The following is a 72,089-nucleotide window of genomic DNA, read 5'->3' as shown; positions in this document are numbered from 1 at the left end:
TGTGAAGTTTGTAAATCCTCTTCCAGAAAGAACATTGCCTTGGCAGGCCAAAGAATATAATGCTGTATAGAAATACTCCATGAACTCAGCTTTTGCCAAGTTGAAAAATAGGAAGTTGTGTGGGTGAGTGTGGGAGAGATTGCTAGCTGTCCACCAAAATCTGTTCTCCTTTCTCCCTGGGCACATAACTAAATTACATTTCCCAGCCTCCCTTGCAATTAGGTGTGGTCATGTGACTGAGTTCTCTCCCATGGCATAGGAGCAGAAATGTAGGATGCTGTTTTCAGACTCACCCTGCTGAAAATCTCCCTTGCGGACTGTCCATGATCTTTCCTCTGTGGTTTGTGGGGCTGTCAATGCCCAGGGCAAGCCTAGAAGCCGTGGCTGAAAATGCAAAACCACTGTCAGCTCGAGTCTCCGGTGACCACGTGGAGAAGACCTTCCATAGAGACCAGAGTTGAATGGGCAATCCTAGCAAGCAGTTTGTATGAAGCCATTGCAATTTCAAAGTCTTTCTGTAATTGCAGATAAACCAACCCTAACAACGTCAGGGTACCTTCCTGAAGAAGTTGGTACTCAGGAGAGGGGTGAAGCCAGCAATAATGTTTGACCAAAGGAGGAGGGAAGTAAGTGAACTATTAGAACTGGCTCAAGTAGGAATCTCTTCTCTCTCATGAAGGCCCAGAGCCACATGTAAAGGGATTTGGAAAGAAACAAGGTAACGACTGGTTCTTTTAGGATTGTGAAAGCTGAGTTCATGGAGTATTTTTCCATGAGAAGAGGATGGTTTTGAGTTGCCTACAGAGTTATCTTGCTAACTATTGCTGCATATCCCTGGACACTGCCACTCCTGATTAGTCCCCTTATGGGGACTAATGATGGTCTTTTCTGGCCATCACTCCTCTTGAGAACGTTGCGAAGACTTTGAGACCAACAACAGGAAGATAAAATTAAAACCAATAATAGGAACACAAAATACATGACATGAGCACTGAAGACCTGGAAGAGGAAGAAAAAGGCAAATAAATTTTGGTTGACATTCAGATTTAGAAGTTGGATTATCTTCTCAACGGTTGTTATCTGTGAAGAGAGTGGGGATCCTGTTTTATTGAGCTCTTCCAGCACAGTACTTGGTAGATCTTATGTGTTCAGTGAATGTTTGAGAAATGAATAAATACATTGTCTCATTTGAACCTCCTAAAATCTTATGAGGAGATAAGGCTCTATTGCAGACAGTCTTGTTTGTCTATTAGGGTCAAAACCATTCCTGTTCCATTTTTCCTCCTTCCAGTACAAGAAAGAGTAGACTTTCCAGCCTCCATGTAGTTAAGTGGGGTCGCATGACTAGTTCTGGCCAAAAAAGAAAAAAAAGTGAGTAAAGTGACATGGTAGGAAAGTCCACTCCAGCTTTTCTCTGCTACTACAGCCAATCCCCAGGTCTTGTATTGGTGAAGTGGAGCCTCTGTCAGCCTGGCCCTGACTGACTTGCACTGAGCATGTAGTATGAGTGAGATAGAAGATTTTGTTGGGTTCAGCCATCATATATGTTATATTCCAGCATAACTGGGCCTATGTGAACACATTTACCCAGAATTAACTTTTCCCTCTTCATTTTGTGTGCAGAGAAGCTCAGATTCTGCTTCTGCTTTTCTTCTCTGGGTGGCCATCTGCTGTAGGTGAGGTGAAATGGGGATGGTCTAAGCTGATCATGGTTCATCTGGATCCCCTTAGACAGTGAGTGCTTTGGGGTAGGCATGCAAGCCAGGTCTGATCAATGTGATGTCTGGGGAATTCTCCTGGAGATTTTTTTGGGGAGAAATCATTTCTCAGGTATAGATCAAGAGATAAGAATGCTTCCTTTTCATGCCTGGGGGAATTATTTTGGGAGGACGTGAAGCTTGGAGCTGATATAACCATCTTGTGGCCATAAGGGGAGATGCCAACATACTGAAGATGGCCAGCTGGAAGGAAGAGGAATCTTTCTTAGGCTATCTTACTTGAGTATTGTGTTCCTTGTACCTCAGAGTACCCAGAGAGATTAGCTTCATTTTGTTGAAGAGGAAAATGAAGCTCAGAGAGTATAAGTGATTCACCCAAAGTCTCTTTTCTTATAAGTAGAAATCAGGTCTTTTTAACTCCGAGTCTTTTCTTTACACTGTTCAGGGGTCTGCAGATAGATTTTTCTCTCATCTGTCAGACTAACTAATTGGGGATGGCTGTTTGGAGAGTTCTGTTGAGAAGTTTTCAAGATCACATCCAGCAAGAAAAAGGGCTTGGGTTGATTAATAATTTCACGGGCAAAGGATAGGGAAGCAGAGTATTTTTTCTCCCATCCTCATCATGTTGTGTGTCTCCCTCCCATCCACAGGTAGTGTTACTTCTAGATGAACTGTGCTATAGGAAGAGTCATGTATTAGCTACCAACTGTTGAGTAACAAATTACCCCCCAATGTAGTGGCTTAACAAAGCCAAACATTTACTATACACAGTTTCTGTCGGATACGGAAATATGGGTGTGGATTTGCTGAGTGCTTCTCTCAAAATGTCTCATGTGGTTGCAATCAAGCTGTCCGTGGGACTGCAGTCTAATCTGGAGCCTCAGCTGAAGGGAGGGTCTGCTTCTGAGCTGGCTTACCTGGTTCTTGGTAGGATTCTCTTCCTCATGCACCATAGGATTGAGGGCCTCAGTTTTCACTGGCTGTTGCCTCAAGCTCTTGTCACCTGGGCCTCATCACAGGGCAGCTCACCCCATGGTGCCTGGCAAAGTGAGAGAGAGGGTATCCAAGAAAGAAGATTTTGTGTAATTCACCCTTGGAAGTGACACCTCATCATTTATGGGGAATCCTATTCATTAGAAGTGCATCAATAAGTCCAACCTACACTCAAGAGGAAGGGATTACACCGAGAAGTGAATATCAAGAGGCAGTCATTGTAGAGGCTGCCTACTACCACAAGTGGCAAATAATAGTCATGATAATAATAATAATAACACATGAAATTACTTTTTCTGTTATCATAACTGTAATTATTGTGGTTAACTACTTTGCCCCAAGTATTGTGGTTTCTCTTCTCAACATTCTAGTGTCTCTCTGGGAGTGCAAGCAATACCATGAACCACAAAATAATAATGCCTTTATGTCCCCTTTCCATGTCAAGGGTTTAAGCATATAATCATAATAATATTATTAATGCTATTTCAATAATCAGTATTTATAATAAATAAAAATAATAATAATGTTAGGAAAGAGTCTTACAGTGTGGTGAATGCCATTGGCATTGATATTTCTCTTCTTTCTCCTTCCCCCAAATCCTGGGCACATCACATGTGTGTCTGTTTTGAAATCAAATGTGACCAGTGCTCTCTCTGTCTGACTTTCTTATCTCTTCCCAGGAAGGATATGACCCAGGGCTGCCTTTAAATCTGGTCTGCCTCTGAGAATTTGCCTGTCGGTGGAGGGCCCGAGAAAAGAGAAGGGAAGCCATTCACTAGGGCAACGTCCTTTTTTTTTTTTTTTAGAGTTTGGTGCTTCCTTAGACACCAGACACACATTCCTGTGAAAGAGACTGCTCAGAGATTGGGGGAAAAGAAAAGAACAGAAGTAGAATGGGTTAATGTTAATCAGAGAAGTTGAATGGTCGTGGGGTTTTTACTAGTCTATCAGGATGGATAAGACGAGAGAAGGAAAACTGGACTTTTAATAAAGGACGGCAGATTAAATTAATCATGACAAGAAAATGAGCAAGAAATGCTTTGACATTGTTATTTAATAAGAAAAATGTGTAATTAACTGATAAAAATAGTTTTTGCAAGAAGCAGGCAGTTAAATAGTTTATGAAGCCAGCCAGGCCAAATCCTCAGCATCTCTGACTGTTAGCAATCAGAATGCTTTTTATATGGTGTCTTTCTTTGGAAACGCACAAACCATCTTGCCACAGACATTACCTCATTTGCTTCCCAGCCTAACGAGTGCTTTATGGCTGAGAGCTGGTGGAGGAAGCAAGTGAGGTGGGAGAGATGAAGAAACTGAGGCACGGGGGAGAGACCGGTTGCAGCATTTCCAGCAAGTTCCTGTGAGCAGTGCTTAGGTTTTCTCATTCCTAACCTCCTGCCCTTTCATTGGGTTTTGGGCATTAGCTAATGAATTTAAATGAAACAATTGCTGTCTCTTCCAAGAGCCGCACAGAGGAACCTGGGGTATGTATTATGGCTGATATGATACTAGTCTTCTGAATGGGAGGTGGGGGTGGGAAGAGATCCTGGCATTTGCCATCTGGTAAGCCTGTCTTTAATCCTCAGTAAAGTAATGGAATGGAGACGAAGAAAAAAATGCGTAAGAATCAAGAGCATAATGCCACCATGAGCAAGCAGCTGTCTGGATTTTTAAAGAGCAAATTCCATGAGACAAATTTAATTGCATTTTTTAATAGAATTAAAAAAAAAAAAAACCCTCCACAACATTAGTGGGTGAAGGAAATGAAATGGATGCATCCGGAAATCTCACTTGAAAGATGAATTCAACCGAGCTGGTTCTGAGCTGTGTCTCATGGATCGAAACCTGGCTGGGAGGCCACGTGAGCAGCCGGTGGGCGGCTGTGGACTGCCTGGGAGATGGTGGCCAGTGGCAAGCTTCTGGCAGGCTCTGAGATGGGCTGATATCTACAGCATCATTATTAATGACTTGCAGGAGGTGACGAGCAGATCGTTAATTAAATGTGCACATGTGGCCAAGTGGGAAATTGGCGGCAAAAACACCAGAGAGGCAGGCGCATGATACCCAGGTACTTGGTTTTTTTTTTCAGCCTCTGCGATTTGGCCTGTGAAAAGTGGCTTGACTGCTTCCCCTCCTCTCTGCCTGCTGCCTTGGGTTTGAACTTGAGTCTTGCATGATGCCATGGAGGAAGAGGCAGGGGAGGGACCTTTGAGCAGGCTCACAAATCCCCTTCCCAAACACCAGGGTCTGTACAAATTGCACCTCCAGGCCCGACGCTCTGGAAAAGGAAGCCTACAGAAATGAATTATTGATATTAGTAGAGTAATGAAGCAGCTGCAAAGCTGGTTCACAGTCGTCTCGCTCCATTTTGTGGCATGTTTACATCTGCAAAGGGGACAAGAAACAGGAGACACAGAGGTGGGGAGGCATCTCCTCTGAGGCACCTCCAGGAGAGCCCTTTGGCCCATCTCATACTTCCTAAGAGAAGCCCGAGGGGCGGGGATTGACTCCTGAATACATTCAGGCATTTGAAATTAGGTGACTCACCCCCAATCCTAGAGAAAACCGTGCTTATGAGTGAAGTTCAGGCAGTACATAGTTTTCACATTGAGTTCTCTCCTTAAGAGATCATTCTTAATAACTCCACTGGCTTGGCTGGTGGCTCGGTCACGACTGGGTCTTGGCACTGCCCCTATTGGAATTTATATTTATTTGAAAATGCCTCTGTTGCCAAGGTAGAAAGAATGGTTCCGGGAGAATGCAGGCTCCCTGGTCTGCAATATCAAGTACTGTGTGTTCTGAGATGGGAGATTATCTTTTGTGTTTTATTTAATTTGAGAACTATTAGCCAAACTCTTTGTAGACAGAGAAAGTTTTGTAGTGGTGACAGTGACGCTGATCTAACCCAAGCCATTCTGAAGCTGTACTGGGGCTGGGGAGGCAGCCAGGCAAGTATTTAGGAAAAGGGATGAAAATGCCACCCCACCACTATGCCAATGGCAATAACGTGATCTCCGTGATCTCCAGTATTCACTGACTGCCGATGTGCATTAACTCATCTAATTCACATGCTAATACCATGAAGATTAGTGTTATTATTGTCCATATTTTTTAAAAAATGGATCCATGTTGGGGTGAAAGCTTCCAGGGAGTGTAGGGTAAACTCCAGAGAACAAAGTCTATAGAAGGCAGATCTGCTCTGAGTCTCAGACCCATTGCTCCAGCATAGAGATCGTTACCCAACCTTGATCCACGGCTACTTTGGCAGGGGATTTGATGCCCAGCATAATGGATCTGGAGTCCAAGGCCAAGACAGTGACATATCACCTTTTAATTATCTGTTTACTATTTTTCTAGAAGAGAGGCTGAAGTTTGCATGAGGGATGGGCAGAAATGAAGGACTTTTAATGACAATATCTGCCTTTTTTCTACTTACAAGCCATTCATCTTTGGTTCAAGACTTGCGTAATCCCCCCTAGGAAAGCAAAACCCCTCCTAGGAAAGCAAACTTTCTGAGTTGGTTGGGCCTGTCCTCTTGAGAAGGCACTTTAGTGGAAGCTTCCCCAAGGCCTTCTTCTGAAACCTCTGGGGGTTAACATTGCCTAAGGAGGGCTCTGAGTCTTTCTTATTCTTTGGACTCCATATCTATGCCATTCTGTTTTTCTTTTTTTTTTTAAGATCTTATTTATTTATTCATGAGAGGCACAGAGAGAGAGGCAGAGACACAGAGGGAGAAGCAGGCTCCCTGTAGGGAACCTGATGTAGGGACTCGATCCCAGAACCCCATATCATGCCCTGAGCCAAAAGCAGATGCTCAACCGCTGAGCCACCCAGGTGCCCCTGCCATTCTTCTTCCTTCCCCTGCCCCTTTGTTTTTGCTCCCATCCCCACCTGCTCCTGATCTCCTTGAATTCTCTTCCTCCTGTCCACTCCCCTCCCATCTGGGAAGATAAAATGAAAGGGAGTTCACGTGTGCAGGGTGATTACCCTGTGGGGTACTGTGCTACCTATGTCTTACATTTTATCTCCTGGGCAGCCCGGGTGGCTCAGCGGTTTAGCACCTGCCTTCAGCCCAGGGCCTGATCCTGGAGACCCAGGATTGAGTCCCACATCAGTTTCCCTGCATGGAGCCTGCTTCTCCCTCTGCCTGTGTCTCTGCCTCTCTCTCCTCTTTGTGTATTCTCATGAATAAATAAATAAAATCTTAAAAAAAAAATATCTCCTGACAAGCCTCTGAGCTAAGTGGGATTGTCCCCCCACCCCTTTTTTTTTCAGATGAGGAAACGGAGGCTCAGAGGAGTACAGTAACTTTCTGAAGGTCACCCGGCAGGTAAATGCTGGAGCTGGGTATGCTCCTAGAACTGTCTAATTCAAAGAACCATTCTTTTGCCATTGGTGGCATGACTTAGCGGGAAAAGCACTTTACGGCCATAATCCTGTTTCAGTTAACTGCTTAGCAAGCCACAGGGTGTGCGTCTTCCACAGTAAGGGTCTGATCATTCCCACAAATCCTCTGTTGTCTTTACAAAGTCCAGAACTAAACAAAGAAACAGCAAAGAGCAAAATCCCCAAGTTTTGTTATCAATGTAAATCCAAAGCTCATGGGATCTTACAGTCAAGTCTCTGGTGAGCACAATGGGTAAGTCTACATCTTTGAGGGCTGAGTGTTATACTAACAAAGCAGGAGCTTAAGGACAAGAGTTTCCATCACAAACTTAAACATAGATAATGTTAAAATGGCAGTACCCTGGGTGGCTCAGTGGTTCAACAGTCTGTCCTCTGGCTCAGGTCTTGATCCCAGGGTGCTGGGATCGAGTCCCGCATCAGGCTGTCCAGAAGGGAGCCTGCCTCTCCCTTCTGCCTGTGTTTCTGCCTCTCTCTCTGTGTCCTTCATGAATAAATAAATGAAGAATCTTAAAAAAAAAAAAAAAAGAATGGCAGTACCCAGCATATAGTAGGTGTCCAATAAATTTTTCTTAAATAATTATTAAGATTCCTACTTTTGTATTTATTTTTTTTGTTTTTCCTTTTCTCAATATTTTCTTTTATTTAATTTATTTTTTATTGGTGTTCAATTTGCCAACATGTAGAATAACACCCAGTGCTCATCCCATCAAGGTGCCCCCCTCCCTACTTTTGTATTTGTGGGGGGAGCATATCCAATGTTATAGTTGCTGCTGAATTTTGTGACTGTACATCTCAACGTGTGTGTGTATGCGCGTGTGTGTATATCTGGGGGTGGTGGTGAGAGTGGGGGGGGCGGTGGTCTAGCAGGTGTTTCCCCACACACCATGTGGGCGAATCACAGTGCCATTCTGTACCTCAATGTGCTCCTTTACAAAGCAAAAGTTGGGGTGAGAGGAACCTCTCCGGCTCGCTCCTGCTCTAGGTATGACCATCGTGATTCTCACATTGAGACCTAGATATATGCTCATTAAATGTTCAATGTGGGATACTGGGAGCCTGAATGAGTATAATCATACAGTAGGGATTTTTATTTCAAACATTATTTATCCATGACTAATCAAAAATACAATGAAAGGATTTAAAAAATAAAAAGCAAACTGAGAAACTGCCAGACTATAAAATAAGCATTCTTTTCTTAACATCTGGGGGATTTACAGGTGTTAAAAATGCCCCTGAAAGGAGTCTTTTTATTTACTGGGGTGATGGAAATATATTGATAATTACATGGAGAAATCAGTTTATTTTTTAATTTATTTTATTTTATTTTATTTTATTTTATTTTTTATTTTATTATTTTATTTTTTATTTTTTTAATAAAACAATTAAAACGACTTAGTGTTTAAGTAAAGGAGAGTGTAATTTTTTAAATTTTATCTATCCTCATATTGATGTTACAAGCTATTAAAAGAGTTTAGTCAAGGCTGATTTTCAAATACAATCCATATTTATGTGGATAGTCAGAGAAGAGGGTGGGAAAGCCCAGTGCCTATGCACCCATGTGCACATACATCCTATGGGGGTTTCTTTCTTTAAAAATCATGAAAACAAAAAAATAAAAATAAAAATCATGAAAACACATGCTGACAAAGGGGCACAATGTGGGATTGAGAGAATATGGAGATCTACAGGGGCAATCCCTGCTTCCTATTAAGAGGCAGTTCTTGATTTAGTGGGAATATTCTACACTATTTCCTCTTGTTCTAAGTGCATAACTGTAATGTACGAGCATCAATATGTGACGTTTGAACACATCTGTGGAGAGTTGAGCATGATAGTCAAGGGTGCGTGGGATAGCCCTCCTGTCTTCCCAGTGCCATGCCAGTGACATCACACTGGTAGCTGGCAGTCGGCGATGGTGGGAGTAGTGACACGATGGAAGTCAGCAAGTGCTCAAATCAGGCTTCCCGTGCCCCAATCTGGTTGTAATTTAACTATAATCAGTGGAATGTATTTATCAACACACCACTGATCATAGTTCAGGGAAACTTACAACAAAATTAATGGGATATTACATTCATTTATTGTTTGCAATGATAATTAAACATAAATGATTTATACACATTCACCGAGGTAACCAGCTGCCCTTTACTGAGCACCCCCATAAAAAGCACCTGTGCCTTTTATAGATGGTCTCTAGTCCTCATCAGAACCCCGTAAGGCAGGTGTCACTGTCCTTATCTGCCAGGTGAAGAAATTAAACCCAAACTGAGACTCCAAAGAAATTGCCTGTGGCAACATTGCTAGTTAATTGTTCAATCAGGATTTGAACCCAACACATTCCTCGCCTACAATCAGGGAGCTCAAGTGTTGCTGAAGTCAGCTCGTGAGGCTGCAGGGAGGGCGTGATGCTGAGGGAACCCAAAGTACCCTGAGCCTCTTGTAAGACTCCAGGGGTCCCAAAATTCAGAGGCTGAGCTCTCAAGTGTCCCGTTTCTACAAGAGGGTCTACCCGTGGCTCAGGAGTGCTGGTAAGTCTCTGGTGTTCCGGGAGGCCCAGCTTCCCACTGACACTGGGAGTGAACCCTCAGGAGTCTCTACAGAGCTGAGAAGTAGTTCCAGGGGCAGCCTACCTCCAGAGATTTTCCTGCTGCCCTTGCCTTGTCGTCTTCGTCACCAAAGCTTTCCCACAGACCTCCAACCACTGATTTTTCGTCTCCTTGAAAAACCTCTTCTCTCACTTTTCCCTCCTTATTTGGTATCTGTGCAGCCCAAATCTCATCCTACATGTTCAATCCCTGCCCACCTTTCCTCACTATTGACTAAATTCATCTCCGCTCTCAAAAGCATCTCAGTAGAACATGATCTCCTCCCATTTTCTGAACAACATCAGGGTTTCCCAGAGTAATGGGGTGGAGAAAATTTTATTCTAATGATTGGCAACAGAGCGTTTTTGAGGGGAGAAGTGTCTTTGGTTAAAGAGATGTCTTGTTGGGTGACTGGGGAGAGGTGTCTGGACTGGCTCCAGGGGAAGGGAAGCCACTCTGTGTGATAACTGGAGAACAATTTAGAGCCGGGTGAGTGGAAATTAGGAATTGGGTTAGTAAAAGCAGATGTGGGAGGAAGGAGAGACAGTGTAAACCTGCCTGGGACGTTTGGTTAAGTTTATAAACCTATGAAAGAGTTGGGTGGGAGAGTTTCACCTTTTGATTATGGAAAATGAAGAAGGCACTGGATCCATACCAGGGCTGATGTGTGGGAAGGAGGCGATCAGTTAGAAAGTTGCAGCCAAAGACCTTGATGAGGAGCCTCTGGAATGAGCAGAGCCTTGGAGCAAAGCTTTGGGTTTCCAAAGGCCAAAGAATGGGTGAGGTGGGTTCTGGGCAATCTTCTTCGTACCTGCAAAGATCGAAGGCATCTGGCTGGCATCTGGGTTACCTCAGATTCCGGTAGCTCACGGCTTCACCAGACTAACCCAGCCTGCTCTGATCTTGACCAACATCAACATTCTATTCTCCCATGTTGCCATTTTTCTCCTTTGGCCAGCTGGTAGTGTGGGGGGGACTGAGTCACTGGAGGCAAGGATATTGGGAAACATAGAGCACCAGGAAGCGGGAGAGAGGCAGAGACCAAGAAAGGAGGGCGACTGGTAAAGAAAAAAGAGGTTCCACTTCATAAACCTCCTTCCTGCCAAATGAAAGCACAGCAAATACATATCCCAAGCTAAAACTGGCACAGAAATAGAAACTTCATCCTCCCCACCCCCAACAAAATCTATCACAGTAAGAAAGCATCTCTTTCCAGATGGTGGTAAGGTGAGGTGGGAACAGACAAGGACAGCAAAGTCTTGGTGACCTGGTTGCGTGGGGTACAAATGGTAATTTAGGATGGAGCATCGGGCCCAGGCAACAGAAGGTGGCCATGGAGATATTTTATGCCTTCCTCAGTTTTTCTCATGTACATGCCAGTGAGAACTGATGTCTTAAATTCTGTCCCCAAGTGGGAAGCTGAAACCGGAAGGCCCATTAAAATGGGCCTTTCTGAATGCTATGCAGAGATGATAAAGGTGTGGGAATCTTGTCTATGCCACCATCACACACAAGAAAGAACTTGAGGATATTCCTTTTCAAGCCCTGGCTGATGGATTTTGAAGTGGATAGCGGGTTTTAAAAATCAATGTTATGAGTGCTTGGGATGGAGGCAAAGCACCTCAAATTCTTCAACCAGCCAGTTGCAAATAGAGGAACACAGCTCCATTTTTTATGATTTGGCTTAGTCGCTGAAAGTGATCTCCTAAACTCCAGAAAGTTGTTACCAACTGTCAGACTGCGGGTGCCATAGCCCCTAGTCAGAAAAATAACCCCAGATCGTAGGAAATTCCGACCTCTACCTAAAAGAAAAAGAAAGGCATTCAACTAAATGACTCAGACTTTGAAAACGCAACATCATTTCTCACTTTGCTTTCGTCTAGTAATAGACGTTTTAACAAAGGTCATTCTCAAGTGCACAACTGTATAAACGTGCCTTCTGAATGGGAAGATTGGAATTTAGGCAGCTGACCCCTGGGATGGTGTTTATGAGCAAATCCAAGAGAATGCTGTTCATCTGTTATGTTCTAGTTGCCACCACCCTGCCTGGCATCTCTCTTTGCCAGGTGGATACAACATGATCGAAGTCAGTGAAAATAGAGCCCATGCCTTTTTCCGTGTCTGGGAACCAGAAAGAAGAATATTCACAGTGACCAAGAATGAATTCCAGAGAAATTCAAAGAGATTTATTGGGGTGCCACTTGCTAGCTGTAAAATGGGAGTTGTGATAGTCTCTCTCTCATAGGGTTGTTGGGAGAATCAAAATGTGATCAGGCTTGTAAAACCTTAGCCCAGAGCCTGGCACAGGGTATACACACAGGAAATGGAACTAGAGTTTTTATTAATAAGTGATGGGAAGTTTCCATGATGTGGGAACTTTAAAAATGAATAGAACACAGTCCTTTAAGAATCGCAGAGGAGGGAGTAGAGGAAGACAGGTTAACGGATAATTATGACATATAGCACATGGTAAATACAATGTACAATAAATAATAGGAGTATATATCGGGTACTACTTCAGGAGAAGCTTCAGTGCTCCGAAATGGGGAATCATTAAGGGTGAAAGGACCATCTACTTGCATTAAGCCCGTGAATGGGAAAAACTAGGTCCTAGCAAGGCCAGGGCTGTCATTCTGCTGTCCTAATGATGGATGGGGATTTGTGAGCAATTGAATTGAACCTCTGCCATTACTATCGATTGTTGGGATAGACTTCTCGATCAGAGCCAGGGGGCCACAGTCTGGGTCGGTGGTCGCACTGACATAAGGTTTATGACCTTTCGTAGGCTTCTCATGTGCCTTGCCACACACCCATCTGCCGGGGACCTGGGATCAAGCGGGCAGTAAAGGACCTGGGGAAATGAGGATTGAATTAAATGACCTCAGATTTAAGCCAGCTGTGGCAGAGCTTCTTCCTTCTTTCGAGGAGGAATTTTTCTCCTTTCCAAAGCTTCGCAGCCGCAGCCGTTTGGTGAAGGCATAGAAGTGGAAATGAGCAGCATGGGGGTTTAAATAGAAGTCCCTCCTGCCTTGCTCTTTGACCCTGAGCAAGTTACTCACCCACTCTGAATCTCACTTCCCTTGTCCACCAAATAGGGAAAATGAAACTGACCTCATTAGAATTTGGGGGGTTTGGTTTTAATAACAGATTTATTGGGATATAATTTACGTGCCATAAAATTTGCCCTATTAAAGTTATTTCAGCAGTTTTTCATATACTTACAGTGTGCAACCGTCAGTACTACCTGATTTTAGAACATTTAGAATATTTCCATCACCTGCAAAAGAAACTCATACACCTTAGTAATCACTCTCCGTTTCTCCTTTCCCCCAACTCCTGGCAACTGCTAATCTAGTTTTTGTCTCTGGATTTGTCTATTCTAGACATTTCATATACATACAATGTCTCATCTTTTATGACTGGCTTCTTTTACTTATATGATGTTTTCATGATTGATCCATGATGTAGCATGCATCAGTACTTCATTCCTTTCTCTTCCTGAATAATCTCCCATGGTGTGAATATACCATATTTTATCTATTCATCTGATATATATTGATGGGCATTTTGGTTATTTCCACTTTTTCAACTATTATGAATAATGCTACGAACATTGGTGCACAAAGGTGTGTATGGATATATGTCTTCATTTCTCTTGGGTCTATGCCTATGATGGAGTTGCTGAATCATCTACAAACTCTGTGCTTAACTTTTTGAGGATTTGCCTGTTTTCCAAAGTAGTTGCCCCATTTTATAATCCTGCCAGCGAAAAATGAGGCTTCCAATTTTTTTAGATCCTAATAACGTTTGTTACTGTGTCTTTCTGACCTTGGTCATCTTAGTAGGTGTGAAATGGTATCACATTGTGATCTTGATTTGCGTGTCCCTCATGACTAGTGTTGTTGAACATTTTTTCATGTACTTATTGGTCACCTGTATATTTTCTTTGGACAAATACTTATTAAACCGCTTTGCTGATTTTTTAAAAAGATTTTATTTATTTGAGAGAGAAAGAGAGAGTATGAGAGCAGGGTGAAGGGCAAAGGGAAAAGCAGACTCCCCGCTGAGCAAGGAGCCCAATGCAGGGCTTGATTCTGGGACCCCAAGATCGTGACCTGAGCTGATGGCATATGCTTAACCAATTGAGCCATCCAGGCACCCCTGCTTTGCTGATTTTTCATTGGTTTGATTGCTTTTTTATTGTTGAATTTTAAGACTTCTTTATATATTCTGGATACAAGTCCTTTTGCATGATACATGATTTATAATGTTTTTTTTTTTTTTTTCCTATTCTGTGTGTTGTCTTTTCACTTTCTCAATGTGTCATTTGAAGCACAAAAGCTTTTAGTTTTGGTGAAGTCCAATTTATTTTTTTCTTTTGTAACTTGCACTTTTGGTGTCATATCTAAGAAACCACTACTTAACTCTAGGTCTTGAAGTTTTACTCCTATGTTTTCTTTCAAGAGTTTGGTAATTCAGCTCTTATGTTTAGAACACTGTGTTTAATCCATTTTGAATTTTTGTACATGGTGTGAGGTAGGGTTCCACTTTTATTCTTTTGTACATAGATAGATATCCAGTTGTCCTGACATCATTTGTCAAGAAGACAATTCTTCCTCTCTTTAACCGTCTTGACAGCCTTTATTAGGTTTTAAAGAATAAATAATTTATGTAATGTTCCTGGTGTATGACGTTTTAATACATGGTAGCTACTACTATTATAATTATTGTTGTCAGGCTCATGGGTAAATTTCTAGGCAAAATATGATAGGTTATAGTTCTTTAGTAATTTTATTACTAGAAATTCCAGCACATAGGAGAAAAGAGCAAGTAGGAGCAATAAGCTTGCCATCTTCTATGTAAGGTTTGCGAATCATTATCATAATTGTAATAATAACATTTATTTAGCAGCTACATTTGTTAGTACTTTCAATGCACCTGACATTTTATTTCAAGTAACTCAATAAGTTCTTACAAAAGACTATGAAATAGGAACTCTTTTAATCTCTTTTACTCAGATGAGGAAACTGGCAGGGGTCAAGGTACTTGTTTAAGGCTGCATAAAGCCTCACAAGTAGCAAGCCACAGAGTGGGTATTTCAGTTCCGACAGTCCCTGATTGTGATGAGACTGGGTCTCAAGAGACATGGGTGGGCTTGAGAATGAGAAAAACATGGAATGGCATGTGCATTGACTAACAGGGTGAGAAGGTGTTTAGGATCTCACTCTGTGAGTTCAAATCTCAGCATGGCTGCTTTCAAGCCTTATGACCTCAGCAGCTCAGATTCTTTAACATAAAATGGGGATAATTAGATTTCTTTTCTTATGGGCCTATTTTGAGGAATAAAGGGGTTAATATACGTAAAGTACTTAGAACAGTTCCTGGCACATGGGAAATGCTCAAAATTATCAGCTGTGATACTGATGGAGAGCTTTAAACCTGATCCCAAGTTTCTTTTCCAGAATTATTCCTACTGTCAGGGCTAGCTTCATGGATGAGCAACCTGTGCAGGTTTTCAGGACTCTGCTCGAAAGGGCCTTGGATTTGGCTTAATGCTCTGTTTGTCCCCATCTTGAAATTTTAAATTATTTTTGAACATGGGGCATTTCCATTTTGCCCCTGCAGCCCACAAATTACATAGCCAATCCTGGGCAGGACATAGGCCTGGCTTTGGCTGGAAGCGTTCTTTTCCCCACCCAGAGATGTCCAACATGACCCATGCTCTTCCTGCATACACACACACACACACACACACACACACAGACACACACTTCAGAACCACCTTGGTTGCTACGAGCTCAAGTGGATCTCAGTGTGGAAGATAGTACCGTTCAGTTTAATTACCATGTCAGGAAGGCCAATGCACACCCACTTGACATTCCTGATTTATTACCTAAAAATGAATGCAATGCATAGTGGGCCCCAAATCCTGCCTCTATTATTGGACTGAAAACCTCCATTGACTTCAGCTGGCAGCCTGCACCACTAATTGAGGACAGAGTTAGGCCCCATGGGTTTTATATAGAACATTTTTCTTTATTTCTTGTTTTCATGGGTGTGTGTTGTGGGCTGGGGATTATTTTTATGCTTTTCCACTTCCTGATTAGTTTTAGGACTTGTTTATTTGGAGACTGCTTTAATAAATTTGCACAGCAGGGTGAGTTAGTAACAGGGTTGGTGTATTTAACCAGGAACCACCTTCTTTTCAGTTTAGTTTTTGGTGTTTAACTTCAGGGCAGAGTCATTGAGTCTTAGAACCAAATCTCTGCCAAAGATCACCTATCCCTGCTCTGGAGATGCCACGGTGGTTTAATCTGAAGGCGGGTTTAACCGGAAGGCAGGGCTCTGCTTCCATGCAAGACTCCACCACTGCACTGTCAAAGTGCTCTTGATTTAAATGGTATTTTTCTATCTGTCTCCTCCTCTAGGTTGTGGATACCAGATGGCAGGTCCTTGGTCATCAGTATAGTTTCAGCGTCTAGCATAGCTCCTATCACAACTTCATTTGAGAAACTTTCCCTGAGCATCTTCTCTGTGCCAGATAGAGTAGATATGACAAGATAAATGGGGTCCCCGCTTGAGAGGGCCTTCCATTCTGTGAGTGAAACACAAGTACCAGGGAGCAAAGGGTTGTAGTAATAATTACAGAGTAAGGCTGTTATTAAAAAATAAAATGGGGGTATGTGATGGGATGACAGGTTCTGTGCGCGGGGTGGGTGGTCAGGGAAGCACTCCCGGGAGAGCTGACTTCAGAATTGAGATTTGAAGGCAGGAAGGAACTGGCCCAGTGCAGATGATCACCGCAGGCTGAGGATGCTGCTGATGCAGAGGCCGGCGAAGCAGAAAGGAGTTTGGCGTGAGGGGCAGAGGGGCCGTGGGAGCAAAGTCAACCTGAGGACAATTGCAAGAGATGAACCTGGTCAGGTAGGCACGTCCCAGGCAATGCGGCCCCGGGAAGGGATCCGATTTACCCTAAGGGCAGCGGGAACCTCAGGGAGGGGCATTCCTTACCCTGTCAGAGAGCTTTCTGGCCGCTTTGTGGAAACGGAGGCGGGGGTAGTGTGGGCAAATTTGGAAACAGAAAAACCACTCAGGGGGCTTTTGTGTAAATTTGTTGAACTGACTGGATTATTTGCAGAAAGCCTTGGTGCCGTTCTTGCCAAGGCTGGCAGGGGAAAGCGGACGCGGGGGGACAGATGACACTTCTGTGACCTCTGACTGGGAGAGCCAACGGCGAGGTGACCTTCTCCCCGACTGAGGCCTCGCAGCCGCATTGCGGGGACCCGACGGCGGCCCCGGGTCACGTCCCGCGAGGCTGGAAGGACCCCAGCTCTGGGGAGTGCAGCGCCCGGGGGTGGGGGGCAGCGGCGGGCTGCGGTCAAGGTGGGGGGGAGCGGCCTAGCGGAGGAGGGGACCCGCGGGCGGAGGGCCTGGCGGGCCGCGGGGGGCGGCCAGGAGCTGGGGGCGCCGCGGTGCCACGGGCAGCGTGGGGTCGACCCTGCCAGGCCCCGCGCCCCGGCGGGTTTAAAGAGGCTATTGTAAAAGTCTCCGAGCCAGTTAATTACCAGTTTTTGTTATGTCAGGAACTCCTTGAGTGGAAGCAGAAAGAAACCATTCATGAGTATGTTCCAGTTCTGTAGTTTAATGGGACAAGTGCAAAAAAAAATTTTTTTTTTTAAAAAACTGATAAAATGATTTAGTTCATGGCAGGGTTGAAAGTCCTCAAAAAAAAAAAAAAAAAAAAAAAAAGCTGCAATTACATGCTGTGCTCGGCCTCCTCCTATAGAGGCCGCTGGAAGGGCTGCGGCCCTAACCCGACTAAGGACGCGCGGCTGTTAAATGCATGAGACTCGGGAGTCCGCGGCGTCCCCGCCCCGATGCCCCCGATGCCCCCGATGCTCCCGGGGGAGCCAAGCGGGGTCCTCCGGGCCGAGGCCAAAGGTGAACGGGCAAAGGGACGGGGCGGCAGCGCGTGCCAGCCCGGCGTGGGTTCCAGGCCGCCGGTGGTGCCCCGGCCCTGCTTGCTGGAGGCAAGTGGAAGGACGTCCACGCGCTCCCTGAAGGATGGGGGGCGGGGGGTGCAGGTCACAGGGCTCCACCGGAAGGGGACTCTTCGGAGAGCAAGGCCCTGAGCTCGCCCTGCCCCTCCGCCCCTGCACCCAGCCTGACCCTCTTTAGAGAGCGGTTCCTCCGGAAGAACCGAGGGCGGGCCCCAGCTCCTGCACAGCATCGGGCAGAGGGACCCCACGGAGAACAGCAAGAGCCAGAGATGTGGCACAGAGGGGACCCCGCACCCCGACCCTGGGGCCGGCGATCCGGGCCAGGTGGGGACAGGACTGCGGGGCCCCAGCAGGTGCGTCTGGCCCCTGCCCAGCGGCGCCGGGAGGTCCTGGGGCGCAGGGAAAAAGCCAGGGTTTAAAAGAGCAATTATAAAGAGAGTGACCAGCCCTAGGACCCCGCCCGCAGGGAAGGAGCAGGTGGGACCGTGTGGGGGTCAGAGGGGCTGGCCAGTGCCGTGCTTTACTCCCCCTTGCACTTTGACAATGGGTAGAGTGGCCAGGAGCAGGATGCTGGGTGTCTCAACCAATAGGCTGCCTCAGCGAGGCACACACGGGCCCGGTCAGTGCTCACTACAGCTCCAGCTCTCACACCAAGGTGACACAGGCACAAGGCACTCTGGAACACTCTATGCCTGGCACCACTTCTGCTCCAGATGGCTTACTAGGGCACCGCTGGCTTGGAGCCCTCTGGGGCTCTGTTTTATCCCTGCTGCTGCTGTGCTGCCTGGGTACCCCCCCTGTACCCAGCAGACACAGCAGCTTGCATTCATTTCAGCCTCCACTATCCTGCCAGGGTGCCCTCTGTGTGGAGAACCCCAGGAACCCCTGGCACATGCCTACTTCAGCTCTAGCCATCACACCAGGGCAGCCTTAGCACAGAGTGCCCCGTTGGGACCCCCCAGCCCATGCCAGCCACAGCGCCAGCCAGCCAGAGTCACCAGGCACACACAGTCTACACAGGGGACAACCATACACAAGACCATTCCTTCAGGTTTAGAAGAAGTAGCTGTTCTGCCTAATTCACAGAAACAAGCACAGAGAGTGAAGCAGAATGGGGAAATAGAGGAATGTGCTCCAAATGAAAGAACAAGACAAAAACCACAAAGAACTAAATGAAACAGAGATAAGCAATACCCTTGATAAAGAGTTTAATGATTGTAAAGATGCCCACTGGGCTGGAGACAAGAGTAGAAGAACTCCGTGAGAACTTCAACAGAGAAAATATGAAAAGGAACCAGAGTTGCAGACAATAACCAAAATGAAAACTACTAGGGGAGATCAACAGTAGGATGCAGAAGGATGGATCAGCAATCTGGAAGACAGGCTATGGAAAGCAGTCGAGCTGAACAGCAAAAAGGAAAAGAAGAATTCTATTATTATTATTTTTAAAAGGTTTTTTGAATTCATTTATTCATGAGAGAGGCAGAGACCTAGGCAGAGGGAGAAGCAGGCTCTCTGCAGGGAACCAATATGGGACTCGGTCCCAGGAATCCGGGATCATACCCTGAGCCAAAGGCAGATGGCTCAACCATTGAGCCATCCAGGTGTCCCGGAAAAAAAAAAAAAAAAAGGATTTTATTTATTTATTTTTTATTTAAAAAAAAAGGGATTTTAAAAATGAGAATAGGTTAAGAGATCTTTTGGACAACATCAAGCAAACAAATACTCTCATTATAAGGATCCCAAAGGAGAAAAGAGAAAGGGACAAAAACCTTATTTGAAGAAATAATAGCTGAAAAACTTGCTAACCTGGGGCAGGAAACAGACATCCAAGTTCAAGAAGCACAGAGAGTTCAAAACAAGATGAACCCAAGGGTGTCCACACCATGACACAGAATAGCTATAGTATTAAAATTAGAGAGGAAAAAAAAAAAACAGGAAAAAAAAACCCCACACAAGTGTGGTTGTACAAACTGAACACATTTGAGAAAAACAGAGGCTAAGTGTTTAAGACCTTCTGGATTAGAAGACGTTCCCATCTTGGGTTTTAGTTCTTTTTCACCTGCATTGGCTTATTCAAGTCTCTATTTGGGATGCATCACTACTCCAGTGTGGATATCTGGAGTAGTAGTTGAACAGAGCATGGCACGCATGGAGTTTGCCTCCAGGTTTTACACACTACTACCCCGGAGTCAAATAGACCTATATTCTAGTCCTGGTTCTGACACTTACAGGTATGTGAAATTGGGTCATTTACGTTACCTTCTCATCTGCCAGAGATAATTCAGAGCTCATCAAGGATATCTGTCATCAATTGAATTTCTTAGGGTTGCTTGCAAATATAAATATATATGTATATATATTTATATTTGATGAAGGGCTGAATTCTTCAAGTCATCTGCGCCCACCTGGGATTGTCAGTGGGCTGTCTAGTGTGTTGGGTCATGGTTATCCCTGCATCTCCTACTTCAGGTCCTCTTCACTACCACTTCCTCAAATGGACAGTTGTCCACTCCAAAATATAATAATGGTTTCACTGTGTCCGAAATAGGCAGGTCCTCATCTAAATCAGGGTTATGTAACAGCATCGGAATGAAGGCAAGCGCCCGCCTGCAGGCATAGAACAAGGTGATAGATGAATGAAGTGAGGGATGGGCTTGTGAGGCTTTGTCAGTTGTCTTGACAACAGAATTTTACAGTTGTACTCATGCTGATCTGCATGATTTAAAGCAGTGAAGTCATTTTGTATTTTCTCTTTTCATTTTGTATTTCCAGGGAAGGGCCTGTCAGTAGGCCCAGCTTATAGCCATGGGGGAGTAACTAGCAGACACAGTCTAACAACTGGCTTGATTTGCTCCTGAGCTTCTTCAAAGAGATTGGGGTCCACGCTTGCTGCCTTGATTTTTTACCACTTCCTCACTCCACCAGCTGCTACTAAATTCACTGAGGAGGTGTTACTGCCAAGTGTGATGGACAAATGTCTGGTCCTTACTTATTTGACCTTTCTAAGGAATCTGACTCTGCTGGCAAACTTTCTCTCCTCCAGACTGTTTGTCTGTTGGCTTCCAGGACACCACTCTTTCCTGCTTGCTCTCCCTCTCTCCAGTGTCACTCCCCCTGGGACTCTGGGCTCAGCCCTGTTCTCTCTTCATTTGAATTCTCTCTGGGATTCTCACCTTCAACATGGCTTCAAACACCCATGACCCATGAATCTTTGCCTCTAGCACTGGTAGCCCAGACATGATATCTCCAACTATTCTACCCCTCTTCAGCTACTCACTCTTGTGCCATTGCCAAAATAACAGCTCTTCTATAATCTCAAAGTAATGTCCTTGCTCTTGGCGCCCATGTCCTCTCTGACCAGCTCCTTCTCTGTAGTAGCCCAGCATGAACAATCCCTTGGCCACCAGGACCATACTCTATTGATTGTTCCACATTTTCGCTGGCCCTCACCCCTTTGATGTCCTCATTCTTCTTCTTACTGGGCTTAAATTCCATGCTCAATTATCATAATTACATCCTGCCATATACTGTTGACCCCCTTGCCCCTTCCTCATTTCCTCAAACTCATTTGGCGAAACCACAATCTTGGTTAAAACCAAGTCTCTTCCTCCTCCATCCGTGCAGCTGAATATGACTGGAGAAAAACACACAGCTACAGACAGGTCTCACTTTCAATTCATGACCATGAACCTCTAGTTGGCCCTTAATGCTGGTCCTTTCATTGTGTCGGTTAACTAATTTCCTCCCCCAACAATCACTCCCAGCTAATGACTTTGCTTCTTACTTCACTGAGAAAATTGAAACCATCAAGGAGAAAGTCCACAGGTTCCTGTAGATATGCTACCTGTGTTCCCATCTCCAGCCAGTCCCTCATCATCTACTCAAGGCCCCTCTCCCTTCCCTCTCACATCTTTGAGGTCTGACTCCACTGGAGAAAGTCATCAGCATGCTCCCAACTCAGGGAAGAAGCCAAAGTCCTTCGAGTCGCCACACAGCCCCACGTAATGGCCCTCCATCAGCTCTCTGACCTCATCTCCTGTGTCTCTCCCCTTGCTCACTTCTACACCACATTCCGCGATCTCCCTGCTGGTCCTCCAGCCTCAGGACCCTTTACTTCCCTGCCTGCAACCTCTTCTCCCAGGTCTGCTTGGCTAGTCCCTTACCTGCTTCAAGTCTCACTTCCCTGACCACCCTAGTTAGAACCATAAAATCTGTCCCCACAACCTCTGTACTCCTGATCCTCCCCACCCTGTCCTACGGCCTACTCTGTTTTTTGTTTTTTTGTTTATCATCTATCTTCTTAGTTTGCTTATTTATTTGGTTCATTGTTAATTGTCTCTGCATTAGGATGTAAGCACGTTAAGGGCAGGCATCTTTGGTTTGTTCACCGATGTATTCCAAGCACCTGGAAGAGGACCTGGCACAGAGAAGGAGCTCAAGAAATTCAGGGGCTGACTACTCTGCTGGTGCTATCCATGTAGATATTCTCTTATCTTTCTGGCTGATATCTGTAAAATATTAGTTTATATAATGGAAAACTTGCCATTTCTCATAAATGCTGTAGTCCCTCCTCTCCACCCCGCCATGGGTTAACTTATGTTCCAGTCACCCAGACGTTCTGGCCATTGATAGCATATGCCACGCTCTTCTGTACCTCCAGACTTCTGTTGTTCCCTCTCCCTGGAAAGCTCTCTACTGCCTTGTCCAAAAGTAGACTCTGCTCAAGAGTCAGCCCAAATAAGCTCTCTTTTGTGAAGCTTCCCTGGGAATTTCAGGCTTTCCCTGGGCTCCCAGAGCACCTTGTATGTCATTTTACGACAGGGGAAGAGACCATTTTCATCTTCTTTGTCGCCCAGTGCCTCCTCAGTGCTTGGCACTGTGTAAATGACTATACATTTAGTTCTCCCCACCCCCAGCTTATTGAGATATCAATATATGACACTACATAAGTTTAAAATGTACAGCATAATGATTCGATATCCATACATACTGCAAAATGACTACCACAATAAGTTCATGAGCAACAGCTAGCTCCGGGAATAGCTGGGTCCAGTTTATCATTTCTCTTCTTTGCATGCCTATGCTTGGCTTAATTCTCAGGAACTTTCTATCCATGAATACCAAGATGGCTACTGGTACCCCCGACTAATTGTGTTTCTCAGGAACTGTGGAAAGATCGATTGGTCTAACTGAGTCATACGCCCACCTCTGAAGTCATCACTGTGAATATGGAGCTGGTGGATTGTATAAGCTAGGATTAGGTTGACACGAAGACCTTCCCATGTGTTATGAGGGGTGGGGGGTAATTTATGGGCACATTGGCCCAAACTAAGCTGCATGGATTGAGCCACATTATCATGGAGTGGGTGAAGCATAAAAGAATAAGTAATGAAGGCTCACAACAATAGCAATAAAAAAAACCTATCATACTATGTGGAATAGAGACCTTGTGCCCTTTTTGCTCCACAAATATGTTCAATAGATGGCCATTCTGTCCTTTAATTTTCTCAACTGCCTGGCTTTTCTGTTTTCACCAATTTCTAGATTTCCAATCATTGAACTCAAGAACCACATGTTCATTACCTTGATAACACTGATCATTGGTCTGATGGGTGAGTTAAAGCTACATCTTTGTTTTTCCTTATCTGCTACATCCCATTGCTGATTTCTGGGTGAGGTTCAGTCATGTTCTACATGTGAGAAGGTTAGCACCTCTGTTTTTGTTGTGTTGCTTAGCATAATTTTTTGATATGTTAGTGTAGTGTTTTGTCTGGTAAGATGATGCATAAGGATTATGATTAGTTTTTCGTTCTTTAGGAAAATTGTTTCTTTTATTTAAAGTAATCTTTGGTTTATAAATGTTGATATTTTGCAAAAAGGTTTTCTGATAATAATATATGTTCACTAAAGAAAATCTAGAAACTACAAAGGAATATGAAACATGAAAAATGCATATTTCCTTACCCTAGTGAGAATAATTATTAAAATTGTTTTCTATTTCTTGCTAGGTTTTCTCAATGCATGAGTATGTCTATATGTGCGTATAACTACAGAATTCAAGTTCTCTGTATACATCATTTAAACCTACTCATTTGCTTCATATAACATGCAATATTTCTTGTAATTAAATATTCTTCTAAAACATGATTTTTTAATGGTGCAGAGTCTAAACATATGGCTGTTGCCAAATTTATTTAATTATTTTCTCTATTTTGAGTATTTAGGTTGTTTACAATTTTATATTGTAAACAATACTGTAATATGAATCTTTGATTTTTAAATCTTTGCAAGTATTTTTAGACAAATTCCTGGACACTGACTCCTGAACTGTTTTAGGATTTTTAACATATTTAAGTTCAGAAAGGTTATACTGCTTCACACACTTAGGCAGTATGCATGAGCGTATACATTCCCCTGAATCTTCTACAACATTGAGAGGTAACATTTAAAAAATCACTAATTTAATAGACGTGGGGAAAAAGCATCTCATTTTGTTTGAATTTATATACCTTGATTACTGGTCAGTTTGCCCATTTTCTTTGCATTTAGTGGCCACTTAGGTTTCTTCTGTGGAATGTCTGCTCCTAGGCTTTGCCTATGTTTCTTTTGCTGTGTTTGTCTTTTCTATTTTGAACAAGTCTTTGGTGACAGATCCTTTGGTGGAATACCACATATGGGCCAAGAGACAGAACTACTGGGTTCTGCAGTTTCCTTATCTTTAAGATAGGATAATTTTAGATGGATCCACAAACTGTTTTAAAATAGTCAAGTATTAGCCATTTCAGACAATTCAACCCAAAGACTTTGTCTTCCCTCTCTTCCAGGGAGCTTAAGAGAGTCAAATGAGTTGAGTAGGCAAATGTTTTATGAACAAAAAACTCGAACCAAAGTAAGGAATTCAACAGCACATCCATGGTAATCTAGGCACAAACCATTTTACCCACATATCTCACTTATTTCTCATCACAACCCTCTGAGTATATTCTTTCCCCCGTTCAGCAGATGAGGAAACTAAGATCTATAGCTCACAAGGGACACAACCAAATATTAGCCTGGGATGTTGGGCCCCCTGGCTGGTGATCTCTCTACTGTGAGATCTTGCTTCTCTCCAAGTCCTTCATAAAGGCCGGTAAACGAATTTCCTCCCAGACATAATCTACTTCCGTGGCATGCTAGCAATGGACAGTAGCCAAAGCTGTGCAGACAGTCTGGATCAGCACGGTGACCGACCAACTCTCATTAACAACATAAAGAGCATTATTGAGTGCAATTATTTTCTTTGGAAGTGATTGTATTTCCGAGACTTGCAATTTTGAACACCTATCGATGTGTTCGGTTCATAGGGGTAACTGCTATGATGATTTGGAATCATGGCCGTCCTGGGTAATTCCTTAGGTCATTGTCATTTATGGTTGCCTAGGTTATGAGAAGGCAGATTCACATCCCTTATAAAGCAATTGGGAGAATAAAGCCTTTAGAGTTCTGAAATTTCCAAAGAGGTATCATGTGCTTCATAGTCCCTTACCTCTCCATCTGGGCATGTGAGAATAAACAAAATCCCTGGAAGAATAATATTTCTAGAAATATGAGGAAAAGCTTAATTTCTTTCATTTTATATCCAGATGTTTTCCAGCAGGAAGGAAAATCTCCATAGAATGTAAGGTTCCCAAACAAATAAAACTTCCAAAAGAATTTTCCTTTTAGCAGATCTCATTGTATTACTTGCAAACTGGCTGGTGAATAAAAGATGCTTTGAAGTTTGCATAGTCAATTAAAAATGTTTCTTAGGGACAAGGAGACACATTCATAATCTATCAACGGGTATTTTTTTCTTGATCATCTCCTGTGCTTAATCTTTATATGTAGCACTTAAGGAACTAAAGCAGCCGTTAGAATTTATGAAGAAGACCCTGGACTAGGCAGTGGGGAGATGCCAGAAGGAATAAGTCTTGGTCAGTGACCAAAGTGGCCTTGCAAATTAGGAAGGGGATTAAGTCTAAGGCAGAAAACTATACATTTCATGAAGAAAATGCTTCCACATAGGAAATCCTGTAGGAGTCCCAGTGGAAAGGGATCCCCTCTGCCTATGGAGACTCTGCAGGGGAGGAGGTGGCACGGGGGATGGGCAGGCTTTGGACAGCCTGAGGATGGAGGTAGCAGATTCCAGGTGAAGAAGACCATAGAGGTCAAGCTGAGGGGGATACAGTGCATGGGGTGAGGGAGAGATGGGTCAGGCTGGGCTGGTAGGTGGAAGGGAAAGTGGGTGCTGAGGCCAGAGGAGAGAGCCCCGGCAAAATGAGCCTCCTGGGGTTGCTGCCCTCCGCTGTGCTTCTCCCTACATCCTAGTCCCCCGCAGGGTACCCTTCACAGGAGGTGCTCCAGGAGAGCGCTTCAGGATATCCTTAAACTCAGGAAGGGGCGCCTGGGTGGCTCAGCAGCAGTTGGGTGTCTGCCTTCGGCCCAGGGCTTGATCCTGGAGACCCGGGATCGAGTCACACATCAGGCTCCCTGCATGGAGCCTGCTTCTCCCTCTGCCTGTGTCTCTGCCTCTCTCTCTCTCTCTGTCTCTCATGAATAAATGAATAAAATCTTTAAAATTTTTTTTAAAAATCCAACTTTAAAATAAATAAATATAAATAAACTCAGGAAATGAACAAGTGAAAGAACAAAGACCAGAATAGCAATAAAAGAGGACAGTGCCTTCAGGTTTGTGGAAGGACATTGTTATGTCTAATTCACTCTCTGGGCATTTTGTAAATTGGTACATTTATCTCCTAATATAGTTGAATCTCCCTTTTCAGACTGGTAGGTAGTTGCCTGAAAAAGTCAATTAAGAATATTGTAGAAAACTATGTACTTATTTCTTAAATATTTTTATTTTATTTTAGCATATATAAATGAGCTTCCATTTACCAGGTTTTTTGTTTTTTTTTTGTTTTTTGTTTTTTTAATATAGAGCCAAGGCTTTTTCTTTGAGTAAAGGGTGCACTGATTGGATCTTCTCCAGTAGTTTTGCATAAGCCACACCCATAACTCAATACCTGTGATTTCTAGTTGGTTTCTTTTAACATAGGAAGCAAATTGAAAGACACCTGTGAAGCAATCTGAATGCAGGGCCATTTTGAATTGTACTCTTTTACCCAGTTATTCACAATTGTTTTGCCACATCTCATTAAACAGCAATTTTTTTTTTTTTTAGCAACAGCCTTTATTCTTTCCAGATTATTCTAGTTTAGTTTTCACAGAAACAGCCTTTTTTTGTCCCCAGAACTCACATTTCATCAGGTTTCATAATATTGACCAAAATTACGTAATTATAATAACAAGGAAATTTGGAAGAAAGAGTCTAAGCAACAACACAACCAATTCTTGGTAATCACACACTTGAGATTGTAGGAGTAGAAGCCTTTGGGTAACTAGAGAGGGCCCTGCTGTTGGATGTTCACATGCTGAGGGCCTCTGTGTGTCCTCCAGAGGGACGTGAGAGTGCCTGTGACCTAAGCAGCTGGGCAGCTAGTTAGTCTCAAATGAGAGAGTTTCTAGGGCTCTAGTAGCATCTCTTTGCACAATACACTGAAACCTCAACCAAACCCCATGCATGTCCCACACACTTGATGCAAAGCCCATCTGCCTTTGAGTGCAGCTGAGGTGTCTAACCTTAGAAATGCTAAGGAGATCCTGCTCTAACACATTTACTTATCACAGGGTCCCATGGGGTGGCCTTCACAGCAAGTGTTTGAGTGAAGCTCCAGGGTGTGTAATTGTTTTAGCATAAATCAGTCCAAAATGGGGAGGAAAGCTCTTGGGGATCATGGAACAGTGCTTGGCATGTTGCTAATATGTATTAAATAGCTCCAAATAAAAATGGACATGGCTTTCTGCTACACTAGGCAGATTGCTTGGCTCTCTGGGAGTTGAGTACTTGGAGGAGAAAAATGAAGGCTTCCAAGACTCTGGCTGGTGTCCTAGCAAAATTCATTTTCCCTTGTCAAGGTTACTGGTTCCCTGCAGGAAGGAAGGGAAGGCAGGCCCACCTGAGCATGTCAGGCCAATGCCTAAAACCCTGATGATTCATGTCCGCACCAAGCAGGCACAATGACCTCCCGGGAAGAGAACCTGGGCAGTGGGGGTGGGGGTGGGGTGCGTGGTGGTGGTGGTGGTGGTGGTGGTGGTGGTGGTGGTGGTCAGGAGCCAGCCATCCTTTTCTTCCTTGTGCAGAACTGGCCACGTAACCTAAAGAAAATCCTTTGATCCCTGAGTGCCTACTTTTTTTTTTTTTTCTCTAAAATGAGGGTAAGTTGAAAGTATTTTGGAAAGTCGTTCACTGTTCATGACAAGCCACGCACTGTTCAGGGGCAAGAACCATACAGCCATTTGCTGCTCATCCTGTCTTCACTTGAAGGAACTGAGTAGGATCTGACTGATGCTGGACTCACCAGTGGTCCACCCACAAGAGTTCATTAGTGCCTCTGCCCTGGAAAGTGATCCTGCCCCTCAGGATTGTCCTTGGACCAGGAAGATCATTGCCTTAAAGAATATGGGGGAGTCAGGGAGTTGAAATACTGCGGTTGTTTTCATTGGTTTTTCTAACTTCTGAATGCTCTGAGGATTTTTAAGATCCTTTGCACCTACCCCATCTCCCTTCTCCGAATAGTCAGCACCTCCATCTTCTCGAACCTCCACCACTGAGCACATGTTTAGAGCCTCCCATCGTGGAGCAGCAGCATGGCCTTTCTCTGCATCCCACCCACCTGTGGAGTCGTGAAGTCAGGTAGCAGAGGAGGCAAAACAGCTCAGCTAGTGACTCCAGGAGCCCTGGGCCTTGTGATCCCATCCCTGGGAACTTGGTGCTCCCCGTTATGGGGAGAGGAGTCAAAGACACTAACGGGGGAGTCAGCTGGTAAAACGTTCCATTACCGTGTACGAAATGTCACTGCCATTAAAACAAGTGAAACCAAAATAGAACAGGGGCGAGCAAAATGGATGATGGTTACATCTGATAAGGAACAAGTGAACCTGTAGTTCTTCCTGTTTCATAGTGGCTCAGGCCCAGAAAAGGGTTTAGAATGTGTTTCTGGAAGTTGTATAAAACAAGACTTTCTTTAGAGCTACCTTTGAGACCTGGGGTTGGGGTGAGGAGGACTAAGAAGTGGAGGCCCAGGGAGGGAGCTCTGAGCACTGGCAGGGTTGGGAGGGCCCCAGGCAGCCGGGACCAGGTGACACTGCCATCTGGCTCCAGTTTCGTGGGCTTTGGAAAGTAAGTCAGTGTTCTGAAGGCAAGGCAAGAAGGTTCCCAGTGCCAGGGAACAGAGTAAATGAGAATTTGTCTCTAGGCCACGGATTCTGGAATTTCCCATAATTAACATTCCAGCTGAACATTCAAAAGGCCCAGGCTTTTGGTAGGACTGTAAATTAAAGCGGGATAAACTATTTAGAGTCTAGTTATGAGGGCAATGGTCTAGGAAACCATTGCATTTGTTATCTGTGAATTGTGACTCAGTTTTTGCATCTGTAAAGTGGCAATAGATTCAGAAATTTAAAAAATGTTAATGCTGGAACAGATCTTAGAATTAATCTAGTCTAATGCCTTTATTTTGGAGAAAAGGATCCTGAAGCCAGACAGGTGAAGCTTGTTACTCTAATAATATTACTATTGATAGAATAGTCCTGTGCTGAATGACCTAAGTATAGAAATTCATTTAATCCTCACATATTCTATTATCCCTACTTCACAGATGAGTAAACTGAGACCTCAGAAGGTTGAGCATCTTGCCCAAGGTCATGCAGTAAGTAATGGGCACAACTGGGACTTAAGCTCAAGTCTAGTGTGTTCTGGATTCCAATATCTTAGAGAAATAGGTCACAGCCACACATGCAGAAAACTTTTCTTTTTCATATCTCAAGGGTCTGGAGAGGATCATAAATGTGAAATGTAAGGAAGAAAATGGTGCATTTTCAAACAACCTCATGCTGTATCGTCTGACAATAGTAAAGAGGAAGAGTGCTATGTGTCAGATACTGTATTAATTTATATGCCTGGATCACATCAACCATTTAATCCTTGCTTCAGCTCTATGAGATAAGTGATCTTATTATTCCCATTTTATAGATTAGTAACCTGAGGTGCAGAGATGAGTCAAGGTCACATAGGCAATAAATGGCCAAGTCAGGATATGAACCCGTGATCCTCACCTCTCTGCTCTACATACATCTGGCATGCCTATTATTGACTATGCTTCCACAGAACTATAATTGTTGTTTAATATATAACAACATTATATATAGAATAATGATTTACATTTATTATGATGGCTTTGATCATTAAAGATAGATTAAAATGTAATCTCCAGGGTGGATCTTATTGTACTCAAATATTTTGAAGATGAGTAGTCCCGTTTAGTCTCCAGATAACACTTCTAGATTAGCATCTCAATCCCTGACCATTCACCCATAAGGATCTATTTGCTTAGGACAAAGGGATTGACCTGGCTGCCTCGCACCCTGGCTCTGCTCTTTCCTTTTCGGAATTGGTTGGGAACCCTGCCCTGCCTTTAGTCTCAGCTTTGCCTCCTCTGATTGGCGGTATTGAAGTCATGTTGCGGATGGGATAAACATTAGGTTTTGTGAAATTGTGGCAGGCATTAGTGTTGAAAGGTACAGAATGAAATTACTTAAAGTAGAAGCTCTTTTCCAAATGATTTCATGTCTAAGATTTAAATTATTCACTTGAGAAATTAATCAGTTTGCATTTTAGAAGTTACTGTGAGGTGTTTTTTTTTTTTTTTTTTTTTTCTTTTCTTTTGCCTCTAATGGATAATTTGAGGGACTTGGCTTTTATATTGAGAAGATAAAACATGAGTTTGCAAAGTTAACATCTGATCTTATTGCCTGGTGGGATGCCTAGGAAAAGGATTCTCTGATAAGTCTTGGATCCTGAGGTGCTTGAGAGCAAGAGCTACATATATGCTATTCTCTTTGTCTATTATTTAATGCAGAATCTTGCATAACTGGATACTGTACACTTGCTTGTTAAATGATATAGAGGAGCTGATTTGAAAAGCGGAGGTCCTGACTACAGAGTTGACCCCTTTCTGGGCTAACCATCCCTCCTTACTTGGCCTTCTTTGTCTCAACTGCCTGCCAGCATCTGGCTATGAGCTGGGTGGTCATCCCTGTAAGACACAGGAATGGGTTCATAAAGCTGATAAGAGTGTATTTTATTGAGCCTATTCCTTTTTTTGGAATAAGGCCCACTGAGTCATGCCAGTCTTCTTAGCTTTTCCTCTTACATGGTAATTTCTGAATCTGAGCACGAAACTGGCCCCAGGGTGTCTATCTGTTGTTCTTAAGCCCATGAACAACTTCCACTCTTTTGCTTATCTATTTGTTTAATTTTTCTACCCATTTTCAACTCTTTAAGAAAGAATTACTCTTCCACTCTCTATTAGCAACCCATGCCTCCTTCCTTTTTCTTCACTTTAGTTACATTTTTTTTCTTTTTCTTTTTTTTAAAAGATTTTATTTATTTATTCATGAGAATACACAGAGAGGAGAGAGAGAGAGGCAGAGACACAGGCAGAGGGAGAAGCAGGCTCCATGCAGGGAGCCTGACGTGAGACTCAATACCGGGTCTCCAGGATTACACCCTGGGCTGAGGCGGCGCTAAACCGCTGAGCCACTGGGGCTGCCCTAGTTTTACATTTTCTAAGGAGAGATCTAGTCTTAAAATTGTCATAGCTATGGTTTGTTGAATGCCACTGTGTATCTGGATCTGTGCTTGGAACTTCATTACTAATTTGTAATAATGGCCATCACTGTACATTTACTATGTGCCAGGCACTGTGCTAAGTGGTTTATAGACACTGGTTCATTTAATCCTTATCACAACTTTATGAGGTGAATATTATTATTAAATCCATTTCATAGATGAGGAGACTGAGGAACAGTGAGGTTAAGTTGCCTATGGTTATCCAGCTAGTGAGGGGCAGGGCCTAGAGTCAGGCAGCCCAACCCCCTACCTTATACTTGTAACCACTACAATGTATAGTCTCCCCTTTAAATCTGCAGTCTTGCATATTCTTCATAACCATCCTGCAAGGTCATATTATTATTGTACACAACTAATAAGAGCCATTGATCTCTTGGCTGTCTGCTTCCCAAATCCTTGTCCTTTCCACTCTCCAAATTGCCTTTGAGAAAGATAGAGTCCAAGTTGCCCATCATCACCTGCCCAGTTGTTCCTTTCTCAGGCACAGGGAGATAGGTAGAATTATTTATGCTACACATGATGCCTAAGCAAATCCAATGGTTTAGTCCATTGATTTACCAATGATTTTAACCTCAATATCGTTTCTTCAGATATTATATGGTAAACCAATATGTTCAAGAGATCAAGACAAAGCCCTGGGCTTGAAATAAGAGTAGGGTATCAGTGCCCTTCTTGTGTCTACCTTCCATAAATCATGGTTTCCTCAGCAACTCCATCAAATTTTGAAGGACACCGGAAAGCACAGCTGAAATATCATTGATCTCATTCTAAGTCAGGGACACATGGGAACCATCCCTAAGTTGAAAGTTATTTATCCCATTTCTATATTTATCAACCATAAAGTTATCTTAAGACATCAATGGTTTCAAAAAGTATTGTACTAATCTCAAAGGTGCATATTAAAGCCTGTGTTCGTATGATGACCATTAAAAGAAATTTACTGGTAAGATCAAATCAATAAGCACTCCTCTAGTGCCTCCTAGTCTTGGGAATACAAGACTATATTCAATATGACATGGTAGCTTCTACTCTAAGTTGTCATATTATTATTATTACTTTCTCAGACTGTTTTAAGCCTAGGCACTTTGGGCCACTTTAGGATTAAAGTTTAAAAAAAAAAAAAAAGCTGTCTTGGATTTTTCTTCCCATAGGAACATCAACATCCAAGCCACGGATACATCACAGACTTTGGTCTCTCTATGATTGCACTAAGCAACTAGAATCAACCAGAGCTTACTTTCTTCCTACAGACAACCCAGAGAACATGGACCTCAGCTGCTAGTTACCTTTATATGAAACCAAAATTGATCATAGTTAACTCGTGATGAAACACAGTGTCATGAAGTCAAATTTAAGCTTTCTGGCTGCATCTATTATCTTTACCATTTTACTACCAGATTAATCTGAATTTTGACATTCAGATATAAGGATAGGTAAATCTGACTCTTCTGGAGTGAGGAAAGTGGCAAAGATGCCGCATACATCCTTTAGGTTATGGGTATACGGGGTGTGGCCAAGAATAGTATGTGTCTACCAAATATCACTCCTTTGTCTTTTAGGCATACACCGGGACTACATTTCCAACCCATCTTTGCAATTAGGGGGCATCATTTCACTGAGTTCTGGCCTAAAGATGTTGGCAGAAGTGATGTATACCATTTCTTGGCTGGCCCATACCCTTACACAGCCCTCTATGGTCTCTTCTTGTGTATTTTCTGGCTGAGTGGAGAGGACTCAGGATTTAGAGGAGGGCAGAGTCAGAGGGTGGAAAGAGTGTGGGTTTCTCAATCATTATATAAAGCAAACCTTCCTCCATCAACCTGCATCAACTGGACTGTGACAGTGAGAATCAAAATTTCATTGTGCAAAGCCACTGAGATTTGGGGAATGCTTGTTACAGGAGTTAGCCTACCCTGACTAATACAGAGGTACGGTGAATAGAACGTAAGAATTAGAATCAGACAATTATGGGTTCTATACACACTTTTCCACTTACCAGCTGTGTGACCTTGCACCAATTACTTAACCTCTCAGAGTTTCAACTTCATTTGTGGAATGGGAATATAATAACACTTACCTCATAGGATTGTGGGAGAACTCTATGAAAACATATGTGTATAGTGTCTGTTACATAGCAGGTGTAGCAAGATTACAAATTTACTCACAAAATCCAATTGTGCAAAGAAAATGTAATTTCTTTATTTCTCTATAACTGACTGAATTTTCTTCAAGATCCTTCAGCCCTGAGGTAGCAGGGAAACAAATGTGAACTTTAAATGAGCCAATTAACAATATGTCAGTCTCCTTTTGGTTTAAAACCATCTCTTTCAGGTAAATGCTCAGGCTTTCAGAATCCTTCCCCTCAAGGTGGCAGTTGGGGGAGTTTATTCTGTTGCCATGGCAATGAGGAGTGGTCCCAGGAAACTTGATGTAGGCTCTTGGGGGACTCTGTGAGTCCTCACTGGCCTGGCCGGATCTTATCCCTTCCCTGTATTGTTAGTGTTTGCCCAGTTGGCATCTACTGCTAGAAACTTGAGAGCTCTTTTCTCTCAGTTTGGTGATGGCTTGGTGGGCCTCTCTTTTGACCCAGCTGTTGCTATGTAGCCTTCTGAAGTCTGGCTATGACTTCCACATGCTTACTGGCCTGGACTGCCCGTGACTGCTGGGTCATTTTGCTCTACCTTGATGACCCCTCTGGTAAACTGACTATCCAGCAAGTCCATTACTTTCCAGTTCCTTCTCTAGAGCATCCAGGAACTTCTGAATACTTTCCGTCTAGGAAGGAGATTTCAGGAGACCAGCTTAGGCCTCTCTCAGCCTAATCATGTTTTTGCTGTGATATGGCTACTACATGCTGGGTGTGGGGGTAAGGGCAATACTCTGCAAGACAGTATTTCCACAGAGACTCAGACAAGGACGGGGCCCTTTGCTTTTGGTATTTGGGGCTGATGGACTCGAGGGTGACCCCCTGTGTTTCCTACTTTCTCCTCCCCTAGTGTATAGGTGGAACTTGTGATTGCTTATATCAAATAGAATATGGCAAAGGGATGCAATATCAGTCCTGTGATTACATTACATTATAGAAGACTCCATCTTGCTAGTAGATTCACTCTAGAGACTTTCTTTGCTGACTTGGTGAAGTAGCCTTGTTGGTAAAGCCCATGTGGGAACTGTGGATGTACTCTAGAAACTGTGGATAACCTCTAGGGTCTGTGGGGCCAGCAGACATCAGCCAATAAGAGAAACAAGGGCCTCAAGTTTTACAACCACAAGGCAGTGAAAACTGATGACAATCTGAGTTTGGAAGTGGGTTCTTTTCCACCGAGCTTGCAGATGAGAACACAGGCTGGTTGACATCATGGTTGGTGTCTTGCAAGACACTAAGGAGAGGACCTGTGAGATAATACAGGCATATTATTCTTGTTTTGCATCAATTAAGTCTCAAGAACTTTGGCTGGGAAGAATTGTTCACAGTATTTATGTCCCATCATTTCTCTCCTACATTTGTCTCCTTATGCTTCACACAGTCCACTGGGGGCTAGAAGGACAGATCTTAACTTACTTCTTCAGTTGAGTGGGAGGACCCTTCCTTCTGCCCCCACTTCGCACACATTATTGCTTCTTCCTGCCTGAAGTTCACTCTCTCTTCTTCCTTTGTGCTCAAGGTATAGAGTGGCCACTATGAAATATAAGTTAGAAGAAGAGGTAAAAGGTATAAAGAGCATATTATATTAAAAATACTGTCCTTGTGATATAGATCATATTATATTGTTTCCTTCCCTTTAATTGGTATGAACCCCATTTTTTCCCAGGTCTGGAAGTTATACAAACTATCTTTAATTTTCTCTTGAATTTTGCCCTATCCTAAACTTCTCCTGGCATGAGGAAGGTCATCTAAGCCAGGTGGCCTGCTTACTCAGATGTAAATATGACTTACTACAAATTCTCAGAGTGTCTGGTTTCCCATGGGAATACTTCTGTTGGAAAGATGATAAGGATAAGTAATTAACGAGTAGGGGTTCATGGAATACGATCACAGATTATGGGTGCTAGAAGGAGAAGTATAAGGTCCAAATACTCTCATTTTATACGAAAGGAAACTGAGGCCCAGGGAAGTAAAATGACTTGCAAAAATTGACCCTCTTTAGTTATTCCAAAGTTGGAACCAGAATCTGAACATTCCAACAAGCAGCCCATACACTAGCTATCTTAAAATATCATGTATAGACTGCAAATAAGTGTGTAGCAGAAAATTCTTTATGAAGCAAATTTTGCCAGAGTGGATTATTTTTTAAATCCACCTTCTTGAGACCTCTTCTTTTTGTGTGAATTAAGGTTTATCCTTTTCTGCTGGTAAAAGAAAATCTTCCCAGGAAAAGTCAAAGAATAGCTGCTTTTTGCTGACCCACCAAATGGTAATAACAGCTGTAGAAATATGTCCCATCACATCCCAGGGAGTAAGATATGGGGCATTTACAAACTTTGGGTTCCAGTTGGCGTTGTCTGGATCTGGGCAGTCTGCTGACCTTGGCCGGAGACAGAATTTTTTTAACTGTACTTTTATGTATAGTTTCTTCTGTCTCTATCTCTCTTTTTTTCCTCTTAAGAAGGGGAGCTAGTCTTTATATCATTTTTTCTTTTTAGTCTCGAGTTTCTGACAAAGCCGTGGAAATATGAATACAGCCTTTGTGAAATGAGTGAGAATCTTTTTTAAAAACAATTCTTTTATCACTTTTATTCATTTTGTAGAGATTCTTTTCACTTATAGAATTAGAAAATGGTCCGGGTCATAGAGAATGACCTTTTTAAAGCATGTTGTTATCTTATTCCTAATTCTCATGAGAGAGCTCCCTGCAGATGAGTTGCTCGAGACACTGTTAATGTTGCTTCATTTTATTCTTTCCCAATCCTGACAACAGCCAGTTTATGATGTCAAGCATGGTACCATCTTTCCATTTTGTGTGAGACAGGGTAGTGTGGTGGATGAGAACTCTGGTTATGGAGTCAGACAGACCTGAGGTCAGAGCTCTGTGATTTTGGGTGAGTTTGTCTTAGTTTCCTTATATGTAAACTGGGGAGAGTGATAGGGTTTAGCTCTTAGGGTGTTATGGACACCTAGCCCAGTGCTTGTCTACAACAGACAGGACACTTTGTTGGAATTACTGTGCATATTGGATTGTCCATATTCCTAGCTGGACTGAAAATTCCATTGAAGCAGTCACTAATGGCTATCTCGTTCACTGTTAAAATCCCAACATCCAGCTTAGTGCCTACTACATAGTAGGTGCTTGGAATATATTTATGTGAATAAACAAATAGATAAATGAATGATCAAAAACTGGTAATTATTGTTAGTGTTACCTTGGACTTGGGCTGCGTACCAGCAGATCACATAGGCCAGCTGACTCTTCTCCACAACATCTTGTCCCAAATACACATCCAGGCTTGCACATGCAGAGATGTGGGTATCAACTGCTTCTAGGCCTCCTACCTTGGATATATTTAATTCAAGTTTAACAATTGGATAGGCCTTCCTTCATGACCTGCTATTGATGGAAACCTATAGAAATTACTAGCAGCCAGGTGTTTAAAAAACATTATCCAAAGAAGAGCTGGAAAGGGCAAGTGTTAAAATAATCTGGTTAGAAAAGCAAAGTTTCTTATAACTTAGTTCCCAAAATTCAAAACCCAATATGAACCCCTCATGAGTTCAATAATTTCTAAGGAAACTGAGGCTTTTAATGTTCCTGTTCCATTATAGATAATTTCCTTCTCATAGGAGGCCTCTAACAGCAGTTGAGATGGAAATAAAAATAGTCTGAGGAGAGAGAGTGGGAGAAATAAAAGGAACATAATATGGAAGTAAGAGAGATCCCTAGGAGATAGAGAGTTTTGTAAACAAGCTTTCTCTAGATAGTGATTACATTCATTTTTATGTCTCTGGAGCCTAGTGAAGAGCATGGGCAGGTTTGTGATCACACATTCTTGGGGGGAAGGGGACTGATAGGGTGGGGAGGTGGCGGAGGGGATAGGGCTGGAGTGCAAAAAGTTAGAGCAGAGGGCATCAAAACAGAACAGAAAGAGGGAGACGAGCACTTGGAAGGAAAAAAAGGGGGGAAGCCAAGAAGATGGAGTGAGAGGCCCTTCTACTTTCACTTGAACTCTTTTGATTTCTTTACTTAAGAAAAACAAGAAGGGAGAAGTATCAAGAGCAGAGAGTTCTAGAAGGAATTGAAGGCAGAGGTTGGAGATAAAGCTAAATTCCTTGTTCCTGTTTTTGCTCTGAGAAATGTTAGACCTCTAGTCTGATTCTCCACTGCCTCTTCCTATTTGTGTATGTCCTCATTTGTCTCTCCCAGTAGACCATAACCAACTTGAGGGCAGACAATGTTTTATTCCTCTTTGTGTTCACCACTGGACCGAGCTGGGCAGCTGGTTCATTTGATGTTTAATGAATTGAGTTGGCAAGAATAGTTGATGGGTATGTGAGTGGATGTATTTATACACAGAAACTATATTTCCCCTATGATAATTGGGCAACCAATTCTTTCTCTGCTCTCTGTTCCATTTGGAACAGAAAGCTATAAATAAAAAGGGAAAATTTGTGGACTTCCACATATGATGTTATTGAAAATCACTAGAATAATTTAATCAAAATAGTATACAACATAAGTCAACTTTATTCTTGGGGATTGTTTAAAGGAAAGCATATCTCTGAATGAGACAGAAAGCACTCAGAAGCATGCACCAGTTATAATCTACTAGTTCTCATTTCAGATTAATTTATTCCATGTGTATAAGGTAACACAATTTCTTCCAGCTATAAGGTCCTGTCAATTGCAACTCATTCAATGTCAGAAATAGGTGAAGTCATGACCAGGGATATGGCTGGAATATTTTATTTTATTATTTTATTTTATTTTATTTTATTTTAGTTTAGTTTATTTTAGTTTATTTTATTTATTTTATTTTATTTTTTAAAGATTTTATTTATTTATTCATGAGAGACACACAGAGAGAGGCAGAGACACAGGCAGAGGGAGAAACAGGCTCCATGTAGGGAGCCTGACGTGGGACTCAATCCCAGGTCTCCAGGATCATGCCCTAGGCTGAAGGCGGCACTAAACCTCTGAGCCACCGGAGCTGCCCTGGCTGGAATATTTTAAAAATGGAACATTCAGGAGATGAGCTGGAATGGAAGGATATGGAGGGGGAAAGAAAGTAAAGACAAGAGGAAGACAGAAAGGAGGAGCATAAAGATCATGCAGTGGAGAATAATAAAGCTACATTGTTCTTATCTTTGATATGTATAATTGATCAAGCCTATATTTCTGCATACTGAGGTGGGAAGTTGTGGTTTAAGATGAGTTGCAAGTTGGCCCTTGAGTAATGGAAAAAGTATATCATGTAATTCTATGTGAGATCAGGTTCTCAGCCTTTTCTGGGTCATAGATTCCCTTCTAATAATCTAATCAAAGCTAATAGGTCTTTTTCCCAGGAAAACACATAACCATCCAAAATTTTGCATGTAATTTTGAGAATACTGCAGCCTATCTATGGACTCTGGCAAGACACCTTCTGATTGATAAATTCTCGGGTTCTTGGTGTTCTTTACCTCTTACCCCAGATTTAAGTGTTCCGTTGCCATTTAACCTCAGAGCAGATTAGACACAAGTGCTCTCCATCTGTGGTTAGGGGTTATCTAGTATCTCTTCTGTATTTTTGGTGCAAACAGTTGGCCTTCCAGAAATGGGAACCGCTATTAATAACTAATGTTTGGCTGAGGCTATTTGAAAGTTTTCTCCAAAATGCTCTATGGGCAACATAAGTGAAGGAGACAAACCAAATACTAATGGTTTACATGATTCTGTCAAGGGATATGTGAGGATTAGTGGTAAAGGGAGGGGAAGAAGAGGCCATGTATCAGTGTGAGATGCCTCAGAGCCAGCGTGTGGCAATGTTACTATGTGATGTCACACATCTGTTTTCAAGCTGTGATATGCTTCAGACTAGAACAAATAGATCTAGCAAAAGGTCAGGAATAGCAAACAGAATTCATCTTCCTTGGCAGTTCCAATAGATTGTGTGGTAGTCAGTTATACCGGTACCCCACCTCTCCCCCCATCCTCTAGTAAATCGCTTCTCCTGGTATTCACATCATTGTGCAACCACCTTTCCTCAAGTTGAGGCCACTCCTCTGACTTGTTTTAACCAGTAAAATGTGGCAGAAGTGTGGTTGTACCAGTTTTGGCTGAAGCCTTAAGAAGACCTGGCAGTGTCTGGTCTTTGCTCTTGGGAAGCCTAAGCTGCCATTTAAGAAATCTGTTTGCCCTGCCACAGAGACCATGTGGAGAGGCCATGTGGAGAGAGGAGGTACCCTAAGACTCCATGAAGGAGAACTAGGAAACCCAGCCAACAACTGAGGCTTGAACCATATGAACTTAGGCAAGTCATTCCAGCTACCCTCAGCCCTTTGAAACATCCTAGCTGAAGCATCAGACACATAAGTGAAGAAGTCTCTTTGAATGTTCTTGCCCCAGAAGAAGATATGAGAGGTAGAGATTAGCCATTTCTGTAACAATAGCTTGTTTGAATCAATTAAGTTTTGGAGTAAGTTTTCTTTTTTAAACAGTTAATAGACTACAAAACCAATAAATTTTACCCAGAAGTAGGGCATTGTTATAATAAAAGCATAAACCTATTGCATTGATTTTGGGATTGGGCTGTGAGTAAAATACTGACAAATCTTGAGAGGGATGTTGACACAACGCTAATAACCATAAGAAAATTGTATTGGATGCTGGAGAAAAGGTGACCTGAAGTATGTAATGGCCGTAAGTGGCCCTGAAATAACATGGAAGATAGAAAATATGTATCTAATGAACTTGTGGATTTTCCTGAGATGATTATCAGGCAGAATGTTAGAAGGACAAAATTATTGCTTTTTGTGGTGCCTCCTAAGGTACAGATGGAGAGAGATAAATTAGAGAAGGAACTATTTTGTTTTCCAGCAGAATCATGAGGGAGCATTCCCAGCCCAGGATCTGCTGAGCTGGAAAATAAAACAGTTTCTCATTCCCAACCTCTTCAGCCTATAAAAAAATTCTTAAAATAAATTAGAATCTGGAAGCAGAGATTAACTCCATGACAGTGCCAGTAAATCATGACCTTGAGGTCAAAATTGGATCAAAGATGTGGTTATAAGACCCTTTGTGAAAACCTCAGAAAGATTTAGCTTTGTGTCTTGTAGATCTTCTGAGCTGGACACTAGGGTTTTAAGAATTATAAGGCCCTGTTTCCTATACTATCTCAGCTTGACAAAGAGTTTGTAAGAGTCTTCATGGCATTTTTCCCACAGCACCTTGACTTTCAGCCCAAGGCGGAGAGGAACTTGTTTTGGAGAGATTTATGAGTGTGGGTTGTTTTTAATAAATTATAATTTGATATAGGAAGCCTACAAAAACTTAAAATAATCATACCAGCATGGACTAAAAAGCACAAACATAGTTAAAAATTAAAAGTAGTCTTGAGGCCTTAACTTCCAATGGTCAGAAAGCACATTAAGAAAGTTATTCTGCAGCAAACATAAAGCATTTCTAATGGAGAAGAAATAATGACTTGGCCGAACTAAGAGCCATGGAAGTACTTCAGGGGGCAGAACTGAGCCCTATGCCAGGGACATTGGAGGATTTCAGAATTGCTATGGACCAGTAACTTCCATGTGCCTCCCACACCCCTCCCCCATTTACGAATGGGAGTGTCTGTTGTGGTTATCCTGTCCCCTTTTCACTGCCATATGCTGGGTGTGTGGGGATTAGGAAACTTACCTTTATTTTACTTTACTTGAACTTGAGGAATCATCCCTGAGTATCTGTGCAAAGGGAACCACACCTCTGCAGCCATACCTGATTTAAATCATGAAATTTCAGACTTTAAGCTGATGCTGGTGCCATGATAGGATGAGACTTTTAGAAATCTAGGGAGAGAGGGAATATAACCTGCATGTGAGAAGAACACGGACTTCTATGGTAGCTCTCAAAAGTTGACTGTCAACAATTCCTCCCCTGGCAGTATAGACAAGCTGCTCTTCACATTAAGAGGTAGAGATCATTTCTCTTTCTCATTCTCTTGAATGTGGGCTGATGTTGTGACTGATTTTGACCAGTAGAATGTGGTGGAAATGATGTTTTGGAATGGGCAGTTTCCACTCATGGAACCTATCTGCCATGCTATGATAAGCCCAAGTAATACAGAGAAGTTAGATAGAGAAGAACTGAGGTTCTTCAACTAATGGCCCCATCTGAGATAATAAAATGGTTATTATTTTAAGCCATTGAGTTTTAGAGTGATTTGTTATGCAGCAATAGATAAGTGAAACAGGTTGTAGTGGTTTCTTGGAGTACTGTGTTGAGAGGATTTTTAGCCACATCCAGGCTTGGTAGGAAATATGTTGTGACTGATTGCTAGTCTCTCCTAGGGACAGGAAAGGAGACTGGAATCCTGTGTAAAATGGGACTGGAATTACCAAATCACAACTTACGCTTTCTCAGGAGAGCTCAGAAAGAGCCACTGGCAGCTTTTTGTGAGAAAGTTATGATTTAGAATAAAAGTAATTAAAAATCTTAGGTTTTTTTTTTTATTAGCTCTGAGTTTTTCTGTGTTTTGAAGTTTGAATTTATCAGTTTCTGAAGAACTTTAACTCAGGAGAACTGACAGTAACTCAGTGAAGGGGTCAGGCCAAGTGAAACCTTATCTAGGATTTAGCTATCTCTGTTTACTCCTCTCTCTCCCTCCAAACTCAGGGTTTTGAATAGCTGTGAAGGGTCCCTGGGACTGTTAGCAACCCTGCATGTTGGTCTGTGTTTTCCTGAAAATGTCTAAGCTCAAGCCCAGTATAGTATACAGGTGCTGAACATGCATGTGAAAACTTCACTTGCTCACTCATTCATTTTAATTTATCTATAGTTATCTGATGTGATGTGATGTGATGTGATGTCTTATATAGGTTTGTCTATGCCAAACATCTCTCCAGAGACTAGAGAGAGAGAAATAAAAAAGTTATAAATTCTAAGCAAATCATGGTCCTTATCTTCAAGAGGCTCATGTTCAGGTGTCCAGAAATCAATGCAGACATTATCACAGGATAAAAACAATCCAGCAAAAGAGGTGAACATTATAATAGTAACTACTATTTATTGTACATTTACCATGTGCCGAGTATCTCACATAATCTTCAATATTTTTTAACTTTAATGATTTTTTATAATAGCCTTATTGAGATATATTTCAGATACCATTAAATCTATCTCTTTAAAATATATAATGCAGTGCTTTTGGGATACTCATAGAAGAGTGCAAACTGCCACCACTATCTAATTCCAGAACATTTGATCACCCCAAACAGAAATACCTACCCATCAGCAGGCACTTTCTATTCCCCTCGTCTCCCTATCCCTTGGTGATTATTAATCTTTCTGTCTCCATGGATTTGCTTATTTGGAACTTTTCATATAATTGTAATAATTCAATATGTGACCTTTTGGGTCTGGCTTATTTCACTTACAGAGTTTTCAGGTTTCATCCATGTTGTAGCATGTATCATCTATTTCTTTTTACATAAATAATATTACATTGTATGGATATGTCATATTTTGTTTCTTCATCGATTGACAGACATATGAATTGCTCCCAATTTTTGACTGTTATGAATAATGCTACTATGAACATTGGTGTACAACTTTGTGTGGACATATATTTTTTATATTCCTAGGTATTTGCATAAGAGTGCAATTGCTGGGTCATATGGCAACTCTCTGTTTAACTTTGTGAGAAACTGACAAATTATTATTGTCCATATATTTATTTTTTAGCCACTCTAGTGGGTGTAAAGTGGTATTTCATTGTGGTTTTAATTTGCATTTCCCTCACAAATAATGATGTTGAGCATCTTTTCGTGTGCTTGTTGGTCATCTGTATATTTTCTTTGGAGAAGTATCTATTCAAATATTTTGCCTATTTTTAAATTGGGTTATGGTCTTTCATTGTTGAGTTTTAAGTTTTTTTATATATTCTGGATACAGATTCCTTTATCAGAAGTATGATTGACAAATATTTTCTCCTATTCTGTGGTAGTATTTTCAGTTTGATAGTGTCCTTTGAAGCCTCTAATTCTTTATTTTTTTAAAAAAAGATTTTATTTATTTATTCATGAGAGACACAGAGAAAGAGGGCAAGACATAGGCAGAGGGAGAAGCAGGCTCCCTGTAGGGAGCCCAATGTGGGACTCAATCCCAGAATTTTGGGATCATGCCCTGAGCCAAAGGTGAATGCTCAGCCACTTAGCCACCCAGGCATCCCTGATTCTTTAATTTTGGTGAAGTACATCTTATTTATTATTTCATCTCCTGTGTTTTTGATATCACATCAAAAACTTTTCCAATCCAAGCTCATGAAGATTTACTCCTGTATTTTCTTCTAAGAGTTTTATAGTTTAGCTCTTATATTTAGGTCTAGGATCCACTTTGAGTTAATTTTTATATATGATGTGAGGTAGGGGTTCAATATTATTTTTTTGCATATGGATATTCAGTTGTCTCAGCCTTATATGTTGAAAGATTATTCTTTCCTGTCAAATTGTCTTGGCATCCTCATAGAAAATCAATAGACTACAAAAAATGTAAGGGTTTATTTCTGGACTCTCAGTTCCATTGACCTATATGTCTATTTTTATGCCAGTTATTTAATCTTTATAACAGTTACATGAGGAAGGTACTACTAAGGCTCAGGGACTTTGGGCATTTGGTTGAAGATCATGCAATTAATATACAGTGAAGCTAAGACTGGAAACTTGGATTCTCTGATACCAAAGTCCAGGCTAAAAAGTTAATACTTTGCTCTCTCAGAAGGGATGACTGTCGTATGTATTTATACAGGCAGGGAATACCAGGGTGCAGGACATTTGGATTCAGGGTGGATACAACCTGTAGGGATGTGAAACTATATAAAGCAATGTCAAGACCCAGGGGACAGTTGGAATGGAAAGAGGACAAGATACCAACCACAATTAATTAGGGCCTTTGAAAGCTCAGAGGGAACAACCTAACTAGCCTATGTGGTTCAAGGATGGTTTTCACAAGAAAATCACATTTAATCAGTGTCAGGAAATGTCTGCAGAGGTTTGCCAGGTTGTGTGTGTGTTGGATGAGGAAGGGAATTGCATGCATGAAGACCCATTGGTACTAAAGAACATGACATAATCAAGGAATGGCAAGAACTCAGATAAAACCTAGGAGGAGCTTTGGGAACTAGCAGGAGAAAAGACTGAAAAAGTACGTTAGGAGTATAAGGGCCGTGAATATACTGCCAAGGAGTTTGTTTTTAATCCTAGAAGCAGCTGTGAACAAATGTGGATTTTTTACGTAGGGGAGTTAGTTGTTCATATAATTGATAGCAGAGAGCAGGATAGATTAGAGAAGAAGGAAACAGCTGTAGAAGATGTGGATCAGGAGCTATTGCAGGTGAGATGTTGAAAAGAGTAGGGGTGGAAAGAAGGGAGGAGTTACTCAAAATTCATAATTAATAGGGCTTGGTGATTGGTTTGTTTTGCGGGAAGGAGAAGGAGAGAGAAAGGGAGATAGGGTGAGACAGAAGAGAAAAAGGAAGAAAGTGAAGGAAATAAACATTTTTGAGGGTCTAATATGTGATAGCCTTGTTAATATGTTTCTATTTTCAGGTGGGAAAATATATTCAGACAAGTTTATCCAAAGCCACAGAGCTGTTAGTCAATGTTAAGGCAGTTTTCAAATTCAGTCCTATTAGACCCCAAAGCCCCTACTCTTTCCTCCATACCATATTGTCAAAGATAAAGCTCAGATTTTGTGTACAGGTGAAAGAATGAGTACTGATACTATTTATAAGAAAAGAAAACAAGAAAGAGAAAAAAAAGAGCTCGTTTTAGCAGGAAAAGGGTACAGAGATTCACTGGGGGGCACGTAATGTTTGAGGTACATTATTTGACACCAGTGAAGATGACATACACATGGTTAGAAATATGGGATCAAAGCTCCGGAGAGGCCTAAGGGCTTACGTTGCCGCCCCAGAACTCTCTTCTTTCCTGCTTCTGAGCTGAGATGTTGAGTGATGCCATGAGAAGATTATCCATGGAGCCGTACGGAATGTGAAGAGAGGGAGGGCAAAACTGAACTGTTCAAATGGATCAAAGATGAGGGATAGGAGAATCTGGAGCATCTTCCCTGGTGGCATCACTTCATAGGCACACCTGGCTTGTACTCACAGAAATGTGGCTCCCAGGCCTCAGACAGGCTGGAGTGACAGCAATGAGGAGCCTTTTCTTTCCTGTAGTGAGCACTCAATAAATGATCGCTATTAATATTACTGTGGTTATAATTCTACATGGAGCAAAAATCAGCAAGTATCTTTCAAGAGTATATTTAGCATAGTCCTCTTCAGAGGCAGGACTATGGGATAAAATGATTTCCTGTGGTCCTTCCCAGCCCCATGGCTCCATAATCCTCCTCTTTAGTATATGACTAGTGAATAAGAACTATCTTGAAATTTTGATTTCTGGCACAGAGTCTATCATTATACTTCCAAATTTTATTGGGAAATATTTGAAGCCAAAAGAGACTTTCATTTTGTTGACTTTGAAAAAAGCTTCATTCATATTCATCTAACAAATATTCATTTAACACTTTCTCAAATAAATAGTCCTAGGCTAGCTAGGTGCCATGGCAAAGGCAGGTAAGTACAAAATCTCTGTCCTCAGGCAGTTTGTAATCTAGTTAAGAGGCGAAGATGAGCAGAGCTGTAAGTGGAGTGGGTAACAATCCACAGGAGGAGAAGCCTAAAGTTAGCCTTGAGGTTGGGCACAGTTTGGATAGTCAGGGATGAGGCAAGTCCAGGTGAGAGAAAAGGGAGATTTGCATAGAAAAGAGGAAGGACAGATGGCCCAGGTGTGTTGTAAAAGCAGGAGTCAATTAGCCTGAGGAAAGCAGGGCGCTGGTAAGTTATAGCCCTTGAGGCTATATTAGAAAGGGGGAGGCAGGGTTATAGGTGATGAGGCTCAGGAGTGTATCCTCATGAATCCACTCAGACTAGGCTCATCCTAGACTTCACATAGGGATGCCGTCTTCTGTTCCATAGAAAGCCCTATCAATAGGCAAATTGCTCCCATTCCAACCTCTTGAGATGCTTATTTTGGAAGAAATGAGGTTATCATTATCTCCCAGCTATGGGAGAAACCCATTCACTACCACATACAGTGGTCACTATTGGAGTTCTGTACATTATCCAGAGTTTTTACCATTCCTGGAATGTCTCCCCTATACTCTCTTTCCCAAAGCCATGAAGCCAGCCCCAGATGCTGCCATGTGAAGAAACAGAGGTAACTGATTTGAAGGACTATTGATGATTGAAATGCTGTCTGATTTCTCCTCTCCGTAGCTCCTAATCCCTCTCCTCAGTAATTTGTATGTGTTTTATTTATTTGGGATAAAACCCCCCATAGAGGGGCCTGGGGCACACTCTGTTTTGAAGTTCCTGGATGGCCAAGGAAGGGGCTTTGGGAGAGGTTTCTTAGATACCGAATGGCACATAGATGATTTATACATAAATGAGTCAGAAATATGGAGATTAAGTTTTCACTGAGATGCACATGAATTAAGGAGAAAAGTGAGGCAATTTAAAAAGAAATGCCATGAAACTTAAAGCATATGGAAAATAATACAAGATGTTGAAGAAATCTCAAAACGGATGGGGTTTGGCCTAATGAGTCCTTAGAGCCCCTCCCCATTTCACAAAAATTCTCATCATTTGAGGAAATTAACATGACTTTAGAGACTGGCAGAAAAGGGTCCATCTCTCCAGGTTTGACTGGCTCATCCCTAGTCTAATTGTTTGGATTTTAAATTTTTTTTTTTTTTACCTTGTTCTGCGGTTCATGTCTAAATACTCAAAGATGTTTATATTGCATACATTCAGCTTTAATTGGCCCTTAAAAGAAGGTGTTGATTAGAATCTGCTCAACATCAACAGCTAGCTCACACAACATTCTGTAATTACTGTTTATTAATTTAGTTCAAGTGGCATAGTTGAAAGCCCTGTTCAGATGGGAGAAGTAAATTGTCACTGGTATTGAATATGTAAATTATGTGCATTGTAAATTTCCATGAAGAAATGTTTAAAGTTAAATGCTGAGCACATAAACCCTTCCGGTTTTATCTAACCCAACCCTTGGAGTCGAATCAGGTCTTTACTTAGAGAGCACAGGGTAGAAGAACCCTACGGGGGTGCTGGGCCATTGCCCCAGGGAGGTGCATCTTACCTTGAGTTTGTAAAATGAGATTTTGTAATCAAGTTTTGTTGTGTGTGTTCCTTTTTTCATGAAACAAGGCAACGCTAATGTGCTTTCTTTATCTTTGTTCACAAAGCCCTTCGATGGAGTGTCCCAGCAGATTTTCTAAGGCTGTTTGGCAATCCACCCAATTCCCCTGCTTCCCTGAGGAAGCTTCTAGATGCTGTTGGGTGGCGTGCTGCAAACAACAGGAATTGAAGACAGCTTTTCTTCAGCAAATAGCTGAAAAAAGTTACTGTGAATGTGTGTGTGTGTGTGTGTGTGTGTGTGTGTGTGTGTTTTCTTCCCCTAGAATATCAAAGAAGATGGCAGAAACAGGCAAATTTTCAAATTAGGATTGTTTCTTGGAGCCTGAACCATCTGATCTCTGGAAGCTGTAGTATGGGCTCTGTGTCTCCCAGGAGACAGTGTGGTTTAATCTGGTTGGGGAAAATTTAAATTTATTATATCAAAGATTGTCCTAGGTTCTTGCTGTATCTAGGTAGAAATAAGCAAAATTTTCTTTGAAACATCAAGAAGTGACCAAAATACTTTGCTTTTTTCTGTACTAATGGTGCTTTGGGAAAGTTACTTAATTTCCCTGTTTCTTGGATTCTTTTTACCTGCTAAATGAGAAAGATGATAGTACCCACTTCATGGAATGGATACAAAGATTAAATGAGATAATACCACTCAGTGTTTAAAACAGGCCCTGGCCATAATGTAGGGGCAATATGTGTTAATTGTTCTTTGTCTCTGTAAAAGTTTACATGTTAAAACTGGATCCCTAAGTGCTTTTATACATTCATTAAAAGATTCCTTTTCTAGAGATTCCTGATTATTTGGAAAGAGTCTGAAATTTGTGACTAATCAGAGAAGATACTTTAAAAAAAATAGAGAAGAAAACCAAGGATTTTTTAAATGTGAAAATTTAGTTATATTTTTTTTCCTAAAGGTTGAAAAGAGTAGTTGAGGCAAAAAGTACATCTGGCTCCTATGTTGCTGAAGCCCACACATGCCCATTTGGGGGGCTTTCTGGCTTTGTACAAGTTTTTCAGCCCAGATGTTGGATGTTTTCAATTTTGTAGAATCTGACTATAAATGAACTGAAAAAAAAAATGGCCCAACTGTTACTGGGACTAATTATGATAGTTCCAAGGAGAATGTGCATGCTTTCACTTTTCCTTTATGAAATGTTCCTCAAGAAAGCCTTTTGATTGAAATAAGCCTTTCAGATGATAGCTGACATTTTCAGTAATAATAATCCTACTTCAGATTCATAGAGAGGAAGTAATGGAAATGCAAAGTGCTTTACAGATGCTGCCTTGTTTATTTGCATTACCCTCCTGTGTGGCAGGTGGCAAGAATTATTCTCCCTGTTTTACAGATGCAGAAACTGAGGTACTAAGAAACAAAAGCTCGAAGCACAAAAGTTCTAGAGCAGGTCAGGTGATAGAACCAGGAAGTCTTATAATCTACTAGAACAAAATCCAAGCTAGTTAGGAGACATCTACTAGGACACTCATGCTAATGAGATCTCTTGTCAACCAGGTGAACCTGCCTCCATGGGTCAGATGTGTTTCATCTAAGCTGTCTGTTCATTGCTGTAAAGCAAATCCCATTTTCCTAGTAGTGTCTTTCGAAAAGACATGAGCCCCCAAATTACTCCCATAGTGAGAGCTCAACATTTTTGAGATGGGGGAGAGCTGAAACTAGTTGCTCAGGCTTTGGTTATTTTTAATCACTCCACCTCCCACCCTACTCCCACCTCATTAGTGTTTTGAGAAGTCAGGAAGAAAGATGGCATGGAGCTGAGAGGAGAGTGCAGTACCTTCCCTCCTTTGGTGCTCACTCTGAGCAATCTTTCTCTAAGTCACCAGGAGCTCTGCCCAGCCAGAGGCCTCCAGAGCAGATACTTCGTACCTTTGGAATTGGCTTTGCATCTTCCTTGGGTGATACTAAGCTGTATTTTTCAGATCACAAGTAAGCAACACCATCTTATACTTGGTCTAGTTGCTTAAATTATTTTTCTTCATTTATAGATCTTTGCCCATCGAAGCCCTATTTGCATGTCAGGTATAGACTAGCAGTGGGAAGAGGTGAGTAAGAGAGGTGAGCAGGAGTCTCTGCCTTTGAGGAGGTTGCAGATCACATTTGGCAGTGGGACAGGGAGGAGTCTGGAGGTGGAACAGAAGCAAATCAACATCTAGCCCTGTCCTATGGGGGTTTCCAGGGGAGCTGTGGAAGAGTGGAAAGGAATTAGCCAGGTGAAAAGGCAGTCGGATGTCATTTCAGGCAGAGGGTGTAGCATATGCAAAAGTATAGAAACTTGAGAGAGCTTGACCTTCAGGGAATGGTGAGGAGTGAGCAATGTTGTATGACTCTCATGTATGGTGCACACCCAAGTTGACTAGATATAGAAGTGGAAATGGGTGGAAACCAAGCACAGAAAGTTATTTTCTGGGGAAAATATATGAGCTGAGGAACATTTCCCTGAAGACCATAGGGCACCCCTGAGCTCTGATATGACAATGATTAGAGCATGACCAGCTAAAGTCTTCCAGTTCTACTGAACTGACTGGTTTCCTGCCTTGACAATTAAGTAAATCTGATGTATATTTATGTGTTTATTAGAGTAACAGAACCAATAGGATGAATGTGTGTGTGTGCACACATTTGTATACTTTAAGGAGTTGACTTACGTGTTTCATGATTATGGAGGCTGACAAGTCCAAAATTTGTAGGATGGGCCATCAAGCTGGAGACCAGGGAAGGGTTGATAGAGCAAGTCTAAAGGCCATCTGTGAGCAGAATTCCTTCTTGCTCAAGAGAGGTTATTCTTTTGTTCTCTTCAGTTCTTCAACTAATTGGATAAGGCCCACCCCATGTAGAGGGCAATTTGCTTTACTCAGAGTCCAGAAATTTAAACATTAATTTCACCCCCAAACACAGAATCATCCAGAATAATGATGATTATATTTCTGGGCACCATGGCCCAGCCAAGTTGATATGTAAAATTAACCATCACAAAGGGCATATATATAAATATTATATATATATATTTTTTTCCCATGGGTGTAGTATCCCTCTAATCCTGTTTTCCATAGAACTCCATTCATTCATTCATTCATTCATTCATTCTTTAAAAGTTACTTATTGAGTGCCTACTATGTGCCAAGCTCTGGAAATCCATGAGTGAGCACGATAAAGAGTTGCTGACCTCATGGATCTTTCTAGTAAAGCAGGGATTGGCAAATTATGACGCATGGGCAAATGTGGCCCACAGCCTATTTTTGTGAGTTAAGATTTATTGGGACACAAGCATAAATAAATGATTATTTATGAGTTGATGAATGTTTGCATGCTACCCTGGCAGCGTTGAGTAGTTACTACAGAGACAATATGTCCCGCAAATTCTAAAATATTTACTATCTAACTCTTTATAGAAACTTTGACACTTCCTGTATTGGAGGATATAGATAGTAAGGGCATAGGCAAATAGACATTTAATATGATTTCAGGTGGTCAGTAGTGATTTGAGGAAAAAATAAAGCAGGACAACGGGCTAGGGTGATAGACTCCTATTTTGACATGGCAGTTAGGAAAGGGTTCTCTGTAAAGATGATATTGGAGCAGGGACCTTAATGACAGAAGGAAAGCCATGAGAATGCCTAGGGTTAAGTGGGTCCCTGGCAGAGGACGCGGCAAGTACCTGGCATACTTGAGGATCTGGAGACTACGGAATGCCAGGGCTGATCGCCTGCAAGTTATTCTCTCATTTGCTGCATCCAGGATGGCCTGTGTTTCACTAAAATTGATGGAGACATTAGATTCTTGCAAATCATGTTTCAAGTTTTTGATTCTGCAGCATTGGAGACCAAGTCTTCATAGCGTCCTCATTGGTCTACCAAAGCCCACGTGGGACCAGATGCCTCCTTGTCACTCTCTTCTCCTTATCTCCACCATTGCAGAGTCCAAACTGCAAATTGCTCAGCCTGGCAATGCAAACTGTCAGTGGTGAGTCCTACTCCGGCCTCTCTGACGTGGAGTCTCTTACCCTTGCACTTCCCATTGCTCCCAAGCTCCCTCCCCTTAGAGTTCCTAGATTTCTCCTTCTTTCATGCTCTTCCTCTTCCCCTCAGCTCATGCTGTCCTACTCCTTCTGCAATGCCTTACTCCATCTTTCTTGGCTTGCTCTCTCCCTCTCTTCTTCCTTCCTCTCCTCAAGCTTCCAAGTCCCCTTCCACCCATCGCTTGTTCTTGACTCTCCATAAGCATTGACTGAATTAATCTAATCCTGTTTATGTACCTGTATCTCTTTTCCCACGAGAACTATGAGGCCCAGACAGCAGAAATGCAGTGAGGGCAACATTGCTTTTTCTCCACAGAAGGAATGCAGTCAAATAAATGACTGTCACTCAGCATTTTATTAAAGACTTGTTTGTACCTGGTACTCTGCAAGAGTCCTAAAGAGACAGTCATGAATCAGACATAATCTTGACCTTTACAAAGCTCAAAAGTGTAGTCAGGGGAGAGCATACAAACAAATGCATATTGTTCAAATAGATGCTTGTAGAATGTGCTTCAGAAGCAGAGATGGTGTGTGGCTAGCTCTGCCTGCATGAACGAGGGAAATTTCTTTGAGGAGGTGACATTTTAGTAAGGTGTAGATGGAAAAAAGGAGGAGGGGGGATTCTGGTCAGAAGAAGCTGCATGTGCAAAGGTAGAAAGCTGAGAAAGGAGCTGCACTTCTCCGAGACTGAGGTAGAAGTTGTAAATGGTGAGGATGAGAGAGAGTGAGAATGGTAGGACATGGGGCTCGTAAATGTAAAATCCTGATGTAGCTGAGCAAGCATGATCACAAACTTTATCTTTGTATCTCCCTCATTTAGCCTTCCACCTTTGACAGAGCTGTGAACACTTTGTGGTGTCTTGTTTTGAACTAAGCAAGTTAAACTTCACTATGTATCCTTAAGACCCATTTGAACATGGTGTGTCACTAATTTTTGTATGTGATATACGTTGCATATATTCATTGTGTCAGATATATGCATCGCACTGCAATGTATATCACAGAATTTCATTGAGCCTATGACCTCAGCAAGTATCTCTCAGTGATCTTCTATGTGGTTTCCTTGGTGTGACCAATTTATTTAATACGCCTAAAAAACTTACTCTCCATTAAATAAGAATTAAGCTGCGTTTCAGTAATGAAATAGATTGAAGTCAGGGGACCCACCTGGATCTTTACTTTTAGGGGACCCTCACTGGATAGTAAGTAATAAAGTCAGGACAAGTGGATGTGACAAGGCTTCCTTCAGGAGGGACTATAGAAACAATGACCAATGATGAGTTAGTGTCAATATTTAATTACCAAATGAGGTGAGTGCGATCTAATAGCAATGTGATTTCCTGCCCAAATAGCCCAAGCCAGACCTTTTTTTACAAGGTTATCCATGTGTTCTTGGCAGGAAGCTAACACCATCTTAAAGATGAGTTTGTTCTCTATTAGGTCAATGAGGAGTGAACTAAATATTTTCTACTTGGGTCTTCACATGATAAAAGCTTAACAGCTTTGAAGGAGCTATTACAGGCAAATGCCTAAAAGAAATACCCATTTGAAAAGTCTATAATTATGTACTTCTATAACAGTGTGTAAAGGGATCACAGTTCCCATCAAGGGTTATTGAGTAAATAGTGAGTTCTTAAGTCAGTAACTACTTATTTACATGATGGTCAGTAATGGCAATAAAGGAATCATTGCAAGCTGCTGAGTAGATCTTATTCATCCATGTAGTTGGGGCTCATAAAGTGCTGAAGTCTGTTCTCTGCTCAGGCAAAAACAAAACAAAACAAAAAACACTGCAGTAACTTGGAGCAAGGTGAGGAGCTATCTTTCCATTGAGCCAGGGGATGCTAATGAGTTCCTAAGTCTCCTGCAAGTGATTTAGTTTCAGAGTGACTGGAAGAGCACTGCTTGAAGGACATCTGCCTTTGACTACCCAGCCTCCATTCTCCTTTCTTCTGATAAAAGCCTTTTTTCCTTGAGATCTACCCCTCCCACATTCCTTGTGACTCTGGTAAGGCTGTCAATCAAATGGTCAGGCTTCTCCATCAGCAAATGATCCAAGTAGCACTCTTAAGAGTCCTTTGGGGATTTGATATAATTTCTGGGAAATAGAAAGACATACTTTTTTTCCTAGGATGCCCTGGTAAAGGTCAGTGTAAGCTTGGAGCTGCTGCTGGTTTTCTTTACCACCAGGTAGAAAAATCTTGCCTGAAACTAAAACTAACACAGAATAAGGTAGAGGTAAGAGATGATGAAAAAAGAAATAGATTTCTAACTACACTGTTGAGCATCTGGGTGAGCGACATCAGAAGCTAGACCTCATCTTGGACTTTCCAGTTACATGGGCAAGAGATTTCCGTTTTATGGTTATATGGTTTGAAATGAGTTTTATGTCGTCATCACTATTGGACTCCTCAGTGTGGGATACCCTATTTTTGATTTTTCTTTTTCTCTACTGTCCATCCCATTTTGTGAGAACTCCATCATGTGTTTATCACATAACATGCATTTGTGTATCAGGATGGTTGAGCTCTCGCTGGCTGACTTCTGCTGTCAATAGTCCCAGAAGTGATTGTGTAAGAAGTGGAAACTAAAGGTTTGGCTTTCTCTGGCTAATGACCCTCCCATGCTCAGGAATCAGGAAGAGTTATCTGCCTGCCTCTACCTGAATGACAGTCCCAGAAGAGAATGTCCCTTTCCATATTTTTTCTTTTTTAAAGATTAATTAATTAATTTATTTGATGGAGAGAGAGAGAGCGGGCACAAGAAGGGGAAGCAGCAGGTAGAGGGAGAGGGAGAAGCAGGATCCCCGCTGAACAGAGAGCCCGATGAGGGGCTTGATCCCAGGACCCTGGGATCATGACCTGAGCCAAAGGCAGATGCATAATGGACTGAGCCACTCAGGTGCCACCCTTTCCATATTTTTCATTTCATTTCTCCTTTTAATCTTTGTCATATATATGAGGTTTCTACCTTTTTAACTTTAAATCAGATGATTAGCACAAGGAGATGCTCTATTGCAGAATATTTAACTTTAATATTTTCACACTTGTAAAAAAAAAAAAAAATGATGCTGGGAATGACATGCTCCAGAGGCTGTGATTATAGCTGAGAGATCACTCAACACAGCAGATGCAGTCATACAGTCCGTTGTCAATGTGAAGCCTCCAAGAAGATGAAAAAATATAATTTTAATTGACATAAGTCTTTATAGCCAAATGAAACCTTTACAATGGAGTGAATAAAAATGTAGGATTTTGGCAAAGCCTTGAAGAAGTGTTCACAAGAGTGACCACAAGGTCACTAGGAAATGAGATTACTCCAAATTAGGCTTTAGTCTAATTTTTCAGTATGGAGTTGAGAATCAAGAACCAGACTGAGGTTTTTTTTGGAACCATGGATGCACTGGGTACTCCTGGGGTCTCAGGGTTGGGGTTCAAGAATCAAGGATTAGAGGACACTCTTCCCAAGTATTAGTTCTGGTCTTTGCTGGGAATGTCACACTGTCACTTTGATTGGTGTTTGTTTCAGGGTTTCTCAGCAACCACCACCATTTCTGCACCAGCAACGGGCCAGCAATGGATACACATTTCTTAATCTTGCTCCAGATGTCAAAAGTCTTAATTGTTGGAGTGAGAAAGGCAGCTAGAGATGGGGAGAGTAGCTGTCTCTATAATGGGAATTGATATCGTTAGTTCAAAGACTTATTTAATATTGTGCGTGTGGTCTAAAGGAATGCAAAGCTTATCATGGGATAATAAAAATAAAGAAGTTGTGACAAAAATATACAATAGAAAAAAATAAAGCTGAATAACAGATGGTAAAAATCTAGAGGAAAGAATAGCAGATGACATACATTAAAAAGAGACGAAGAGGAAAAGAAGATGCCCAGGAGAAGGACAACAGTGGAGCAGAGCCAGCAAAGGATGAACAGGGGCAAGTTTGAGGAGTCTGTTGATGTTACTCATGTCTGCAATCCTAGGTTCCCCTGGGATGCACACACCAATCACTTCAAAAGCTTTCAAGGTCTAGCCCATGAGCAGAAGAGTGCTATACAATTTTATTCTTCGTGTCGACTTCACAATGTTCTTTCAATAGGAGACTTATACTGAAATTGTACAAGGAAATCTCAAACTTAAATGTTTTCACTTGCATTTGGAACCTTAAATTGTTTGGGCAAGAATGCTGGAGAATAGAAGATAAAGGAATAGTGCTTTCACACAGAGTTGGTTCTGTTCTATTATTGATTTACAAGTTTAATTTCCATCGAAACAGCAAAATAACCTGAGACATTTCCAATGGCTTCTGAGAGGCTCAGGATTTAACTTGGCTGACAGAACAACTAAAATTACCCAGGGTTCTTCACGTGTGATTGAAATTTGGGAAAGGATGCTTTCTCAGTGGTTATCTTTTTCCCCCTTATCATCCTCGCTAATAGTTTCATAAACCCTCTCTACCAACTAATGCCCTCTCTCCTGCCCCACCTTCTCTTCTGTACCTGCTCAGTGCTTCCCAGAGTGTACTCCCATTCTTTTTTCCTTTTCCTGCCCTTGGCTCATCTCTGTTTGGGTCACAGTAGCGCTAGAAATGGGGGAAATTTCTACCATGGGATATTGTGTAGTGGCCTCATCTACCATGAGTGTAATGACCATGGTGCTCAGAATACTTTCTGTTCCTTAGCATGGATTTATGATGCTATGGTCCAGACTATTCAGAACTCTAAAGGCCCCATCATAAATCTGAGGACTCGATTTATACATCTGCCAGAAGAGCAAGTGGGACAGTGGTTAACCTAAACTGATTCCTTGATTGTTTACTCCTGTTCAGCCTGAATCCCTTTTACATTCTAGTGAAGAGTTTATTTTCCACTTGGCACCTTAATTAATGGTATTGTAGCCTCTGCAATGATCATTACAATTCAGTGGCTGGGGAAACGAAGGCATCCGACCAGTTTGCTTATTTTGAATATTAGCTTTATCGAAGGGGAAGCATAGAAATGCTATCTGTTCAAGTCCTAATGGAGCTGCTCCCATTCCTCAAGGGGTTATCACATAGTATCAGAGAGATCTCAATCTTTAAGACAATGGAATATGGAGTAATTAGGCTTCAATGTCTTCAGGAGTGGGTTTTTTTTTTTCTTTCTTTGTGAAAAAAATGCCTCTTTCCAGATGTAGAACTGGAGTATCTGTTGCTTCTGATGTTGCTGTCAGAGGCCAATTGGGAAGCAAAGTATCAAACACAATGGCTCCTTTGAATTCCCTTGCAAGAGGCAGAACATTCCCAGCCTCAAGATTCCGGTCCTTCTTGCCTTAGTGTGTGGAAAAAAGCAAATCCCCTCCAACTTGAAGAAAGAGTCTTCCTCCTCCCCACCCTTGCCCCGACCTCTGAACCCAACCAAGTTCTGCTATTTCTTAGGAAATGGTTTGGTTTAGAAGCGTGGCATTTGAAGGTGAAAGAGAGGGAGATTAGAGGAATTTGAGCCTGTTTTCACAATTCCAGTTGGGATGTTGGAGAAAATTTCTGTGACATTTAAACTGTCAGTTACTTTATTAGATTTTCATTTCTAAAGCAGAACGAAATAAGTGCAGTCAGTCAATGACTCTGGCCAAAATAATGTGCGTGATTAGGCTCATTAAAAGTCTTTCTTTCCTTAACTGAAAAGTTTTAAATTCTGGCCTTGAGTGGAAGCACCGTGGAGAATTCAGGGTAGCAAAGTTTCTCATTTCAGTCTCAAATGCTCTCAAGTACTTTTTTGTATAAGGAATCAAAAATTTGGGACTAAAAAAAATAATAAAGTGCTGAGTCATGGCTGTTCCTTTTTTGAATGTTGGGTTTCCTAAAGAGAGAGAGAGAGAGAAGAAAAAAGAAAAAAGGAGAGAGAGAAGTGGTTCAATTTCAGGAGTTGTAGGTGGTATAGTTTTGAACACAATCCCGTTGCTACCTGACAACAAAGCTAGAGAGAACACTAAGTGTCTTCTGTGCTTCCTTCTCCTCCTCCCTGCCCTGACCCTTTTGAGAATATAATTTAACTTGGAACATATGTAGATTAAATCAGGGAAAATGTGGTTGGGGACAGTAGGTTCACATTTTTCTTGTGGTTTTTTTATTTACTTATTTGTTTTCCTACTGGCTGTTTTGGGGTCGGGGAAAGGGGTTGTGCATTTTCAAGATGGAATTGCTCTCTGGGCCTTCTTTTATTATCTTTGAAATTAGATTCTTCTCGATTATTCAGGAGCAGATTATCTAGTTTACAGACTATCCGGGTATTTTGTTTCTTCCCTTTCCTCTCTCCTCGTTGCCAGTGTTTTGACAATTTCCTCATGCTGCTGACATCCTCAAAATTGACCATAAAAGGAGAAAGGAAACATCCAATCAGCTTTGTTTGTTAATTGCTCTGGTACAATTTGTTCAGAAAGAAACTAAAATATAGACCAAACTGGAGTTTGAAGATTATCTGTGAATCAAATCTTTCCATACTTTCTGTAAGCCTCATTTGTACAGATAATCGAGCATTGGCAGAACTTCAGAGAACTATCTCTTAAGAGAGATCAAACACTTCTCAAACCCCAGCTCCCTCTGCAATGGCACATTTTTTCATTCCCATGGGAAAGTCATTGCTTAGAGAAGCAAATAGAGAGAGGTGCTGAGAGACAGAGGGAGAGAGATTCCCCTGGTCTGATTCTACCTTTGATGGGACAGGCTCTGCAGAGACTGGAGAGGTTGCTGATTTGTTCTGGGTCCAACCTTAGGTGTAACTGTGTGCACGTGTGTGGGCATGCGCATGCTTGTGCACTACCTAAATCCACCTCGAGGCAAGATGCCAGGAGAGAGATACGGAGGTCAATGCCTGTGAGCCGCATGTTTCTTCTCAATAATGAGAACTCTCTCCAACCTCCCTGCCCCTCAGTCTCCCCTCTTTTGGGTTCAGGGCTGCTCTTCTACTCTGACCACCCAGTGGTGTGAAACTAATGATTAACCCTTTGGCACCAGTGCTAGAGGTATTTGCTCCACTAATTGGTAATGCAAAACCCATTAGTGATTAGTGTGGGGCTACTCTGAGTCCAGATGTCAGAAGGTTAATGAAAAATTGAGTATTGTATTTTGCTGGGGGATTACAGTTTTTCAGATGGGTGATGTCTTTTTCTCCTTTCTGCCAGCAGCTGAGGTTGAGCATCAGGCTACTGGCCTCCATGGGCTGGCCTGCTTGCGACAAGTCTGGTTGGATTTTATCTGGAAGATCAGAAAACCTCTGTCACCAAACTCAAAGACCATCTAGAACTATCCTTCACAGTTCAGAAATGGAGATGGCTCCCAAGGGCCACATTAAGAAGTAGATTTAATTGCCCAATAATTGCAAGAGTTTTGCCCGCAAATATATTTGTTAATTGAAAAAATATTTTTTTTGCCTTATTTGGGCTTCTGGAAATGGATAAGAGGGAAATTTATTGGAGAACTTTATTTGGACTGGAGGACCCATTTGTGCAAGTACATTCCTTATTAATAGGTCTTTGTTCTTGCTGTAACCCTCAGCAGGTATTTTGAGAGGCATACTCATTTTCTTCTAAGTCATATCAGCATGGTAATCACTTTTGGCTGAAAACCAGCTGCCATTTGCATGTTTAATAAAAATATAACACTAATACCATATTCGAAACTATTTTTCCTTTTAGTCCAAGACTTCAAAATTACCTGCTTCACTACAGCTACCATAAATGCTGTTTACCCCGGGTTGAAGTCTTTAAAATAGGGAGGAATGCTACAACAGTTTGATTACTCTTTCTTTCCCTATCAGTCACCAACCATCTCTCTTAATTATGGTGTAAGGACATTTACATAACCAGGGGGAGTGTCCTATAACTACATTTCTATTATGCTTGGCACTTGTGTGAAAGGATATTATATTCATGTGCATTAGAGATTGCTTATAAAAGATCAAGACAATAATAGCCGATCAGACAATAAAGGTCTCTTTTCTCCTCCCAGACAGGCTGTCTCTGACAGAAGAATACAGTTCATCAAAAGTGTCTGCAGGTTGTCAAACTCAGGGAGGTTTGGGGACCCTCTGAGGCTGTCATGGTCAACAAGAAGATTTTCTGTCGGGCTTCGCCATCACTCACCCTGAGGAAATAATCACTCACTACATTCTGCATGTTCTCATGATAGAGCTCTCCATTTGAGAGAAAAGAGCCATTTTATCAAAGGACAATATAGCCCTTCTCTGGGTCCACGTAGCTTCCATTATCAGACCATAATAAATCATATTTATGTTCTCAGTTAATAAGACTGATTACAATGCAGGTTTCAGACGTGGGAAAGCAAAGCAGGTGAAAAGACGTTTTAATGAAAATATGATAAGAAAACAGCTTCTAGTGAACATTTCATGCTATTATTTGTAATGATTACAGACAATTTTTGATGCATCTTCTTTAGCAGTGGTTTAAGCTGCATAAATTGGCTCACTGGTAGATAAGTAAAAATGATAAGAAAAAAATCATGAAATTGTCTTGTGTTGTCTAGAATCATTATGTACATAACAAGTGCAAAATGGGTCTAATGTATGTGCTGGGGATGGAGGGAAAACAGATTTCTCAGGGAAACATGGTTTAGGTATTATTCAAAATGATTTAGAAATTTTCTCATCTCACTTATTAAAAGTGTGTGCTCCCTGAAATTTGGGGTATGCCAGGCATTAATTTCATCTTGGTAAATGAATCAACAACTCTACCTCCTTTATTCAATCTCAAAGTTGTTTTTCTTTTTCTTTCCCCCTGCCCGCCCCCCTCTTTGGAGCTCAGTACAAAGAGACAAAGAGATATATACTTCCTACCCAATGTTTGTGTACAACTGCCATTTGTGCTAATGGGAGCTGAGTGCCTACTTGGGAGGAGAACAGACCCCAAAGTTTAATATTGAAGTGTACCCTATTAAAAAGGTCTGGACATTTTTAGCCTCAGTGAATTCAATTACATTAAAGTACCAACTTTCTAAATTAGTACAAAGAAGAAAAAAAATCATATAAAGTATTGAAATAGCCTTAGCCTTTAACTGTGTAGTAGAAAAGAGCAGCTGATGGCTGAGAACTTGGGGTGTGCAGACTGTCTTGCTCATTCCTACTAATTTATGGATTTGATAGTGTAACAAATAACAATTCCAGGTTAGCACCCACAACACTTAGAACACTTCTTTCTACTGTCCATTTGCAGCTTTGATGAGGACTTTATTATCCTTGGCTTTCAGGTTTCTAAAAGACAATGAGACTTCCTGCATTCCATGCTATTCTGGAGAGTGGTATTCTGAAACATTGGCTTACTACAGTTTACCACAGATTTAGCAAGTGGTTGGGATATTTTCTTTATTTGGGGGAAGAGGGGATTGGCAGCCTTCACCTGTACACTTATGAGAGGATCTTGTAAAATTTGCTGGTAGGAGAGCCATTGTTATGAATTGAAAAAGCAAACATTCTCCATAATGAAGTTGTCGTGGCTAGACTGCTGGAAAAGGCACAATATTGATGGCACTGCAAACTCTACTTACCAAAAGCAAATTTAACAACAACCAGAGTCTCTATTTTACTCAGAGACTTTGGGATTGTATTTTTTCTGAGCCAGTTTGCACTAATATTAGATATTGGGAGACTTGGTAATGTCAGTGAAGCCTAACAGATTAACTTCACGAGTCAAAAGAAAAATTCATATGGAAGATGTATGATTTTCATTGATAAGGGTAGGCATGTACTTATGGATGTATGTGTGTGCCTATGCAGGGGTCCTATGTTTTTCTGCAATACTGTTCTTTTTCTTGAAATTAAAAACCTATTGAGATTCAGTCCCCTCCCCCTAGATCATTGCTTTCTTTGTTGGCAATTTCTCTTTGTTCTATTCTAACTTGAATGGAGGAGGGGAGAGTGATTGGCCCCATGTCAGTCACATTGTCTGACTTCCACAGAAATAACTGCCAAGACTTTTGCTGCATCTTCCTTTGATTTTAGCCCTCACTCCATTTTTCTTTTCATAGGTTGACCAAAAAATATTGCCTGCAAGAGAATTCTGTAATGCCACCATATATCTAATATCTATGAGGCGTTTTGTTTTAGCGTTACTGGACTTAACCACAAAAGACACTTGACATTGATAAAGAATCTGTCAAGTCCACCCTGATCAGTGCACTGAAATCGCTCATGACAGGGAAGACACCAACCCCCTAAAGCAGTGGTAGATTAGGAGAAAAATGATTAGGAGTTTCATCGTTGTGAAGCCATTTCATGTTGGACCATATACTGAGCCAAATACATTTTACTTGTCGCACTCCATTAGCATGTGTGAAACAGTTGGGGAAATGGCCATATGATTAGACAGAAGGAAGCCTGGATTCCCCATTATTGGGACTTGTTACTACTGAATAATGTCTATGCAAGAGGGATTGGTTTAGATTTCATTAATTTCTTGTATGATGGAAAAGAAGTAGAGTTCATGAATAGAACCTACATAGTTCAATCACAAACAGTGCCTCTATATCTCTCCCAACTTTCCACATTTTTTTAAAGAAGTCTTGGTGAAATCCACATTTTTATTGGCAAGAGCGTTCATGAATGTTCGACTCCTAAAATTTCCTCCCTCAATCTTTCTATCGAAGCCAATAGATTACATTTTTCCCAGGGCCCAAGCAATCTTTCAGTGGCTAAGAAAAAAACAAAAAACAAAAAACAAAAAAAAAAAAACAGAGAACCAGCTTGAAATGAAGACTCATGTCTGGTGTAGTTCTTATAGTTAACATTAAAATTTTTTAAAGGGAGAATGTCATTGAAAAGATGACTTTAAGGATGAGAAGGTAAGAAAGACTGTGATACAAAGGAAATTCCCAGCAATGCTTAAAACTCCATGACCACAGCACCATAAGGAAAAGACAGAGTAGGCAGGCTTTTCCTCTTGGGGGTAATCTGTTGAAAACCCACACAGAATGAAAGAAAAATCTATTGTGGGAAAGAAAGATAGCTTTCTTGAATGCTGGCTGCACGATCACATATCTATGAGTTGTTAACGTTCTTTAGAACAAAATCTTGTCCCACATATGACTGGGGAATTATTAAATGTTGACTATTAAATCTTTTAGTTAGTTTCACACTGTGTTTATTTCTCCAGGATGATGAATATGCAGATTTAAAATTGAATGCCTTTGTTCCCAAGAAAATGATAAAACCAAGTCCTTGCCGAAGTCTAGTATTTACAGATGGGTTCTCTGAAGGGATGACTCACCCCAGCTGGTGGCTGCCAATGTCAAGTAAAATTTTGCCACCTCCCACCTCCATGGAGAGGGACCATTTGGATTGGGAAACTACAGGGACTTTGATGATGGTCCCTCAGCACTTGTGCAAAACTTTGGCCTTATTTAGTCATTGTGGGTGACTTTCCCCAGCCCCAAATCCAAGCAGAGGCAGCAAACAGACATTGTTTCCAATAGCAGGAAAGGGCAAGGACAAACCAAAGGGCCAGGCCAAGAGGTGTATGCCCCCGGACAGACCAGCAGGGTGGGCAGTAATTAGTGCAAAACACCCACCTGTGTCGTTTTTCTTGCATTTCCTCAGCTTGTCAGGCCCCCAAAGCTTCGTAGTTGGTCCAAGAATTCAGTGCAGTCAGGCCTCCCTTGTGGCCACACAGAATGTGTTTGCAGTATTGAAGGCCGGCCCAGGACTAATTTTGAAAAGCAAATCTGGGAAACAGCTTAATTTCATTTCCCTTGAGATTTTTCTGGGACAAAGTTAGAAGTTAAGACAAGTTGAACAAAATAGCACTTAGAGGCAGAGGCTACTTTGAGCAAAAGTCTCCTACATTATCTCATTATCCTTGTCCCCCAAATTCTCTACTATGAAGGAGATTTAATGGCTTTTCAGTAAATGGTGGTAGTTCTTCATGCTACACTACCATGCTTTGCAACCCCTGTGATGCTGCTGTGAACTATGGGATCTTTAATTAGAGTGTCCTCTTGAACATCCAGGAGAAAAGCATAATCAAATGTATATAGTAACTTGTGGGGCTCAATTTCACAAGTGTTTACTGAACACCTACTATGTGTCAGGTACTATGACTCATAGACCAGGTCTCCTAGACCAGGGCTCTTCCTACCACCTGACACACTGCCTCCTTGGTGTGATTGAATAAGACCCATAGTTAGTGCTTGCTTCTGATTTTGGGAGTCTCAAGTTAAAAATAGCCATTTTGGTTGAAACTCAAAAATACGAATGTAAGTGAAATGTGTGCTTACTTTTCCTCAAGGTCTCAGTAGACAGTGATGTACGTAAGAACACAGGCTTTGAAGTTCTGGTCTAACCATGGCTCCTCTGCTTTCCAGTTAGTCCTTAGGCAAGTTACGTTATCTAAGTCTCAATTTCTCCATCTCTAAAATGGGTATAATAATATGACTTCTTTTCTTAGCATCGTTGTGAGGATTAAATACATGTGAAAAATTGGAGCAGCCGAAGCCAGATTAGGAGTTGGGCCATCAAGGCAGCTTCCTGGGGCAGGGGGTTGCATGTCAATGTTTAAGGGACACCAGACACCTCCAGAATCAATGATAAATGTCATTCCAGTAACTCTGCTTTCTGTACATGATCCTGATATATCTGACTAGATGGAATTAATCCTATCTGCCAAAATAGATAGCATCCTTCAGAAGAGAGAGAAAAAAATCCCCATTTGCCAGTGTTGCTGTGTTTCAGGCTGTTGCCACCCACCCTGAGACCAGTAGTTGCAGGGAGCTAAAAATCAGCCAAACAATGCCTGGGCTGCGGCTGTATTCTGGAGAATTATGCTATGTTCTAAATCAGAATCCTGATACCAACCTTCCCAAGCAGTTTTTGATTTAGAGAGTCTTAAGAGAATACAAAAAAAACAAAAAACAAAAAACAAAAACAAGAACATGGGAAACAGTCTGTCAACATGAAAGTCAGGGAAATTAGATTTTTAAGCAAAATTTGAACAAGATTTTATAACTCTATCAATATAAGTTATCTCTGTGCTTTGAAAGAAATGCTATTCAGTTATAAGACTAAAATAAGTGAAATGGAAGGCAATTCTAATCAAGTTAAAATGTTTCAGTGCATGAGATAATTCTCTTGTTTTTAATATCAAGAAAGACATACATGAATTATATTAGGAGCAAATCAGTTTTTTTCCATTCTCAGTAAATGACGGTCGGTTAATAGGATATTGGCTTGTAGGGACACTGCGTCGGTCGGCCTGGGCTCCCCACGTTCCTCCTGGCCCTGAGCTCAGGGCTTAGCACACGGTAACTCTCAGTGCGCCTTTGCCTGTGATCAAGCATCTGATTATGAATTCTGGAGCAAATATTGAGTCTGTAAGTTTAGGACTTCACTTTGTGGCACAACAGCAAGGGAAGACGCTGAGCTGTTGGCAGTGCTGCTCTTGGCACCTCCGGGCTGGGCTGGCCTCTGTATCTCCCCTCTTTCCTCTACTCCCTCTTCCTTTGCACTCCTTCCTTCTTCTCCTTGCCCACTTCCTGCCCCTGCTCCTCGGCACCTCGTGCACCTGGAGCCCCTCTTGGTGCACCGTCCCGTCCGTGCTAGCTCTCTTCTCCCTCTGAGGGGAAGTCAGAGCTGGTGACAGATCAGTGGCCTGGGAGGGAGGTCAGGAAGAGGAGCTCCACAGTCATTTTGCGCCCACCAGCCAGATCTTGGCAAATTGGTTGTGAGGCTTAAATGCATGTGATAGGCAGGTCTTCTGGACATCAGAACCCCCAAAAAGGACCCAAAAGGGGAGCTGGAATATACTTGTTAGTGTTCACACATTTTTAAGGATGTAAAAACCTTTTTCACAAACATCAGTCAATGTGAGATCCAATATACAGAACACATGAAGCAGGTGATGCTCTAGAAGCAGGAGACCAGGAGTTCAGCCTCTTAGGACTCATCTTCCGCCACCACTCCAGCTCCCACTCTTGCTCTCAGGTGGCCTCCCAGATCCACTTCAGATCCAAGGTAATTCCAATAGCGGTAAGGTCCTTGAGGGCAGGTGCTGAGCCTATCTCTTCCAATCCCGAGTCCCACCCCATCCCCTCAGTGCTTCCCCAGCAAAATGCTAGTTAGGTGTAAACTGTGCTTATTTATTTACTCCAGTCAACTTCCTTGTGGCTAGAAAATAGAAGAGTATTACTGTGTGCTTGTAATTACAGAGATTTCATCTATTTGAGGTGATATTTCAGAGCTCGTTTAGGGTTTTAACGATAAAGTGATAAAAATGGGATGCAATTTCTTAGTCAGGTCCACCTCGTGGTCCTGGGTGTTCTGAGCACTTAATCAGTACGCGGCATCTGTTGGGGTGGTTCTTGACTCACAGTTCCCTCTTCTCTCAGGCTGACACCAACAAGTGCTAAAAAGCCTCCTTGCCATCACCGAGAGTAGCATCACAAAGGGTTGAGGGGAAATTATTTGGGAGTCTCCCTGACGCTGCTGAGATGTTTCTGAGTCCTGATGATGGTTTTCCTCCAAAGGGCTGGTGTAAGGGACCCTTGAGGCACCCAGCTCAGCTTGTTATAGGAAGGACTAAATGAGTATCTCCAGCAACCTAGGAAAGAGGATAGAGCATTTTGAGTGTTGAGGGTTTAAGGTAAAAAACCAAAGCAACTGGACTCCAAAGGTGGAGCCCTGGAAGGAAAGAAGAATGGGGTTCTGAACCCCTGAGGGAGTGGACACTGGAAGCAAGACCAGCTCAGTGCCTCTGAGGCTAAGGAGTGCGGAAGACCGTGACTGGAAAGAGCTGGGCGTAAGTCGCTGCCTGGTAGGAGCACAGGTGTGGGAGACGTGGAAGATTCTCGTTGCGCTCAGCTCTGAGGAAATGGCGCCGTCCTCCCTTGGAGAAGGCCGCAGGCCTGTGCAGGGATCTGGATCTGCGAGGCAGTGTTCCCCAGGGAATCGTACCATCTGCCAGGCCCACAGGACTGACACTGTGTTGCTAGGAGAAGCGGGGTGGCGGCGGGGGTGGCTGACGGCCCGAACAGCCTCCTGTACTCTTCTGGTGGGGCTGTGTGGGAATCCAGACTTCCTGAGTGGCCGGTCAGGGAGCAAGGAGGTGGGAGAGACACCAGAAGAGCCTGTTAACAGTGAGCCTCCAGCAGCTCAGCAGAAGAAAGAGAAGTACCACGACCAGCTTTTATTATCCCAATTCGGAAAGACAGGCAATACTGCCCACATGTTGAATAAAGAAATGTGATGTTCGGGTCACCTTTGTGACCACAAACACCACAGCACACGACACACAAATGTGATGTTGGGCTGTGTCCCAAATTTCTGTATGTCAAAAGGTCCCTCCTGGACTATTACAACAGAGAATGCCAGATGTTTCTACGGGTTTCACTCCTCACAACGGTCGTGTTGAGATAAGCAGGGCAGTTAGCACTATCTCCATTTTCAAGGTGAGGAAACCATTGCTCAGGGAGATGGAGTGACTTGCCATTGTCACAAGGACAGTTAATGGCAGAGCTCTTTCTACTGTGCTGAGAGGTAAGTCCTTCACCAGGGTGGAAAATCTGAGAGAGAGCACTTGGCTCTTGACAAAGCTGTCAAGAGGTCTGGCTTCCGGTTCTAGTTTTTCCACCAGCTGGCTAGGTAATAACAGGCCAACCCTCGTTGGGGGGGTTCTTTAGGTTTCTTTCTCTCATTTTGGGGGATAAGTCATGGCCTCAAAGGCCCTTTCTAGTGTGAACATCTCTTGGATTTGGGGAGAGAAGAGATGGCTTGTGTATGGGATTTGGGAGAAAATTGCTAGTTAACTTCCAATGTCTAGTTTCCTCTTTTTTTTTTTTCTTTAATATACTTTATTTAAAAAGTTTTCTTTTCTTTTTTCCTGGGGGGGAGGGGAGCAGCAGAGGAAGAGAGAGAGAGAGAGAATCTCAAGCAGACTCCATGCTCAGCACAGAGCCCAACAAGGAGCTTGATTTTAGGACCCTGAGGTCATGACCTGAGCCAAAATCAAGAGTTGGATGCTTAACCGACTGAGCCACCCACGTGCCCCAAATAAACTTTCATTTTAGAACAGTTTTCGACTTACAGAATTTTGCAAAAAGACAGTAGAGTTCCCACGTATCCCATGCTAGTTTCCTCTATTACTACATCTTATTTTAATATAGTACATTTGTCACAATTAATAAAACCAATATTGATGCTTTATGATTGACTGAAGTCCATATTTTTTTTCAGATTTCCTCAGTTTTTTTACAAATACCTTTTTTTTTTTTTTTTTTTGAATCCCAGGCTCCCATCCAGGATCTCACATTATACTTCTTAGTCATGTATTCTCTGACTCTTCTTGGTTCTGAGAGTTTCTGAGACTTTCCTTGTTTTTGATGACCTTGACAGTTTTAGGGATACCAGTCAGGTATTTTGTAGAATGTTCCTCAACTGTGATTTGTTTCATGCTTTCCCCATGATTAGATTGAAGATAATATACTTTTGGGAAGACCACAGAGGTCAAGTGCCATCCTTATCACATCGTATCAAGGGTAGATACTATCAACATGATTGATCACTATTGATGTTAACCTTGATTATCTGACTTGAGATAATATTTGTTAAGTTTATCCTCCATAGAGTTACTCTTTTTTCCCCTCCTTTTCCATACTGAAATCTTCAGGAGAAATTCACTTTTAAATGTAGCCCACACTCAAGGAATAGAGAATTATGCTTGACCTCCTTAAAAGTGGAGTATCAGATTTGTTTATTTTCTCCTATTTACATAGTCAACCATTTATTTATATTAGTATGGACAGATGAATATTTGTTTTTACTTTGGGTTATAATCCAATACTACTTTATTTTGTCACTCTCTTCTTTCATAGTAGTAAACTAAATAAGTGTTTAGCTACATAAATGGCTATCATGAAAAGACTACATTTCCCAACACACCTTATACCTAGGTGTGACCTTATGATTAAATCCTAGCCAATGGTATGTGAGCAGGAGTGACAAGTGCCACTTGTTTCTTTTCTTGAATGCTGAAATGTGGCATTGAAGCTAGAGCTGGAGTAGCCATCTTGGACAAGAAGATGACCTCGGGAATGCAGACCACAGATGGTGGTGCAATAAGATAAGAGCCTTGGTCCCTGACACTGTGGAGGTCCATAGAAACCCTGGCCTGACGTGCCTGCCTGTATATTACCCGAAATAGAGGAAGGAATTCTATCTTGTTTAAGCCTTATAGTTTTGACTTTTCTGCTACTCCCAGAAGAACTTAATCCTAACTAATACAGTGTTGTGTGTGTGTGTGTGTGTGTGTGTGTGTGTTTAACTTTTTTTTTTTAAGAGAAGGAGAGGGGGAGGGGCAGAGGGGGAGGGAGAAATAGAATCTCAAGCAGGCTCCACCTCACTACAGAGCCTGACGTGGGGCTCAATCTCACAGCCCTGACCTGAGCCAAATCAAGACACGTGAGATGCTTAACCAGCTGAGCCACTCAAGCACCCTAGGTGTGTGTATTGTTACAAATGTGTGTTTATAAGGAAGAGATGGGTCCAGGAAATAAAACTGATTTAAAAAGAAAATACACCAGAATCTTCTAATTAGCTTTCCAGAGAAGAAGAATTTTATTATATTCTTATCATTTTTAGTAAAGATACAACTATGAGTAGTAGGGTGTTATTTGTTTGCCGTCTGGTTCTCTGACTTCCTTTGTCTTGGGAAACTCACTAAGATTGGTTCTTGAGTCACAAATATAAGGCACGTTCCACCTATTATCCTTGGAGTAAACTGTGAGGGCACCTGAAATCTCTCTGCAGATGATGCAGAGTGTTCTATTTAGTAACTTAAACTGGGTGAGTCTTTGCTGCTATGTTTTTTGGGGGGAAAAAAAAGAAAGAAGATTTTCTGAAAAACATTTAGTTAGAAAAGTGTGCTGGTGTTGCCTGATATGTGTTTAAGATTGAAAGACTTACACTTTGAGAAATAGACTGTGGATTATTGCTTCTGTCTTGTTTGGCCATGGAATATTCTCCTAACTTCAGGTTGGGGGAGTGAGAGTGAGACAGTTTGGGTGGAATTAATGGAGAAGGTTGGATGGGCTACAGGGGGCTGAATGGAATACACAACTTGGGACGTGGGGAAGAAGGGATGTAGGACTGACTTTGAGAATGAGGACCAAGGATTTTAGTGAGGGGAGAGTGACACAGTCATGAATTAACATGAAGTTTGGAAGGTGATTATGAGGTTGCATAACACAAAGCCAAGAAATGACGACTGTACATCTCAGCTACAAATAAGATATTACCCTTAGGAAGTTGAAGGCCATGTGATTCAGTATCACAAGAGTGTCACAACCATGTGATCAAAGGAATTTTCTGAATAGCCCAATTTCTTCACTCGGATTTCTCAAAAATCATGACTATGACTCAAAGAAGAACACAATTCCTTTTCCTTTCTTGTTCTTTTCCATTCCTATGGCTATTCCAGCAGCTGCTCTCCACAGTTTTTGGAAAAGTCTCTTCTCAGACCTTCACTGATTTTTCTCTTCCTCTTCTCCCTCCCCTCATCTGTACTTCCTTCTGTTAAGTTGACCTAGCCCATGTGGAGCAAGATTTTGAGAAGGACACTGGTGGGAAATTAGGATGGAAGTTATAGGGTTCTGTTTCTGCAGGCTGGAGGATGTGACAGGTATCTCTCCACCCAATTTTATTATGAAAGTGACCATGTGAATACCAGGATGTAAGCTTCCTCTAAAATATAAGCCCCATGAGGCAGGGATTTTTTTTCTATTCACTGCTGTATCCCAGGTACTTAAAACAGTACTGATATACATTAAGCACACGATAATTATTTGTTGAATTAATGAATAAATGCATCCAGTCAAATATATGCCTTCCCAGATTCCTTAGGAGTGGCCAAATAAGAATTCTGGCCAATGACATAAATAAAAACCTTCTGAGAGTTTCTAAGGATATTTTTATTTCCCTGGTCAAGGTTCTTGTATATAGCATGACCCTTCCATCTTTCTTCTTACCTTGAATGAGAGCATGGTGTTTGGATCCACAGCAGCCATCTGTGGCCATGAAGTCACAAGCACGAGAGAAAGTCCATGAAAAGCACAAAGGCATTGATGTCAACATGTACAAGGTGCGGAGCTAACACAGAAGCAGCTTGTCTCCAGACTTCTTGTTACATGAGAAAACGAGCCTTTTTATATAAGATAACTGTTAGTCAGGTTTTCTGTAACTTGTGATCTAACACGGTCATAACCAATGCACGAGGGGGAAAGAATACAAATATTCTCATGACAATAATTTCTATTTCAATTTATATGTATGTTATTCATGGGCCATTTTCTTCTGCCTAATGTGGAACTCTCACAGTAGAGGTTGACAAGATAGGGGTCTTATTTTTTCCAACTCAGGACAAGTTATGCACATAGGATTTCTATTGACTTTAGGCAAGGAAGACTTGAATTTGTTCTTAAGGTAGGTGTTATGGGCTGGATCGTGTCTCCCCAGCCCCTTCCCCAAAACTTATATGTTGAACCCCCACTACTTCAGAAACTGTATTAGTAGATAGGATCTTTAAAGAGGGAATTAAGTTAAAATGTGGTCATTAGAGTGAGTCCTAACCCAATATCAGTGGTATCCTTATAAGAAGAGGAAATGAGGACACAGGTACAGAGGGAAGACCACCATCTACAATCCAAGGAGGGAGGCACCAGAAGAAACCAACCCTGTCAACATATTGATTTCTAGCCTCCAGAACTGCCAGAAAATAAGTAAATGCCAGTCATTTAAGTCACTCAGTCTATAGAACTTTGCTATGGCAGCCCTAGCAGACTAATACAGTTGGGCATCAGACTTAACCCACTGATAAGCTATTGGTTCCAGAGTTCTCTGCATGCGATGCTATAGCCAGGAACTCAGCACCTTCATCCTTTGTTCTCTGGCTCAGGTTTCTATTTCCTCATCCTATAGGCTGAAGGTTCTCAGGCTTTGGGCATAACACACCACCTGTGGAGCTTTCTCAAATACAAATGCCCAGGCCCCATCCCCCAAAGATGCTGGTTCAATAGGCCTGGTGGAGCCCAGGAATCTTTATTTTTCAAAAAGTACCCCCCATGATTCTGATGCCCCTAGAGTTGAAAGCCACTGCTCTTATCTTCTGTCCTAAATGGTCAGATACCCTCCACCACAACTGACTGTGCTTTAAGATGGATAGTCAACA

General features: G+C 41.9%; 3 long non-coding RNA genes across 5 annotated transcripts; 2 read left to right on the top strand and 1 right to left on the bottom strand.

Annotated features, from left to right (window-relative positions):
- Positions 1–3,964: 3,964 nt before the first annotated feature.
- Positions 3,965–23,309, top strand: LOC119872365. 2 transcript variants are annotated; one of them, XR_005360442.1, is made up of 4 exons: positions 3,965–4,195; positions 4,686–4,779; positions 6,987–7,041; positions 23,251–23,309. It is a non-coding gene; the product is annotated as an uncharacterized LOC119872365 (long non-coding RNA). The 2 variants fall into 2 exon arrangements; XR_005360441.1 differs by lacking the exon at positions 3,965–4,195 and having other exon boundaries at positions 4,520–4,779.
- Positions 23,310–29,076: 5,767 nt separating this feature from the next.
- LOC119872364 lies at positions 29,077–60,356 on the top strand. 2 transcript variants are annotated; one of them, XR_005360439.1, is made up of 3 exons: positions 29,077–29,105; positions 29,442–29,492; positions 59,878–60,356. It is a non-coding gene; the product is annotated as an uncharacterized LOC119872364 (long non-coding RNA). The 2 variants fall into 2 exon arrangements; XR_005360440.1 differs by lacking the exon at positions 29,077–29,105 and adding an exon at positions 29,120–29,329.
- Positions 33,722–63,632, bottom strand: LOC111096414. Its single transcript, XR_005360438.1, has 5 exons — positions 63,448–63,632; positions 41,302–41,450; positions 36,836–36,965; positions 35,037–35,153; positions 33,722–34,867 (listed from the first exon to the last, which is right to left on the bottom strand). It is a non-coding gene; the product is annotated as an uncharacterized LOC111096414 (long non-coding RNA).
- Between the last annotated feature and the right edge of the window lie 8,457 nt (positions 63,633–72,089).

Source organism: Canis lupus, chromosome 6 (genome assembly GCF_011100685.1).
Source record: "Canis lupus familiaris isolate Mischka breed German Shepherd chromosome 6, alternate assembly UU_Cfam_GSD_1.0, whole genome shotgun sequence".
NCBI lineage: Eukaryota > Metazoa > Chordata > Mammalia > Carnivora > Canidae > Canis > Canis lupus.
The sequence above is the reverse complement of the archived record's forward strand: the minus strand, read 5'-3'. Positions and strand labels throughout refer to the sequence as shown.